The sequence below is a fragment of the Narcine bancroftii genome, chromosome 3 (genome assembly GCF_036971445.1).
Source record: "Narcine bancroftii isolate sNarBan1 chromosome 3, sNarBan1.hap1, whole genome shotgun sequence".
NCBI lineage: Eukaryota > Metazoa > Chordata > Chondrichthyes > Torpediniformes > Narcinidae > Narcine > Narcine bancroftii.
Window position 1 is genome coordinate 51,094,313 of NC_091471.1, and position 72,089 is coordinate 51,166,401.

The 72,089-nt window shown below is 42.8% G+C and overlaps 1 protein-coding gene across 1 annotated transcript; it reads right to left on the reverse strand.

The window, feature by feature from the left end:
• Positions 1–6,106: 6,106 nt before the first annotated feature.
• LOC138756104 (complement C1q tumor necrosis factor-related protein 3-like) lies at positions 6,107–51,464 on the reverse strand. Its single transcript, XM_069922758.1, has 6 exons — positions 51,165–51,464; positions 28,826–28,940; positions 26,233–26,387; positions 25,214–25,343; positions 9,653–9,752; positions 6,107–6,266 (listed from the first exon to the last, which is right to left on the reverse strand). Exons 1-6 carry the CDS (start codon positions 51,462–51,464, stop codon positions 6,107–6,109), a joined length of 960 nt encoding a protein of 319 aa, XP_069778859.1.
• Positions 51,465–72,089: the final 20,625 nt, after the last annotated feature.

Consider the following 72,089-nt stretch of genomic DNA (forward strand, 5'->3'; position numbering starts at 1 on the left):
GTATGACAACGGCTCTGTACACACTGATCTTTGTGAGTTTTTTCAGTTGGTTGTTTTTACAGACTCTTTTGTGTAGTCTTCCAAAGGCGCTATTTGCCTTGGCGAATCTGTTGTCTATCTCGTTGTCGATCCTTGCATCCGATGAAATGGTGCAGCCGAGATAGGTAAACTGGTTGACCGTTTTGAGTTTTGTGTGCCCGATGGAGATGTGGAGGGGCTGGTAGTCATGGTGGGGAGCTGGCTGATGGAGGACCTCAGTTTTCTTCAGGCTGACTTCCAGGCCAAACATTTTGGCAGTTTCCGCAAAACAGGACGTTAAGCGCTGAAGAGCTGGCTCTGAATGGGCAACTAAAGCGGCATCGTCTGCAAAGAGTAGTTCACGGACAAGTTTCTCTTGTGTCTTGGTGTGAGCTTGCAGGCGCCTCAGATTGAAGAGACTGCCATCTGTGCAGTACCGGATGTAAACCAACAAGGTCGGGTCAGATACAGCAATGAGCTCTCTGAACCCTTCTCCATTAACAATGGCGTGAAGCAAGGCTGCGTTCTCGCACCAACCCTCTTTTCAATCTTCTTCAGCATGATGCTGAAACAAGCCATGAAAGTCCTCAACAATGAAGATGCTGTGACCACACTAATAGGGTTGTATTATATACCGCTCAATAGTCAGAAAGAATTGGACTCCAGGGTGGCAGAGATCGTTGTGGAAGGTTGGCACATGTTCCACGGGATAGAGCATCTGGGGACTCATTGAGTTTCCTGGCCCGGTACAAGATATCATAATTGTAGTGGAAAGTTTAATTCTCCACCTGAATATCTTGTTGTTTTTGATTTTACCTCCTTGCTAGTTGTTGAACATGAAAGTCACTGCCTGTTGGTCAGTCAGCAAGGTAAATCATTTGCTGGCTAGGTAGTGTCTCCAGTGTTATACTGCCTTGACAATGGCTTGGGCCTTTTTCTCGACAGAGGAATGTCAAATTTCGGGGCCCTGGAGAGTGCAGGAAAAGAAGGTAACAGGTCTGCCTGCCTGGTTAAATGTGGCAGCCAGGCCAAAGTTGAATGCATCACTCTCCACTGGGAACTGGATAGATTCGTCCATGGCATGTATCATAGCTTCCTGGTGCTGAAAGCTGCTCAGGCCTCTGGTGGCAGGGGAAAGGAGGTAGATTTAACAAGGCGGAGGGCCTTGTCTGTAATTGGGGACCACTGGGCATAGTAGGGAAAGAAGTCCAGGCACCTTTTTAGGGGTTTGAAGCTGTGGGAAAGGGGGAGTTCCAAAAGCAGGCGTATGTGATCGCAATTGAGGCCGATGACTCCATTCTCCACAATGCAGCCATGGATGGCAAGGCAGGTTGTGTGGAATACACATTTAGCCTTATTGTATGTAAGGTTAAGGAGCTTGGCGATCTGGAGGAATATTTGCAGATTGGCATCATGATCCTGCAGATCATGGCCATAAATGGTGACATTGTCCAGATACAGGAATGTGGTCCACAGCTCCTACTGGACTACCATTTGATCCATATCCCGCTGGAAGACTGAGACCCCATTGGTGAAGCCAAAGGGAACCTGCGTGAAATGGTAGAGGCGCCCATCTGCCTTAAAATCAGTATATTGGCAGTCCTCCAGGGGGATGGGGAACTGGTAGTATGCTGAGTTTAGATCAATGGTGGAGAATACCTGATATTATGCAATTTGGTTTACAATATCAGATATGCGGGGAAGAGGGAACACATCCAGCTGAGTATATCTGTTAATGGTCTGACTGTAGTCAATGACCATTCTGTTTTTCTCCCCATTTTTCATCACCATCACTTGGGCTCTCCAAGTGCCGATGCTGGCTTCATTGATTCCCCTCATTGACTAGCCGTTGTACCTCTGACGTAGTGAAGGCCTTGTTCCTGGCACTCTACTGCCTACTTTTGGTGGCAATGGTTTACAGTCGGGGGTGAGGATAGCAAATAGCAGTGGAGGGGTGATCTTGAGAGTTGAGAGTCTGCACGTTGTGTGCCATGTGTCATCTTACTGGGAAAGGTGGGGGAAGAAGCTGGGGGGGGGGGTGTTTTGCTGGTGGAGCACAGAGGGTGATTCAAGAACTGCTGGTTATAGATGGGGGAGGGCCCATTGTACTCCATCGTCTCTCTCCTAAGGTGGCATTGGAATTCCAGTGCCAGTAGCATGGCAGCACATAGCTGTGATATCACCAGGAGTTTAGTCTTTGTACTCTGTGCCCTGAATGGTCAACGTCACTATGCAGTAGCCACAGACATCAGCTGTATGGGACTTGAGGCCAAGGAGACTTTGTCACCCACTGGCTTAACCACAAGGGAGTAGCGCTACACCGTGTCTGGGTGAATGAAGCTCTCCGTGCACCCACTATTGAACAGACAGCTCATCACGTGTCCATTTACTTGCATGTCCATCATCGATCTGGCGGGCTGGTGAGGACTATCTTGATCCAGCGTGATTGAGGCTAGTCTCTGCCTGTAGTTGCGATGAAGAGTTTGAGTTTTTGGTTGCAAGATGGCAGCATCCAAGAGAATGGCCTCCATAGCTCGCACATGACACTGCTGGGTCTCAAAGACAGTGGCATTCAAGATGGTGGCCCCCACAGCTCGCATGTGATGCTGCTGGGTCTCAAAGATGGCAGCCCCCACATTCCTCATGTGGCACTGCTGGGTTGAATTGACCCTTTCTTCCTACAGTTGGAGAAGACTGTGTCCTTTGCCAGGCAGAATTTCCTTGTGTGCTTGCTCAGGCCACAGAAGTACATTTTGGGTGTTCATAGAGCTATGGTCAGGTCATTGGCGGGATGTGGCGGTGTTAGGTGCTCACGAAGTACAGAGACTGTGATCGATCGCTGGCCGTGCATGGCAGTGGCAGCACGTCCAAAGATGGTGGCACCTGGGGCAACCACAAGGCAACCATGTTGTGAACCAAGTAGGCTTCCATATTCTGGAGGGACTCCTCCAGTGTGCCTGCCAGTTCAACCGCCCTCTGCAAATTGAGCTCACCTTGCTCCAACAGTCTCTGATGGATGTAGTTGGACCTGATGCCTGTGACATAGGTGTCTTTAATTAGGTCCTCTGTATTCTCCGTGGCCATCATGACCTGGCAGTTTCAGGCCCATCTGAGAATTCATAGGGCCTAAAGGTGTTCAGAGCTTGATTCCCTTGGTTGCTGTTTTTGAGTGGCCAGGAGGCATCTTGCATAGACTTCATTTACCTTCTTCAGGTACCAGCCCTTCGGAATGTCCATCGCCTCTGGTTATGATGCAGCATCCCTGATCATTGAGTACACCAAAGGCCTGATCTGGGAATGTAGTACCTGCAGCTTGTCATTCTCTGATCGGACAATGGCAGATGATGCCTGCAGGAATGGTTCAAAGCAACACAGACAGAGTTCAATGTTGGTGGAGGCTTCAGGCAATTGAAGGTTTATTTCTAACTTCTCCGGCTTCAGGATCTACTCCATTATCAAAATTTATTGCAAATAAAATTGATGCATCATCAATGACTCCAAAAGACTGGAAGTTATGTGCGGTGAAAACACTATTGTATGTAAATGATATGACCTTTTCTGGTTGACCCTGTTCTCATTGGCTGGCTTGTGACTCCTCCCCTTTATCTCCCATAAAGGCTGTCATGCCACAACCCTCCCCTCAGTTCGAGTCCAAGTCATTAGAGCCAGCAACACAAGGGATGCTGTCCACCTCTCCTTAATAAAAGCCTTCAATTTCCAATAACTTCAGTCTTCTATCAGTATTACGTAATGATGCATGATCAATTACAGAAAGACTGAAGTCACGTCCATGATGGTCAACTGTCGTGAACTGGGGAGGGTGCTGTGGTACAGTCACCATTATTCTGGAATCTTTGAAAGGGGCCACAGGTATAAGGTACAGTTGGCCAATCGGCCTGTCCAGACAGTTAAATATGCCAATAGTGGTTTACCACAAGGGTAAGTGGAACTTCCCATGATTTTATTAAAATGCGGAGTAGGTTTGACAGTCCAAGTGGTCTATTCCTGCTCCTTTTTCTTACATCATTGTGTTATTGATTTATTTGCCAGCACTGTACAATTCCTATCACAAAAAATACAGTAGAATATGTACTGACACTTCATAATTAAATTTCATTTGCTCTTTTACATTGCCCCTGAATTAATCAATTCTCTAGCCAAATCATGAAGCAGCTGAATGGACCAAACTAATATGACCATACTTGGGTTAAACAAGAAAGTCTCTATACACTTGATTGTCATTGAATACACAAAAGTGCTGGAGTAACTCTACTGGTCATCGTGCCTGAGCTTTACATCAAGTAGCTGCATGATCTGCTGAGTTTCTCCAGCACTTTTGTGTTTTAACCTTATTCAAAATTTCTACATAGAGTATGTTTTATCAATATCACATTTTAATAACCTGTCATTGTTAATTCAGGATTATTTTTAGAAAGGAAATATTCCATTATTTTGATATAGCTCAGTAATATTTTTGGACCAATCCAACTTCTAATCATGTTTAAAACAATGATTCTCTTGTATGTTTTTAAGAATAAAGATACTCGTATGCAAGTTTGTAATAATATGCTACCTCAATATCTTAATTGGCCTTGAAAGGAGAATGGGATCAGAAGGCAGAATGCACTTCTTTACACGAGAATATTTCCCATTTGTTAATGTATAAATTGTTGCAAATGGCAGCCAGATCTCAGACTGAGCTGTTATCTATAGTCCCTTTTACACAGCCACTTCAAAGTGGGAATATTGCACCTTTATTGCGCCATGCCTTCTGTGTAAAACGAACGAACACGGAATGCGGGAGTCATTATAGTCCTGCCTTTAAGCTGGCAGCAGAGGTAGTCACAGTGTCAAATTGATGTCTCTGTAAAAAGGGCAAGCTGGGACCAAGATGGGAAAGGATGTATATGTGCACTGTATTTGACGGCATATAAGACCCACAGGCATATAAGACTCCCCTCCATTTCAGTGAGGAGCATTAAGAATTTTTTTTAGTGTATTTACGGGTAAACATTGAAAACTGAGATAAAACATGCAACTACGACAACAGGACAAATTTTTTTTAATAATACTGCTGTAATTTACAAGAGAAAACCAAAGCAGCTTAGCTATAGTAGAAAATATTAAAAACAAACTGCCGCTATCAGCCCTACGCTGGTCTTGCTGCCTGTTCTCTCCCGGTGGCCCAGCTCTTTCCCTGCAGCCCACTGTCCCACTTTCTCCCAGCTACTCACTGTTGATCCCCTGCCTGCTCTCTCCCGGGAGGAACAGGGTGGTGGGTCCAGTGCAAGGACCAACAGCGGGGCACCAGGAGAAGCTCCCAACAGCGTGTCACCAAGCCCCATACTGATCCCAACACCCCGCTCCCCCCACCCCCAACAGCCCCCAATGATAGATGGCAGTGATGCTAGTGAGCCAGGCAGCAACCATGATCACTGTTGGAGCTACACACTGTTATCACTCTTATTTCAACTTCACAGATAAGAACTGGAGGATATTTTTGAGCAATTTTTTGGGAAAAAAAAGTGGGTCTAACATGCAGTCAAATATGGTATTTTATCTGTCACATTACATGATGATGCTGTTGTGTTACACGTTCCACCTCTTTTGCTCCCGGAATGCTGGTTTGCTGTGTAAAATGACACACTAACTCAGCATTATGCTGGAGTTGTTTGGTTCTGTGTATGCAAGCAAAGCCAGCTTAATGATGAGTCTTCTTTATGGCAGAATTGCGGGATCTCTGTATAAAAAGAGCTTAAAATATACAAGTAATGCTACCTTCAAGTATGCCTTGACTGTACATTTTCTTTTAGATTGCTTCTTGTCCGCTCCAAATGGAAAAATGTTGAGTTGAAATGCAAAAGGAAATCATTACCAGCATAAAATATAGAGGCCAGAAATTAATTTTGTAAAATCACAACCCTTAGGTTATGACAGGGTTTGAACAAAAATATTAAAAATACTGCAATCACGAAAGGAAGAAACAAAGTGACTCTTTACCCCTCTGGGAAACAGCAAAGCAACAGGATCAGAATTCTTTATTATATTCTGAATACATTACTAAGGAACAACATCAATAATCAATATTTTAGATGCTCTCAAAGAGGAGGAAACCAGAAAATGTGCAGTATCTTTGGTGGTCTCCATGCAGGGCTCCGTTCCCCATTCTCAGCCACACTTCATCTCCTGTATCGAGCTTAAGGACTCCACTATTTCCTGCAGTATCATGTTTGCCCTTGGATTCTGAACTGAAAGATGAAAAATAATTGTTTTACTTAAAAATGCCACCTTGTCAACCTTACTGTGTTATAATGTCAAAACAATTCAAATAATCCTGAACCCCCAAAAAATTCAATCGATTAACCTTGAAATGTGAAGGTACAAATGGATTACACCAAATTAGGAAATTCCGTTCCATGCCAAAGGTGGTGTGAGTTCAGGTTAAAAAAAAAGAAGATTGAATGAGGGTACAAATTATTTTCCTCTTATATTGCAAAAAGGAATAATTGAACCAAGAATTGCTGGGAATTCTTCAAGAATTATTATTTATATTTCTTCTGACTGCAGAAGAGTGTTACTTATTATATTTCTTCAGGCAGCTGAAACCTTTGTTCTCTTAGGACTAAACTTAAATGTTTCAATTCCATTAAGTTTGATGGAAGCAGATCATAAATTCAAGAGTGTCACAGAATATTCAAACTCACTCTGCTTGTTTTGTAGGTTGGATATTAAGCCCTGTTGGTAAGATGGACCAGTTACACTGATGCAGAATTGACCATTCAAGAAATGTATATTTTTGATTTTGGCCACAAGCTTTCCTCAATGTCAAAAGATGATCCAAATTTGGTCACAAGACTAAATATTTTATTTGCAAAGCTGCATGCATAAGATATAGGAGCAGAAGTTGGCCATTTGGATGATCGAGTCCACTCCGCCATTTCATGATGAGCTGATCCATTCTCCTACTCAGCCCTACTCCTCTGCCTTCTCCCCATAAATATTGATATGCCTACTGTTCAGATACCTAGCAATCTCTGCCTTAAATACACACAATGGGTTGGCCTCCACAGATGAACATGCCAGCAAATTCCAGGAGTTCACCACTCTCTGGCTAAAGAAAAAATTCCTCTGCATCTCTATTTTAAATGGGTGCCCTTCAGTCCTGAAGTTATGTCCCAAACTCCCCTACCATGGGAAACTTTGCCACATCTACTCTGTCCAAGCCTTTCAACATTCAAAAAGCTTCTATGAAGTCCCCCTCATTTTTCTGAATTCCAAGGAATATAGTGGCATGGTTGACATAGTGGTTCGCGCAACGCCTTTACAGCGGCGGTGATTGGGACTGGGTTCAAATCCCGTGCTTTCTGTAAGGAGTTTGTAAGTTCTCCCCATGAGGTCTCTGGTTTCCTTCCACTGTTCAAAACATATCAGGGTGTAGGGTATAAAAATTGGGTGGCATGGACTTGTGGGCTGAAATGGCCCTTTTACTGTGCTGTATGTCAAAATTTAAAAAAAAATACAGATTAAGAGCTGTCAAACATTCCTCATATGCTAATCCCCCCATTCCAGGAATCATTCTTGTGATTTTTTTTTCAGAACACTCTCCAAAGTCAGCATATTCTTTCTTAAATAAGGAGCCCAAAATTCTGTGAGGCCTCACCAATGCCTTATAAAGGCTTAACATCACATCCCTGCCCTTAAATGCTATTCCTCTAGATATGAATGCCAGCATTGCATTCACCTTCTTCACCAATGACTCAAAATGGAGGTTAACTTCATTCTCAACAGAGGCCCTATGCCCCCTTCCCCTGGGGCCACTGCACATTTAAATAAAAGCCTTGTATTCTTTTCACCTCATAACATAAATATTTTTATGATTTTTATGTAGTCAGTAGGAGAGAAGTACAGAAGAAACTAAAACTTGACCGCTTCACAGAAAAGGGGGCCATAAATTTTGAGTAGTATCCTAAAGGGGGGGCCATAGCCATAAAAGGATTGGGAATGGCTGCTTCCTGGTATGCTGCACTGGGTCTTATCGCGGATGTGTACTTACCTTCGTTGGGAGCGGTGCCAGCTGCCACCGATAGTGAAGCGACTTGTTGGGGTTATAGTGCACGTGCACGGGTGTGTTAGGCATCAGTATATGGGTGATGATCTGAGACGCAGGAGGAGGAGAGTGAGAGCCTCAGAATCACCCATGTGGCGGTGAGCCAATGAGAAGGTCAGAGGAGTTTGACTGGATGGTGTTTGGGGAGTCGAAGAAGGCAATGTTGTGTTTAGTAAATAATAAAGAAAGTTGACTTCATGGTGTACTGAACGAAATGAGTGAGTGTATTCTTTATTTGTTTGTAAGCTGAAGAAAATCAGCACTGCTACAGACTCCTTTTGCATGTCTAAATTTTGAATGTTCTTTTCATTCAAATAATTGTCTGCCTTTTTATTCTTTCCTCCAAAATGCATAACCATGCCCTTTCCAACATTATATTTCATTTGCCACTTTGTCACCTATTCTCTTCATCTATTTAAGTCTCTCTGCGGCCTCTCCGCCTAAACTGTTATCATCTGCAAACTTAGCTACAAAACCATTTATTCCGCAATCCAAATCATTAACATAACAATGTAAAAATAAGTGCCCCCACACTGACCTCTGCAGAACATCACTAGTAACTGGTAGCCAAACTGAATACTTCCCACTCTCTGTTTCCTGCCAATCAGCCAATGTGTTACTATCTTTCCTGTAATTCCATGGGCCCTCATCTTGCGAATCAGCTTCATATGTATCACCTTGTCAAAGGCCATTAAAAAATATAAATTTACAACATCCACTACATCTCCTTTGTCTAGCCTGCTTGTGGTTTCCTTGAAAAACTGCAGTAGGTTCATCAGGCACGTTTTTCCATTAGGAAACCATGCTGACTTTGCCCTCTTGTCCTGCGCCTCCAGGTGTTCCACATAGGCAAGGGGAAAAACATAAATCTAGCCAGTTAGAGGGTTTGAAATGTGTCCATTTCAACACAAGGGGGTATTAGGAATAAAAGGAATGAACTTAGAGCATGGATCATTATGTAGAACTACGATGTTGTGGCCGTTACAGAGACTTGGCTGGAGAAAGGGCAGGATTGGTTGATGCAAGTTCCAGGGTTTAGGTGTTTTAAAGGAATATGATAGGAGGTAAGGGAAGGGAGGGAGGTATAGCATTACTGGTCAGAGATAGTATCTGTAATCCGCATTGAAAGAACCAAAGACTTGTTGATCCAAACCAAGGCTTTTATTAAAACTAAAAGACTGGAGCATATCACAAGTAGGTCGACCAGTCTAGAATTACCTGGTCTGGCTAGGAGCAATCCTTTAAGACCTGCCAGTAGATGTGGCTACACTCTCAGCCAATCACAGTCACCCTACACTACCATCTGTACATATGTACATATACACATTGGTGATAGAATCTGTTCTATCACAGTATCACGGTTGTAGAAAGGGAGGACACTGTAGAAGGAGTGTCCACTGAGTCGGTGTGGGTGGAAGTCATAAATAGGAAGGGAGCAATCACTTTCCTGGGAGTAGTCTATTGTGGTGCGCTGTGATATTAAATAAATATTTAAAATCATTGGAACTGTAAGTTGATGTCTCGTACCTATACATGGTAATGATGGCATTTCCATTGTGCATCAGGTAGACAGTTGTCTCTTCGACATCTTCATGCTTCATCATGTTGAAAATAAAGAAATAAACTCCTAAAAAAAAAAGATTTTTTAAAGATATTTTCCATTTACAGTATAATACATTTTATTTAGTTGTAATTTTCACAATTCCTTGTTCATAAATGGAGCAATTCCAAATCTTAATTGATTACCTTTCCTAATTCTGGCGATGTATATCTGTGTCAGGTCCTCAACTAAACAGTAATGCAAAGTGATGTAATAGCACACAGATTTGATTCGAGACCCAGTACCTTCTGAATTATCATTTTCAGTCACATATCTGAGGAGATGAGTGTCAGTGTTGGGACTGCTTCTTTTTATGTTGTATATTAGTGATTAGGGCCAAGTTTGCTGACGATACGAAAGTAGGTGGAAGAGCACGTGGGGTAGAAGAATCACAGAGACTGCAGAAGGGCTTAGAAGAATGGGCAGAGAAGTGCCAATTGAAATATAATGCCAGAAACTGTGCTGTCATGCATTTGTGTAGAAAAAATAAATGAACAGACTAATTTTTCAATGGAGAGAAAATTGAAAAGGGACCTAGGAGTCCTTGTGAAGGATATAACCATATAACCATTTAGGGAGCGGAAAGAGGCCATGTTGGCCTTTCGAGTCCGCACCGGTTCACTGATTTTGCGCCCCCTCTTCAGGCATTGGTCCCGGTAGATCTTCATTCAAAAATGATGGACGAATTCAATGCAGGTGGATAGCTTGTAAGTCAACTTGCAGGTTGAAGCGGTGATGAAGAAGGCAAATGCAATGCTGGCATTCATTTTAAGAGGAATAGAATATAAGAATAGGGGTGTAATGTTGAGGCTGTATAAGGTACTAGTGGGACCTCACTTGGAGTATTGTGAGCAATTTTGGGCTCCTCATTTAAATAAGGATGTGATGACATTGGAGAGGATGCAATGGAGGTTCACCAGGATGATTGCGGAAATGAAAGGATTATCATATGAGGATCATTTGACAGCTGTTGCCTTGAATTTAATGGAATTTACAAGAATGAGGGGGGATCTCATTGACACATTTTGAATGTTGAAAGGCGTAGACAGAGTAGATGTTTCCCATACTGGGAAAGACTAGACCAAGAAAGCACAACTTTATGATTAAAGGCTTCCCGCTTGGAACAGAGATGCATAAGAATTTCTTCAGCCAGAGGGTAGTGAATCTGTGGAGTTTGTTGCCATAGGCTTTTGTGGAGGCCAGTTCATTGAGTGTGTTTTCAGCAGAGATTAATAGGTTCTTGATTAGCCAGGGCATCAAAGGTTATGAGGGAAGGCTGGGCAGTGGGGCTGAATGGGAATATGGATCAGCTCATGAATGAATGGTGGGGTAGACTCGATGAGCTGAATAGCCTATTTCTGCTCCTCTATCTTATGGTCTTATGGAGTAGTTGCACAGATGTCAGGATCAGTCTGAAGCCCAATGCTTTTATATAATCTCAAATTTTCTCTTCATGAAGATAAAAAAAACTTTTGCATTGTTTCATGTTGATGATCCCCATTTTGTGAGCAAGTTAGTGGTTATTTTAAATTTTGGAATGAGCCTTTATGAATAATTCCTGCTGTAAATTCAGACAGGAGCAACTGTGCATTCAAATCCAATCTTTAAACATTCCCATCTGAATTGTACTGATCTGCCATTAGATCCTGGAAGTGACATTTTCCATCCTGGCACGCCACCTTTATCCTTCAGTCTGCAGACCCAACAGACTCACAGAAAGCATAAACAACCAAGCATCTTCAACCCTTGATCTGCATTAATCATGGTGCAAGTACAGTGTTAACATCAACCCTACCACATGTACTGGGCAGCAAAAGCCATGAAGTGTTTATTAAAGGCATCACAAATGGCCCTTTTTGAAGATTAAGGTTAAATAGTACTTTTTTCTTTTAAATTTTTTTTATTAATTTTTAATACAGAACTTATATAAATAATATAATTCAATGAAATTATATGGACAATTATACAAAATTGATAAAACATTCAGTATAACAAAAAAAATAGTACATTTTAAGGACAAAATGAGGAATGGATCAGGCCTGAAACATTGATTGCCTATTACTTTCCGTAGTACTATTGTTTGGTACTTGATCCCCAGCATCTGCAGACTTTTTGTTTGTCTTTCTGTGACTATGAATCTGATTTCAACTATTCCTTTTAACACAAAGCATCTGTAGACTCCTTTCCCATAATGGTTGATCACTTTTTGTAATGTAGTTGTAGTTTATTTATATAGCGCATTTAACACAACGCATGTTGATCCAAAGCGCTGAACATACAATTAGGAATAAATTGGTTATTACCTAAATGATGATGGGCAGCCAAAATACACCAGCACAGCCATCTTTTTGCATAGACGATCCAACTTAGAACATCAATTATTTAAACCCTAACCTGTTCCTCCCGTTCACAGCAATGAACAACTTCCCAATTTCAAATGAATAACAGTGCTACAAACACCAGACTTCAAAGAACGAGCAGTGAACACAAATAAGCCTGGTTGCAATTCCATTTGGATATATCAAAAACTCCAACCGCAGCCATCTTAGGGCTAGTTTACCGGAATCGGCAGGACTTAGATGTTAAAGTCTGCAAGCTTCAAAAGGGAAACTACCAACTAAATCACAGTTTCTCAAGGCACCAGAGCAACAGTTTGCCTCAAAGCCCAACTCCCCCCCAACCTCAGACGATCTGAATGCCTTGAGGTCTCAAGCCTCAGGTCAACATCGACCATGACCAATGCATCCTTTGGGATTTCTTGGGGCTAACACTGCTCCACTGTTCCAGTCATATTGGACATCACCTCTGTCTCTGCCACCTTCCACCATTTCCATGATGATCAAAGCATGCACCACTGGATAGCCGAGGCCACATCGCCACGTCACCCCACAGCTCGGTCTCTTCAGTAAACCTTACTCCGTGGCCCTCGAACTGCAAATCTTGTGACTAATCTCAGTGACCCGCTCATCATTTGGTGACCCAAGTTGCAGATCTAGACTCACTGCGTTCCATGAATCTTGTTAGTTACATGTGTCCTGGAATGGAGACCTGCTGCAGCTGCAACCACCTCTTGTCACCGTAATGTAACATGACTTTCATAATGTTGAAAATGCCTCAAATTAAAAGTGACCAGTTATCAAGGTAAATTAACCAAATGTGAAATTCCTTTCAATTATCCATAAAAAAATTAATCTGTTAATCCTTCAGCAAGTTGCCACAGGACGCAAAACTTTTTAGCCATCCCCCACTTTTAAGAATGTAAACCATCGAAACACAGAACACTACAGCACAGAAGCAGTGCCTTCAGTTCATCTAGTCCATGGCAAGCTGAGTCCCATCAACCTGCATGCAGACCATAGCCCTCCATAACCCTCCCATCCATGGACCTATCCAATTTTATGGAAGTTGTTTTTTCTTTCATAAGTTTGAAATTGCTTTTATTTTATTCACAACAATGAATAATACAGTCCAAGTCTGAAAACCCAGACAGCTCAGGGATTGGGTTGGCGTGGAACTTTGGATTTTCCAGATTCTCAGGTAGTACTTTAAAAATTCAAATTTAAGGAGGAATAAAGAAGAGATGAACAGGTACATTTTGATAATTTATTCTTTAACAAATACAGCTTGCTTCATTTATCAAATTGAGCAGCTTTAAACAAACAGAAAACTGCCGCTGTGCATTTGTGGCATTTATGCATGCGCAGGCGCACACAAAAGCCCCCTAAATTTAAAAAAAGTTTTGAGAGGTTTCGAAAAGTATGGATTCTCAAGTGGTCCACATTTCTGGCATCCAAATTTTTTAACTTCTACTGTTACAATAATGTATTTGTGATAATATTCCTCCCAAGATCTCTTGAGCAGCATGTTGGCATGTAATCAATAGTATACAGAACATGGAACAGTACTGGGTCTGAGGCCCACAATGTTGTGCTGACCTCCATGAACCTAGAACCAGAGAAACATAGAACACCACAGCACAGTGACCTATCGAGTCCATGATGAACTATTATACCAGCAAGTCCCATCTACTTGCAACCGGACCATAACCCTCCATATCACTCCAGTCCATTTATCTTAAATGTTGAAATTAAACTCATATCTATTACTTTTACTGGCAGCTCATTTCATATTCTCACCATCCTCTGCTTGATCAAGTTTCCCCTAATGTTCTCCTTAAACATTTCACCTTTCGCCCTTAACCCATGTCTTCAGTTCTTGTTTCACTCAACTTCAGTACAAAAAAAAACTTTCTTACATTTACCATTTGGACCCAGTCTAAAGCTTCAACATCCTTCCTGTAATGTGATATCTAGCATTGATCATAGACTCTCTATGATCCAACCAGAATTTTATAGAGCTGCCACTTTATCTTTCGACTCTTGAACTTAATCCCCTGATAGATAAATAAATTGCATAACTGCACACTTTTCTGGGCTGACCCTCATCTGCCACTTTCTCTGCAAACTGCATCCTCTCCAACTTTCTTAATTGTGGTACTTTAGAACAATTTTCTATCCACGCCACACCTTCACCTTTGTGCCATCTATAAAATTACTGACCCACTCCTCCACTTCTTTGTCCAAGACATTTGTAGAAATTATAAAGAGCAGGAGTCCCAAAACAAATCCCTGTGTAACACCACTAGTCCTTCCAGTCAGAATACATTCCTTCCATGATCACCCTCAGTCGTCTGTATGCAAGCCGATCCCAAATCCATGGAGCCAAGTTTCCATGAATCCATGCATCATGACTTTCTGCATGAGCCTACCATGGGAAACCTTCTCAAACACCTTGGTAGAATCTATGTACATTACATCCATCCAGCACCCTTAGCCAAAATAGAATCAGTGGGTCCCATCACACTCACCTTCAATGGGTGTTGGTCCCATTCCACTCATCTTCCCTGGCTGTGTGTCCTATTGTACTCACCCTCGTTGGGTATGGGTCCCATTTCACTGACTCTCCCTGGGTGTGGGTCCCATCACACTGACCCTCCCTGGGTGTGGGTCCCATCACATTGACTCTCCCTGGGTGTGGGTCCCATTCCACTGACTCTCCCTGGATGTGAGTCCCATCACACTGACCCTCCCTGGTTGTGGGTCCAATCACACTGACTCTCCCTGGAGTAGGTGTCATCACATTTTCTCACCCCAGGCCACAGTTTCACAGAGATTTATTCTTGTTGGGTAACAGGAATACAGATATTAACCCACTGGTGTTTGGGCCCCACAGTGATTAATTCTCATGACTCTGTATTTTCTATGATACAATAATTTTGCTCAATTATTGAATCCATTGATTTGAGAATCCAATAGAATATCAGCTTGAGAGGAAGTGATAAAACCCATGGTATGTATGAAATACTATTCTATTAAGGTACATGAAATGAGGCCTAGTAATATCTGAATTTTGATCCTTGTGAAGCATCAGTCCAGAGAAAGTTGGTACAACACTGGGATGGCCCTTGTGAGGATTGACAGACCCTAGTGAGTTTGACCACTGGAGAATTCATATAAGTTTCCCACACAGTGATAGTATGGAAAATTCATGATCAGAAATACACACTGGCCTTGGCTATCTTTAGTTCTTTCTTGGAGTATTGTGTGTAATTTTTGTCATGCTATTAAAGGAAGGATATGGAAGCTTTTGAAAGGATGTAGGTATTTTACCAGGATAGAGGGTCTGAGCTATGGGATATGGGAAGAAATGGACAAACTTGGCTTGTTTTCTTTGAAACATTCAAGGTTGACAGGTGACCTGATAGAAGTTTATAAAATTTTGTGAGGCATTGATAGGGTATCCAGTCAGAATCTTCTTCTCAGGGTAAAAATATCAAATACAGTAAGTCCCTGGATTAAGAACATCCGACTAATGGGCAACTTGAACTTATGAACAGACTACGTGTGGCTTCAGCAGCTCGTTGGCTCGAGGAAGGAAAACTTAAAATGCGCCATTTTAAGTCAGATCACATTGCTGTTAACACTGTGTTGATTGTGTAGCTTTGTATTTAGCTTAAGTTTGTCTCTTATTTACCCTTGTAACCATGCCTCCAAAGCATAAATCCGATGCAAGTCCTGGTGATGCTTCAAAGAAAAGGAAAACAATCACGATTGAAAAAAAAGTTGAAATAACAAAAGCGATTGGAACGAGGTGAAATGCTCATTGAAAAACGTTAGCGTACTATCAGTCAACAATTGGAACAATTTTGAAGGATAATAATGGAGCATGCGAAAGGCCCTGTCCTGATGAAAGCTACAATTATTACTAAGCAACACAGTATTATAATGGAAAACCTATTGATAATTTGGTTAGATGATGAAAATCAGCGTAATATGCCTGTTAGCCTTACTTTAATGCAAGAAAAAACTTTTCAACGATTTAAAAGCTGCATTTGCAGCAATTGAAGGTGGTTGTGAGTAATTTGTTGCAATGAAGGGTTGGTTCAATCATTTGAAAGTGAAGGCAAATGTACATAATATTAAAGTATAAGGTGAAACAGCGATGTAAGTGATGTGAGTGACTTCCCTAAAATGCTGAAAAAAATTATGGAGGAGGAAGGTTATTTGCCAGAGCAGACTGGCTTATTTTGGAAAAAAATGCCTGAAAGAATCTAAATTTCAAAAGAGGAAAAAAGTGCACTGGGCATAAGGCATCAAAGGATAGGGTTAACATTATTGCTTGGGGGGGTAACACATCTGGGGCCTTTGCTTGTGTATCACTCCCAAAATCTGAGTGCACTTCACCATATCATTAAGGCATTTATTCCCATTATTTGGAAGGCTTGTGTTACAATTGCTATCTTTGAAGATTGGTCCTTAAAACTTTTTTGACCCTGCTGTTCAACAATATTGCTTGGCCAAGAAAATTATTTTCAAGATTCTGCTTCTGTTTGACAATGCGCCCAGACATCCAAGCATTTTAGATGATCTTCACCCCAGTGTAAAGGTCATATTTTTTACCCCCAACTCCATACTGCTCCTTCAGTCAATGGATCAGAGAGTTATAGTCTCCTTTAAGGCCTATTATTTACAGTGGACATTCTCACAAGCAGTCAGGACTCCCCAAGATGATGTGATGAATTATAACAAAGGTGATGCCATCAAAAATATTGCTGATTCTTGGGATGAAGCAAAGTAGTCAAATATGAAAGGAGTGTGGGTTAAATTGTGCCCCCAGTTCGCATATGCTTTTCCGTGGTTTAAAGCTGATGAAATCACCAAAGCCAGGCAAGCTGTGGTTGATATCGGTAATCAACTGATATTGAAAACAATGCCAAGGCACTGACCAATGAAGGCCTTATGGAACTAGAGCAACAGATGATAGCATTTGAGGAAGACTCAGACCTAAACACTCCAGAACCAAAAACGTTTTTGAGAAAAGAGAGTCAGCTGAAGTCTTCGTCTCATTGAAACAGGGATGGCAAAGTTAGTGGAGCAAGATCCTGAAACAGAGATGTTCAACAAAGTTTACCGTGCAGTTACCAAGGACCTCAGCTGCTACAAGGCCATTTATGATGAGACAAAAAAAAGCTCTGTACAGCCCTCCCTTGATGCCTACTGCAAGAAATTGACTCCAGAGGCAAACCTTCCCACCCCCCCCCCCACCTTCCCCAGCAGCAGAATCAAACCATGACACTCCAGCACCAGGTTCATCCTCTCCAACAGTAGCCATTTCTCCTACATCATCCAATTATGTACTGAATTATTATGTTTAAGATGTTGTAATGTATTTGGAAGCACTTAAGTGTTATACATGCAAAGAAAGGTGCTATATACTAAGATAAACATTTGACTGACACAAAATAAGGGCATATCTATTTGTTTCAACTTAAATACAAATTTGAGTTGAATGGAACTTATTCTTAACTCGGAGACTGACTGTACTAAAGGACAGGTGTTTAAGGTGAAGGAAAGGGAAGTTTAAAAGAGACATGCATAGTACCTTTTTTTACAGAGAGTGGTGGATGCTTGGAATAGGTCTCCAGGATTAGTAGTGGTAGCAGATACAAAAGTAGTGTTTAAGAGTCTTCTAGATAGACAGATGAACATGCAGGGAAGAGAGGGAGATGGATCATGTGCAAGCAGCGAGATCTAGTTTAAATGTGGGCATATAAAAAATGGCAGCTCTGCAATGGCAGCACTGCCACTGGTGCAAACCTGGGAGGGCAGAGAAACTGTGCTCCTCCACAGGGTTCAACCACCCATTCCCAATGCTGACAGCTCCATACAAGCGTCTAAATGCCTGTTAAAGGGGCCGATGGTGATTTATTTTAAAATCCTGTATTATGAGCCCAAAGGATCCCAAAACCCAGCAGAAATAGATTTTCATCAAGACAAATGGTTACTTAAACAAAAGTTGTTTTTAATTATCTTGAAACATGAAAACAGAATCACACTTTAACTTAACTAACCTAACTTAAATCCCTTCTAATTCTAAGTGCACATGTATGTAATGTTTGTGTAAGTTCAGAAAAGTTCTTTGGTTCACAGTCTACTCTCACTTCTCATTCCTCCAAATTCATTGGTTGCAGGCAATTCTTATACTGTGCACAGAATTTAACATTTATGAAGTTCACCAGGCTTTGGTGCTTGGAAGATAAATGGTTACTGCTCAGGAAGCTTCTTGTCAGTTTTCAGAGAGATTTGTTGTTCCTGGACACAAACTGATCCCTTTTAATCTGCCATATCAGTGTCTTGTCAAAGAAATTTGCCCCATCAGGGTTCCCCAGATGATAACCTCTTTCTTTCAGGTCACTACAGAGTTCCTTTTTGTTTCTTTTATTTCAAGTGAAACACTAGGCAGTCAATCCTCTCTTCTTGTATGGACAACAGGGCTTTGACCAGGCTGAATTAAGCACTCACAACCCATCTTAAAAAGGGGGTTTTTCCACAAGCTTGCCAGCTTGTGCTACTGACTGTAGCACTACAGAACTGATCTCTCTCTCTCTCTCTCTCTCTCTCTCTCTCTCTCTCTCTCTCTCTCTCTCTCCCCCCCCTTTCTCTCAGAGAAAAGCCTGTTTTACTCTCTCTGCTTGCAAAACCACATGACCCTCTTAGAACAGCAAGTTCCACTCCAGACAGTCTGTGGCTCTGAGGAGTTCTTTCATCTTTTGCCTTTTTGTAAACAACAATCCATTAGTGAAGTCTCATGGGCACTCTCCAAAGTTTTTGCAAAGGCCCCCAGAAGCCACCCTTTCTGGCTTGAGCAGGGCTCTAGTATTTTAAATGAGCTCTGTTTTGAAGTGTTTGTATGTGATCTAAACTAAAAAACATGCCACAATTTATCTCCCAAAAACATATCTATAAACAATACAAACTCAACATAATCTGTCACGCCTACAATTGTGGGGTCTGGGTCCAAGATGGCAGCACCTGTAGTCAGCAGTGGTCACGGGGGAGCAGCAGACAAGTGCAGGGCACCAAAAATGAGGAGGACACCACCCCCCCCCCCCATTTTGTTGAGAAAGAAAAGCAGAGGAAATTGCTTCAACAGGATGGTGAACACGGCAGTGAAATGGCGAGGGGCTCACTGGTTCTGGTTTTTCCCCACACACACACACACACACACACACACACACACACACACACACACACACACACACACACACACACACACACACACACACACACACACACACACACACACACACACATAGGCTGCTGGAGATTGGCTCATGTGAACCAGCTATCCAAGCTGTTCTAATTCAATAGCGTGCTAAGGGCAAAAAGGGCTCCCAAAAGGCTTCAGACGCTGAAGGCCTCCTGATCAGATTGGAGATTCTGATCTGAAGTTCGGATTGCCAAGGCTGCAGGATCACTGAAGGTGAATCCACGACACTGAATGACTCTGAACAGACTCTCTTTTGCTTCTCTTTAAGGGCGCCGATCAACACTAATGGCGACTTGGTCTGCCTTATGGCAGGCAGAAGGCAATTTTGAATAATATTGCATGTTCTGTATTATTATATGACAATAAAGGTATTTTGAATCTTGAATGTTCAGTGCAGACTCATGGGCTGAAGGGCCTGCTCCTGTGCTGCACTGTTCTTAGTTCTATGAAACTCACACTCCTTGAATATTATTCTCAGAGAATGCTGTGTTAAATGTGCACTGGACTTCTAGAATGCCCACCATCTTACCATTAAATGTCTTGCTTTTTTATGAATGCAGGCTATTGGGCACTATCGGTAGCCCAATAATGACGCAGACAGAAGACTGAGGGGAACGATAGGCTTTATTAAGCAAGAGACTGCTGGCACAGGTCTAGGCTAGGAAAATGAGCAGGAAGGAGAGGGGACTCGACCTTTATGGCTAGGGGTCACATGGGAAGGATCAAGGGAGGAGCTAAGGTAGGGAGACCCCTGGAGGGCGGGCCAGCCAGTACATACAGCCATATCACCACATTCACCCCATTTTTTAAAAAAAGAACCCACCGGTAATAAACAAAACCCGGAGGCAATACAACAGCAGAAACAATAACATTTAAAAATCAACAACACTGGCCGAGGAAGCGAATGCACCCTCCCACCCCCACCGGCTAGATGTTGAGCCGCACAGGCGGCCTCTCTGTTTGCTGGGCCACTGGGGAACCAGCGTTTCAGTACAGCGCTCCTCCAAAGAGGGGGCCGATGGGGGAGTGTCTGCTGCCGGAACTGTGGGGGTTGGGGTGCTGGCGGTGGACCCCTGAAGTGCTGGGGGGTCCTCTGCAGCTGCAGGAGGGGTAGGAGCCTGGACATCCGGCTGCAGGTTGGGCAGCTCGGACTCTAGGGCTGTGCTTCGGTGTGGCACCATTGGGTCTGCGGCATGGTCAGCAGCCGGCAAGGCAGTCTCGGGGTCTCCGGCCCTTGCCAGGTCTCATAAGGGCACTGTATCCTCATGGCTGTCCGGATACCTCACAAATGCATATTAGGGGTTGGCATGAATGAGGTGTACCGTTTCAAACAGTGGATCTGTCTTATGGCCTCTGTTATGCTTCCGAAGGAGAACCGGCCCTGGGGATGTCAGCCAGGGAGGGATGGAAGAACCATTCACCGACCTCCTAGGGAAAGCAAAGAGGCATTCATGCAGGGAGGTGTTCATTGCGGTGCAAAGTAATGACCGGATGGCATGGAGGGCTTCTGGCAAAACATCCTGTCAGTGGGACACTGGTAACTTTTTGGACCTGAGGGCCAGGAGCACTGCCTTCCAGATGGTGCCATTCTCCCTTTCCACCTGGCCATTACCTCTATGGTTATAGCTGGTGGTCCTGCTGGTGGCTATGCCTCTGGTCAGGAAGTACTGACACAGCTCCTCACTCATGAACGAGGTCCCCCGGTCACTATGAATATAGTCGGGGTACCCAAACAGAGTAAAGATACTGCTCAGGGCCCTGATGACCATGGTTGAGGTCATATCCGGGCAGGGAATTGCAAAGGGAAACATGGAAAATTCGTCCACCACCTTCAAGAAGTAGGCGTTCCTATTTGTGGTAGGGAGGGGGCCCTTGAAATCGACACTGAGTCGTTCGAAAGGGTGGGTGGCCTTGATGAGGTGTGGCTTCTCTGGCCAGTAGAACTGAGGCTTACACTCAGCGCAAATTTGGCAGCGTTTGGTCGTGGACTGGACATCCTCGACAGAGTAGGGGAGGTTCCTTGACCTAATAAAGTGATAGAGCCTTGTGACCCCGGGGTGGCACAGACTGCTGTGCAGGACCTGGAGATGGTCGAGATGTGCACTGGCACATGTCCCTCGGGATAGGGCACCTGGGGGATCATTGAGCTTACCCATAATTGTAGGTGGATAACTCAATCCTCCGCCTCAGAATCTTGTCATTATTGATTTTACCCCGTTGTTTGGTGCTGAACATGAAGGTCACTGCCCTCTGATCAGTCAACAGGGTAAATCTTTTACCGGCTAGGTAGTGCAGCCAGTGGCACACTGCCTCAATGACCACCTGCGCCTCCTTCTCGATGGAGGAGTGCCGGAGTTCAGGGCCGTGAAGGGTGTGGGAAAAAAATGCTACCGGCCTACCTGCCTGGTTTAATGTGGCACCCAGCGTGAAGTCGGAGGCATCGCTTTCCACCTGGAAGGGGAAGGACTCATCCACGGCATGCATCGTGGCCTTAGCGATGTCCCCACGGATCTGATTAAAAGCAGCTTGGGTCTTTACCGATAGTGGAAATGTGGTTGACTGAATTAGAGGATGGGCTTTATCGGCGTAGTTGGGCACCCACTGCACATATGAGAACAGCCCTAGGCATCGTTTCAGTGCCTTCAGGATGCTCAGGACAGGGAGTTCTAGAAGTGGTCACATGAGGTCAGGGTCAGAAGCAATGCACCATGTGCCATGTCACTTCCAAGAAGGGCCAGGCGCTCCGTGCTGAACACACACTTGTCCTTGTATGTCAAGTTAAGTAACTTGGCAAGAACTTGGCGAGGTTTGCATCGTGGTCCTGCTGATCATGGCCGCAGATGGTGACATTGTCGAGGTAGGGGAACGTTGCGGTCAGCCCGTGTTCCTCCACCATCTGGTCCATTACTCTCTGGAAAGTAGAAACACTGTTAGTAATGCTGAAGGATATCCGCAAGAAGTGGAAAAGTTTCCCGTCGGCTTAGATCGCTCGGACTAAGGGGAAGTTGGTGGTAAGCTGACTTGAGGTTAATGGTCGAAAAAATTCTATATTTGGTGACCTTATTGACCAAGTCAGCTATAGAGGGGAGCGGGTACGCATCCATCTGGGTGAAGTGGTTGATGATTTGACTATAGTCAATTACCATCCGGGTCTTTGCTGCTCCTCTGACCACGAGAACCTGTGTTCTCCAGAGACTGGAGCTAGGGGTTATGATCCCCTCCGCCAGGAGTCACTTAACTTCAGCCCGGATAAATTGCATATCCTCCGAATTATAGCGCCGACTCTTGGTGGCGATGGGTTTGCAATCAGGTGTAAGGTTCGCGAATAGCGCCGGAGGCCACACCCTTAAGGTGGTGAGGTCACAGGTCGTAGCCAGGGATCGAGTGCCAGGACCGCTAGACGGTGCCAGGGATTGGGTGTTGGGGCTACAGGACAGTAACGGGGACCGGCGATTTGGTTGGGGATGGTCACCCGAATGCCGAGGGCTTCAAATGGTCTATGGTGGTTGGGGGCCTCCGAACGCCATCGTCACACTCCTAAACTGACTCTGAAAGTCAAGGCCTTGGAGGATTGGCACGCAGAGGCAGGGTATGACTGATAAAATGAAGTCGTTATAATATCCCCCCCCCCACAACGGTACACAATACCCCCGAATACTCGCCTGTTGGTCCCTGGCCACCATTGAAACCATCCCGGTCATGGGTCGGACCAGGAGGGAGAGTCTCTGGACCACATCAGGGTGTATGAAGCTTTCCGTACTACCACTATTAAAAAGACAGTTAATTTTATGTCCATTCACCTCGATCTGCATCATTGAGTTTCAGATCGGGTGAGGACCAGCTTGATTTAGTGTCACTGAAGCGAGGAGAGGTGTTTCTTCATCGTCGTCGTCAGTGGGGAGGCCCACCCAAGGTGGTGACCTCCTTGATGACCACACAGCATCGGATGAAGAAGAAGCTGGAAGTGGAGTTGAGGCGGCCAGAAGTGACATCACTAGCGTGGTAGGCCAAGATACTGAGGCTGGGAGGAGTGGCCAATAAGATGGCATTCCCCTCACCGCACATGCGGTCAGCACTGGAAGCTCTTCAGGAACGCAAACTGCACTGCTCACTGGTTGCGATCAGGACCTGTAGACCCTTTGATAATGGCCCCTCTTACCACAACCCGAGCACGTTGCCCCTTTCACGGGGTATAGGCACATCGCATGCCTGGCCTGCCTGCAGAAGTTGCACCTCAACGGTGCAGTTGGTATGATTGAAGCCACGGTCAGGTCGTTGATTCCTAATGCTGAGTCCCAGGTCGATGGCCCTCATGGTGGAACGTACATGGTTGGCCCGCTTCTGCCCGTGATCGACACCGCCTGGTGCTGGGCTGAGTCCAGAGTTCTGACCAGTTCAATGGCCTTTTTGAGAGGGAGCAGTTCCTCCTCGAGGAGTCTTTGCCGGATGTAATCCAACCTCAACCCCGACACACAGGCTCTTGCACGCAGTGGCTCAGCAATATCATGCCCGGGCCCATGAGTACCCCCAGTCTTTTCCCAGTGTGACCAGGTTCCATACGAACTCTTCAGCAGACTCACCAGGCTGTTGTTTCCGGGACGCCAGCAGGCAATGGGAGTAAACCGAGTTCACCCTTTCACCTTTGGTTTATAGAGTGCCCGCAGCTCAGCCATCGCATTGGTGTAGGTCGCACAGCCTAAGATGGTCAGGCAGGCCTTCTGGCCGACTCATGCTTGAAGGATCTTGAGCTTCTTCTCATCTGAGTCGACCACCTCTGCAGCGGCATTGAGAAAATGATTGAAACAGTTCACCCATTGCTCGAAGATTACCATTGGACCCAGGATTTGGGTGTCTACTTCCAGCCTTTCGGAGTGCAGCAATTTTTCCATAACCGGAGAGTTCCAAAATCTTGCTTAATAAATTGTTGGGCACTATCAGTAGCCCCAATAATGACACAGACAGAAGACCGAGGGGAACGATAGGCTTTATTAAGCAAGAGAATGCTGGCTCGGGTCTAGGCTAGGAAAATAAGCAGGAAGGAGAGGGGACTCGACCTTTATGGCCAGGGGTCACATGGGAAGGATCAAGGGAGGAGCTAAGGTAGGGAGACCTCTGGAAGGAAGGCCAGCCAGAACATAAAGCCATATCACCCCACAGGCTGGTATGATAGGTTGAGTTCATCTGCGCTGAGCTAAGCATATTGTTGATATAGAGTATCAGTGTGCATTTAATAATGTAGCATTTCACAGAAGAGTGGATAATGAATACACTGGCTTCCTAAAATGATTAGCTTCTATTCCCTGCTCTACTGTTAATCATTTTCATGAGGATTGATATATGCAAACTAAGTTAATAGATGTAATTATTTAGCAGGATTAACCAACATCTGCTAAAAAAAATGCACAGTTATCTTTTAATGGCACAAACCTTTATGATTCTGTAATTGTTATATGGTTATATAATTCAATCTGGGTGCACTGCATCTAAACACCATGGCACATTTGTGCCTTTGCTCCATTCTCTGTTATTCCATTACCAATGAAAAATCTCTCTCAGATATAAAGGTTGTTACATTTGTCTAAATATCTGCAGCTTTTTTAGGGTAAGTGGATGATTTGGAAGAATAAAGTCACAAAATAAATTTCAGATCTGCCAGGAAGGATTGAGAGGGTGGTGGAGGCAGGCAATCTCCCAACACCCAAGAACCTTTGAAGTATCCAGATGAGCATTTGAATTGCCAAAGCATAAAATTATGGATTAAGCTCGTAAATGGGCTTGATATAGATGTTTAGTTGATTGTCAGCATGGACTGGTTGGTTCACAGGGGTTATTTCTGTGCTGTATGATTCTACGATTCTATGATAATGTTATCAACTTACCTGCGATAGGTGCACTAAATCTTCCAGTCATAACATCAAAATAGCTTCCGACATTGGTCTCCACGCTGCTGAAAATTATACCACTGTTCTGGTTTGTGAAATGGGTTGCCATGGAAGCCATAAAAGCAACCTATGAAAATTTAATGGAATTAGTTAATGTGAGAAAGACACATTAAATAAGCTAGCTCTAAGCTTCTTAAAAATCATAGTTGTTAAAGTTGAGGATTACTATTCACTCTAAGCCCACTGAGAACAGGAAGGATCCCAGAAACACAACTCTACTTATATTTTGATATTATTGTAAACCATTGCGAATGCCAGCATTAAGATGAAAGATGCTGGAGAAACTCAACCATCAGCGACATCAGCGAATTGAAAAGGAAAGTTACTTTTACATTCCAATTAATTTTTTGTCAGAAGTAGGACTAGCTCAGCATAGCTGAGTTTTAAGATGCAGAGAAAGGTGGAAGGGAGGAGAGGACCAAGATAAGCATTGTGATAGGGTGAGCTATCACTGGACTTCAGGAGGGGGAAATCAGGAGAACACAAACCAGTCCTTTTTGAAGGGTCAGCAGTGGAAAGGGTTAAGAACTTCAAATTTCTGGTTCTCAACATCACTGAAGATCTATCCTTGGACCTCCATGTCAAGGCAATCATGAAGAATGCTCACCAGTGGCTATACTTCGTGAAGAATTTGAGGGAATTTGCTATGTCATCAAAGACTTGCAAATTTCTCCTGGTGTACCATGGAGAGCATTCTGACCAGTTGCATCATTGTCTGCTATGGAGGTGCCAATGCACAGGATAGGAAAAGTCTACAGGGAGTTGTAAATTCAGCCAGCGCCATCATGGGCCAGCCTCCATTCCATTAAGGAAATCTACAAGTGGTGGTGTCTCAAGAAAGCAGCCTCTATCCTCAAGGACCCTTACCAACCAGGCCATGCACTCTTATCTTGCATTAGTTTTGTACTTGACAGCAAAATAATTGTTCTGGTAAAAACATAATGTTACTCTCTCACCTTGAGTTCTGATGGAATTCCAGCTTGCCCCTTCTCTCCTTTAATTCCTTGAATCCCACGCTCACCTCGAGGTCCCATGTCACCTTTATTTCCCAGGTCTCCTTTCACCCCTTCGCGTCCTGGGAGCCCATTATTTCCATTGTTTCCATGGTTTCCTATTAATTCAGAAATTTAATCCAATAATTATTTTTTAAATTTGATTATTGGCAATTGCATTTTGAGAAAATTAAAGAAAGATAATTCTCAGATAAGTGTTCGTCAAGGACTGAAAACTTCATTGAATGTGATTTACTAGATAATCCAGCAGGTTGTGGAAGTAAGAACCAAGAAAGGTTCAAATTCTCTGCCTCATACTTTGTGTGTGGGTTATTGTCTCACAATTTTAATTGTGCTTTCTCAAGAGGTGACTGAGAAGATTGATGAGGGCAGGGAAGTAGGTGTGGCATAGATGGGCTTTAATCAAGTCTTTGACAAGATTCCGCATGATCTACTGGTCCAGAAGGAGAGAACAGGATGGCCATTATATCTACGAAGGAACAAGGTACTAAATAAAACTAATCTCATCTGCCTGGACATGTTCCTCCCCTCCCTGCACGTTCATATGCCTATCTAAATACCTCTGGATCTCATCTGTTTCCATAACCAACCCTGAGTGGCATATTCCAGGAACCTACTGCTCTCTGTGTCAAAAACTTGCCCCACACATCTCCATTAAACTTTCCCCTTCTCACCTTCAAGCTATGCACTCTAGTGTTTGAAAATTCCGCACTGGGGGAATAAAATCGCTGTTGATCTATCCTATCTATGCTTCTCATAATTTTATAAATGTTGTACCAGATCTCCCCTCAGCCTCTGATGCTCCAGAGAAAATAATCCAAGGTTGTTTAACCTCTCTTTATAGCTAATACTGTCCAATCCATCTTTATATATATCTTCTGTACTCTCTGGGACATCGGGTTCCTGGCAGGAGTCAGGATGTCAGGCTCACAGAAGCATTGCAGACCTCAGGGTCCCAGGCAGGTGCAGGCACCTTGGGCTCCTGGCGGATAATTGGAGTTGTACTGCATTTATTCATATTGAGGATGTGGGCCCTGTTGGCAGGACCTATGCTTGTTGTCCAATCTTAACTGCTCATAAAAAGATGGTGGTGAGCCACTTTCGTAAACCACTGCAGGCTTTCTCCTGAATGTTCTTCCATAATACTCTTCTTCTTTGGCTTGGCTTCGCGGACGAAGATTTATGGAGGGGGTAAAAGTCCACGTCAGCTGCAGGCTCGTATGTGGCTGACAAGCGGGTGCAGGGGAAAATTGGTTGGTTGGGGTTGGGTGTTGGGTTTTTCCTCCTTTGCCTTTTGTCAGTGAGGTAATACTACTGGAGATAAAATACCAGGATTTAAACTTAGCAATGATGATAAAAGAACAAGAGACATAGGTGGAATGGATAGCCAGAATCTATTCTCCACTGGGCAAAAATGTTAAATAATAGTGGACATGCATTTAAGGTTGGGGGTGAAATTTAAAGGAGATGTATGGAGCAAGTTTTTAACAAAGAGTGAGAGATGTCAATGGTAATGACAGAATCGAACACAACACAGGCCAAGAACCCCATATCCAAAGATCCGAAAACTGAAAAGATCCAAAAATCTTTTTTTTTAGTGCCGACATGTGGAAAAAGTGTCACAAGTGGAAAAAAATGCAACACTTGACTTGCCCATGTCAGGTTCTGACACTCTGTTGGTGCCAGTTTCATTACAATAATAATTTTTTTAAATCATTGCTTCTTTATGGGAAGATGCCAAATGGAGCTTTGTCCAATTATTCAGCATCAGCTGCAGCCGGAGTCGGCCACGGTGACTCCATTGTCAAGATCAGGTGTGGAGCCGTCTGCATCGAAGAAGTCGCCTCAGCTTCCTGGATCTCGGCCTCTTGAGCAGGAGCGGGGACTGTAGTCAGGGACTGGAGGTGATGGTGGAGAGGTGTCGTGTCCAGCGGCAGTGGTGGGAAGGTGTCGGGGACCCGAGGTGGTGGTTTTTTGTAAGCAGAGATCAACTTTATGATTGAAAGTATTAAACATTATTTCATGTGAATTTTCCACTTCTGGCATCACATCGCGGCTCAAAAAGCCTGCCGTTGTTTGTTGTCGCTGTTCAACTGCTGATGCAGGTATTCTGTTGATGCTACTGACCTGCTTAGTTCTATTGCTCCAAAATCTGAAAAAAATCCAAAAAACGTCGGGTCCCAAGCATTTTGTATAAGGAGTATTGACCTGTAGTAGTATTTAAGGGACTTCTACTTATTCACATGAATATGCAGGTAATGGCAGGTTATGGATCCTGAGAAGGCAGATTTCATTTAATTTGACATGATGCATGGTGCAAATGTCATGGCCATAGGACCTTTTCCTATACTGCACTGCCCCCTCCATAAATCTTCGTCCGCGAAGCCAAGCCAAAGACTGCCCTGTGTTCTGATGAAGAATAATCACTTGGTTCACATACTGCAGGTCAGTAGTGAAATGATACCCACCTGCTCCAACCCTGACTTCAAAAGAAAAGTCTATTATAAAATACTGGAAAAAAATGAAGAGAACTCACCTGGAATACCAGATTGACCAGGGGGTCCAGGCCAACCCCGAGGACCAGGCTCTCCTCGGTAACAACAGTGGTTGCAGTCTAAATGAGAAGGCCTCTCCACAATCTCGTGTTGTTCCTCAAGAAAGGAAACATAAAAAAATAAAGAATTTGGAATTGACTTGGAAGATGCACAAAAAAGATTTGTCAAGATAGCCCTAGCCGTAGCAAAAAAATGTATTATGTCAATCTGGAAATTGGAAGATAATTTGAAAATACAACAATGGTATATAGAAATGAATAAATGTATTCCATTAGAAAAAATAACATATAGTTTAAGAAATAATATTGAAATATTCGAACAAGTATGGGAGCCTTACATTAAATACAATAGCGAAAACCTACCGGGAACAAACATTACCTAAGTTGATGGAAGGAGAAGAAAAGAAAAGAATGGACTCAGTAGAATTTCTGGTGTATTTTTGTTGAATGACAACATTGTCGGACTGAATTAATGCAACCAAGATTGTATACCTAAAATGGATGAGAGGGGGGGGGGGTGGGGGGGTGGCTTGGGAGGAGGGAGGGGGGAGGGAGAAAAAGTCACTGTAAATGTGTGGAAAAGAAAAAGTGTATATCATGGCTATTGTGATTTATGGTGTGAAAAATAAAAAATTTTAAAAAAATTAAAAAAAAAGGAAAATTCATTCTCAATTTGCAAGTTTACTTCAGTAACAATTTAAATTAAGCTACAAAAGTCACTCAAGACAACTGATCTGATGTTAGGATAACAAGTTTCTTTATTTTGAATTTTTTTTCATTTATTTCTTGAGCAAAGAATGGAATATATTCCTTGACTTCTATTGATGTTAAATCAACATTATATTACACCGATAACATTCAAGTTCGAAAATAGGTCAAAAATGAAGGCTGGGTTTTACAAAGATTTTTACAGTGAGATTTTTTCTTTAGGTTAGGAAGACTCTTGATGTTTATTGATGTTTACATTATGCAAAATTAAGCAGAACAGTTTATATATTGTAATGTACAATTCAAATGATAAAAAATATTAAAAAGCCCTTATCATTCAAAGTCCCCACCACTAAGCGAGGTTCAAAGCTGACACATAAGAATCAAATGACAACAACCAGGAGATGGACAGCACAGCACCAAAGGTTCAGAACAACCCTAATTCTTTAGGTTATGATAATAGTCCCATAAATGGGACTCACATCTTTCAAAAGTTAATATTTCACTCTTTAATGGCATATCTAATTATTTTTTTCTAAACTTAAACAAGACATAACATAATTTATGTAATACAATATATATTAACTATTATTTAACAATATTAATATTTGGGGAGAATTTATAAGATTTAGAGTAGGTCACACATACATTTTAAAACAGATCTTATTTGAAAGACTGAAGAATTCACATTGCAGGATCTCTTGCAGAATGGAAGCACCTTTCACAAGTAGGTGTTAATTGAACTGACCTCATAAAACGCTTGACCATTGTCTTGCTGGAGTCATTTATGATTGAAGGGTACTGGAGTCAGTACCCTTTCTTCAAAGTGCTCACAGAAAGAGAAAGGTCAATTCTGGATTGTTTACCTAAGATAACTTGCTCAGGAAGGTGGGGATTTTGCAAGACAGGAGACACATGCTCTCTTTGGAATTTCAGTTGGAGAGAGAGAGAAGTCCTCTTAGCTGGTGTGTGTGTGTGTGTGTGACACAGTGCAATCCAGGAAGAACTGATGAAAAGTTCCAAAAGCAGAGGATGGCTGGAAGTGCTATCTGTCTGATGTTTCTCTTGGAATAAGAGGCACAGAAGGGACTCTGTCGTAACCTGAAAGAAAGAGGTTACCATCTGAAAAACCCTGATGGGGCAAGTTTCATCAGCGAGACAATGAGGTGACTAATGGTGGTACCACAGTTGTGGAAGTCCTCTCTGCAAACCCTACAAGAACCTTCCTGAACTGGTGAACTTTATACATGTTAAATTCTGTGCACAGTATGGAGATTGCCTGCAACCAGAGAACTTGGAAGAAGGAGAAGTGAGGTTGAAATGTGAACCAAAGAACTTTTCTTGAATTTACACTCACATTACATACACGTGTGCTTAGAATTAGAAGGGGGTAATTTGGGTTAGTATAGAGTATAGTATAAGAATAGAGTTAAGTTAAAATTTGATTCTATTTTCATGTTTGAAGTTGATTAAAAATAACTTTTGCTTTAAAAACCACTTGTCTTGGTGAATGTCTATTGTTGCTGGGTTTTGGGGTCCTTTGGGCTCATAACACTGGAAATGATCCAAATAGAGCAATTAAAGGGCAAAGTTCTAATATGAATTGTTATGAACCCAGAGGACCCCAAAACCCAGCAGCAATAGATATTCACCAAGACAAATAGTTACTTAAACAAAAGTTGCTTTTAATTATCTTTAAACATTAAAACAGAATCACACTTTAACTTATAACTATTGAATTAACTAACCTAGCTTAACCCCTTTCTAATTCTAAGCACACCTGAATGTTATGTGTGTGTAAGTTGAGAGAAGTTATTTGGTTCACAGTCCAATCTCACTTCTCATTCCTCCAAGTTCACTGGTTGCAGGCAATTCTTATACAGTGCACAGAATTTAACATTTATAATGTTCACCAGGGTTTGGTGCCTGAAAGGTAAATGGTTACCATTCAGGAAGGTTCTTGTCAGTTTTCAGAGAGAGCTCAGCAAGCAAGCAAGCTGCTGAAAGTTGGCAATTTTTGGGGTGCATTGGCAGATCCTGGAAATTATTCACCCCCCCCCCCACCCTGCCAAACCTTGACTCCCCCAACACCCCTTGTTTAATTTATTTCAAAGAGAATGCTTTTCAGACCAGCGAGAGAATAATTGGTTTTAGTACTTTTACTATAACTACCGAGGGGAGCATTTGGAGTTGGCATTGGGAACTCCAGTGTAGACTGAGGGGAGGCTTCGGAGTCAGGCGTCAGGAGCTCCAGTCATTAGAGCACCCAATGCTGAAAATGAAACCTCCCCTTGGCCTTCACCAGAGCTCCCGATGCCCAACTCCAAACCCTCCCCTGTCCCTTGTGGAGCCAGGCTGAGGAGGGTGTACACTGAAGGATGAGTCTGAGTGTGGGATTCACCATCTTCCTGCTTCTATCCCACTGGGTGCTCAGTGCCAAGAGTCACCTTTCCACCAAAGGAAAGAGAGGGCACCCGTGGAGATGGTGACACCTTTAACTTTGGCTGCTCCACTTCAGCCCAGAGGATGCTGCTCTCTGCTTTGATTCAACAAATGCTAGCCTTTAAAGTAGACAGAGGGTTTTTTAAAAAAAATGAAACAACTGTTGCGTTTTTTTAGTGCATAGATTATTTTTCAATATCTCAATATATCCAACACAACGTTGGATATGACTATTTTAGAGTTGAACAGTGGCAAGGACAGGTAGGGAAGGTGAAGTGGATGGTATAGCAGTTGCGAGGGATGGTTGCGGTGTGAAGAGTTGAAGTAAGTAAGCTTTAACGGGGTGTGGGGGCACAATTTCAGAGCTTGCCATAGGCACTATTTTCCCTAGATACAACACAGCCTGAGGCATATCACTAGTCACAGGCCTCTAATCTGATAAGCAATCATCCACCACTACTCTCTGACTTCTCCCATCCAGCCATTGTTGAATCCAGTTCACTACTTCACCATGAATACCTAACATTTGAACCTTCCTGACTAACCTCCCATGTGGGACCTCGTCAAAGGCCTTACTAAAGTCCATGTAGACAACATCAATGGGCTTTTCTTTATCAACATTCCTGGTAACCTTCTCGAAAAACTCTATAAGATTGGTTAAACATGATCTACCACTCATAAAGCCATGTTGACTATACCTAATCAGTCCCTGGCTATCCACATAATTGTATATCTGATCTGTTAGAACACCTTCTAATAATTTACATACTACTGACATCAGGCTCATGGGCCCATCACTTCCAGGGTTACTTTTGGAGCTTTTTTAAACAAAGGAAGAATGTGAGCAACCCTCCAATTCACCAGCACCACACCCGTAACTAAGTAGATTTTAAATATTTCATTCAGAGCCACTGGAATTTCTACACTAGGCACCCCCCCCCCCCACCTCAAGGTCCGAGGGAATATCTTGTCAGGCCCTGGGGATTTATCCACCCTTATTCGTTTTAAGGCAGCAAGCACTTCTTCCTCTTTAATCTGGTTCCATGACCGTACTAGTTGTTTTCTTTACTTCCCACCTCTCTATGCCCATTTCCTGAGTAAATGCAGCTACTGATGAAAACAATATTTAAGATCTTCCCATTCTCTTTTGGTTCCAGACAAAGCTGACCACTCTGATCTTCAAGGGGATCAATTTTGTCCCTTACTATCCTATTGATCTTTATATACCTGGTGAAACCCTTAGGATTTTCCTTCACTTTGTCGGCCAAAATAACCTTGTGTCCTCTTTTTGCCTTCCTGATTTCTTTCTTGAGGTTTTGCTTGCAATTTTTATACTGCTCAAGTACCTCATTCTCTCCATGCTGTTAATATATTTCTCTTCTTCTGAATCAGATCCCCAATATCCCTTGAAAACCAAAGTTTCCTATAGCTTCTAACCTTCTCTGATTCTGACAGGAGCATACGGACTCTGTACTCTCAAAATTTCACCTTTGAAGGTCCTCCACTTACCTCACACATCCTTTCCAGAAAGCAACTTATCCCAATCCACGCATTATAAATCCTTTCTAATATCCTCAAAATTGGCCTTTCTCCAATTTAGAATCTCAACCTGAGGCCCAGATCTATCTTTCTCCATAATTAACTTGAAATAATGGCATTATGATTACTGGACCCAAAATGTTGCCCTGTCACCTCTCCTGTCTCCTTCCCTTAGGTGCAATATACTAGGGGTTTTACTATATCTTGGTGTGATAATATACATTTCCAGAATTTTCTGCAGAAATGAACAGAGTTGGAAGAATACACATGGCTTCGTATGTATAAATTGCCCAACAACTTGTAACAAATCAAGGGTGCTCACCTGTTGATGAGCAATTTACAGTACATGTTAAATTAAATCAACTTGCCCTTAAACTTCTTCGCAAGTGTCTAAGCTAATAGACCTGAATATTTTACTTTATTTTTCTTATAATCACAGATGCTGTCTCATTGCCTAAGTGTATTCAATGATAGACTGATTTTATTTATGTTTCAAGTAATTGCTATATTTAGACCTTAAACTTGCTGCCAAAAAAGTTAATTCATAAATAATTTGGTAAATTCCCATTTAATTTTGTGGCATGTTCAATCATGTACATTATTCCAGAAAGTGCATATTTCAACCTGTGTATTCCCATGCCTGCTGTCAATTTCTGAATGTATCTAAAAATTCTTAAATAGAACCATAGAACCATTACAGCTCAGAAAACAGGCCATTTGGCCAATAAATCCTTTTTTCTAAATTTTCAGTCTTTTTCATGGTTTTGATCCAAACTTCCTTTCCTTCTATTTCTCTTCCATACCTAATTTGACATTTAATTCATCCACATTACTTACGCCCTCATCTTAATCTGCTTGTTTCTTAATTATTTAATTTTAACAGACACCAGAACTATTTGTCCTGTAACACCAAAGTCTGCAGATGCTCTGATTGTAGGAGGAACTCAGCAGGTCTTGCAGCATCCATAGGAGGAAAAGATGTATAACTGACATTATGGGCTTGTGCCCTTCCTCAAAGTAGGAGTAAAAAAGGAGAGACAGGCATCTGTGCTAAAAAGTCTGAGGAAATGAGAAGAATGGGAGTGGGAGGAGTATAGACCAAGAGAACAGACAACGGGTGTTCATTGAATATGATAAGAGGACCAGGGAGAGGAAAGATGATAATTTATTTGGGGGAGGGGGGGGTTGATTCTGTGAATGGTGAAAGAAGATGGAATAGAGAGAGAGAGAGAGAGAGAGAGAGAGAGAGAGAGAGAGAGAGAGAGAGAGAGAGAGAGAGAGAGGGCGGTTTTGAGCCTGGAATGGTGGTGAGGGAAGAGATGTGAACACAAGCGGGGCACTGAGGTGAATCTCTGCTAAGCTGCCTGTCTTCCCTCTGGCAAGCCTTGCTGTACTAACATTGGCTGTGCATTATCTCTACCGTTAAAGACAGCCCCCTTGGGTATAACTGTGTATGCACCCATTGTCTTTCATTATTTTACCAGAAGTTTCTGCTAATAAAAGCCATGATTATTGTTTGACCACATCGTCTTTGTCTTCTTCATCAACTGGCACTTCAATTTTATTAGCTGAAATGGATGCAGCACACAAGCCAGAGCGGCTGATAATCGACCCGTCTGCCCTGAGGTCCAGAGAAATTTTCAACCACTGGATTGCTTGTTTTGATTACTATATGGCTAGAAACAATGTGGTAAATGAGGCGATACAGTGGGGCCACCTGAATTCCCTGCTGGGTGAGGTCCCTTTTGCCGTAACGCTATAGCCTGGGAACGTCTGTCTGCTTACTATGCAGGGCCACGGAATGTGGTGCTTGCTCAACACCAGTTGCTGACGAGATGCCAGAAACCGGGGAAAAGTGATGCTCCCTATGCACTAGCCCTCGACTCACTGGCAAACGAACGTGATGTCAGGGCACCAATGTGTAACAACACCACAATGCCTTGAAGCTGGATGCTTTTGTCAAAGGTTACATCCAGTTACATCCAACAGAGGCTGCTGGAGACGGAGCCCTTAACCTATGATCGGGCAGTCACTCTAGCCAAAACACTGAGAAGTGCTATGCGGTCCAGTGAAATGCTAGAAACCGAAGGGAAATATCCAGGAGTGCTGGAACCCCAAAGGAAAGTAAAGGGCGAACCCCTGGCAAATGCTACTTCTGTGATAAAAGCTGGCACCCCAGACAGAAATGCCCGACTCAATTTGCTACCTGCAGCTATTGTGGGAAACTCGGCCACTTTGCTAAAGCGTGTAAGGTGAAAAGTACTCCTTCTGATATGAAGAAGAGAACCGCCAAGAAAATTCATCCTGTGGCTGCGGAAATGGAAGACAACTGTGAAAAGGAGGAATCTTCATACGAGCCGGCTGAATCGTCTTCAAATGACAACGAGGTGAGATCAGCACCAAGTTCCCCTGTGATAGCTCAATTGACTGTAAAGCTTGGAGGATATTACAGACTGGAACGGTTGACTATGAAGGGAGAGGTGAACGGTGAGACTCTCGATTGCCTAATAGACTTGGGGAGTACTGACAGCTACATCCATGAGAAGGTCGCCAAAGCCTTAAAATTGCAGAGATATCCAACGAACCGAAAGATATCGATGTCTTTTAGTGAACTTACAAAAACTGTATGGGACAAATGTAAAGTTACTTTAAATTTGCAGGGACATTGCCTTGCTGATGTTTGCTTTTTGTAATGCCTGAGCTCTGTGCTCCTGTGTTACTGGGATTGGATATTCAATCTCAGATGAAAAGTGTAGTGTTAAATTTCGATGGGCCACTACCCACACTTACTACCCCCTGTGCTAGTTACTGTGGTCTATCCACATTAAAGATCAAAGCTCCCTCCCTTTCAAGTGATTTATCTCCCGAGTGTTGGCTGATTGCCACTAAGAGCTGTTCTTACAGCAAAGAGGATTGGGAGGTTATCAAAGATGAGACCCAGAGACTGTTTAAAAAGGGAGTAATTGAGCCCAGTAAGAGTCCGTGGTGAGCCCTGGTGGTAATTGTAAAAAATTCACACTAAGAAACGACTGGCTATTGACTACAGCCAGACAATCAACCGTTACACTAACCTGGATGCCTACCCCCTGCCAAGCATCAATTAAATGATTAATCAGATAGCACAATACAAAGTTTACTCCACTATCGACCTCAAAGCAGTTTACCACCAAATCCCCATTAAAAAAAAGGAACAACCCTATATGGCCTTTGAGGCTGATGGGGGGTTATACCAGTTTAAAAGGATACCTTTTGGAGATTCAGAGGGAGATGGATAAGATTGTATGAGTTACAGGGTACATTTCCCTATCTGTGGGAAAACACAGACTGAACACAACAACAACCTAAAAAATTTTTTTAACAACAGCTAAAGAACTTAACCTTACATTTAACGAGGGCAAATGTGTTTTCAATGTGACAGAGCTACCCATTCTAGGCTACATTGTCCACAAGGACGAAATCTGCCCCGATCAGAAAAGAATGGATCCCCTTAAGAAGTTACCACCCCCAGACTCAGCAAAAGCCCTTAAAGAAAGGTGTATGGGATTCTTTTCCTACTACTGCAAATGGGTACGTGACTATGCTATGAAAGCACGCCCTCTGTTTGACACAATCTTTTCCTCTCTCTTCAATGGCTTTCGAGAGAATTAAAGCTGATATTGCCAAAGCTGCACTCTCGTCCATTGACGAGGATGTCCCGTTCCAAGTGGAAACTGATGCCTCAAATTATGCTTTGGCAGGAACCTTTAATCAAAAGGGCAAACCGGTAACATTCTTCTCCCGCATATTATGCGGACCTGAACTAAACATTCTGCCATTGAAAAAGAAGCCCAGGCTATCATTGAAGCTGTTTGCTACTGGAGACATTTTTTAGCCAGCAGAAAATTTACCTTGGTCACTGATCAGAAATCTGTAGCCTGCATGTTCAGTACTAAACACAAAAGTAAAATCAAAAACGATAAGATGGCACGCTGGCAAATAGAACTCTCAACTCTCATCTAAAATTATGAACATGAAGGAAACTAAAATTCATACATCAGTCAATGACTGTAATCAGTACAAACAGGATGAGCTTGGGAATTAGGATGCAGGAAAGCAGAGTCAGCATGATTAACATAAGAATCTTCTAGTCTTTGTGACAAGATCAATGAGCCACCATAAGACTAAGATAAGGAGCGGTAAGGAACAATAGAATGTAGGAAGTTGAGGTAGTCTGGATCAGATAAGGGTCTCCTAGCCCTAGGCAGAAGTACCAAGTTCTACATATCTAATTAGTTAACCTTACACAGATTTACAAAGTTATACATATTAAATTAGTCAACCCTAGACAGGATGAGCCAAGTCTGCATACCAAGAGACTGTAGCTCCGAGAATCAGGAAGGTGTGAATAAGGACAATAACATGAAGGGACACCGACAGGATACCCCCTGGTCCTCCAAGTATACTGAAACTGCACGTAGGCAGGAAGAATTGCCTATGCCAAACCCATCCAGGGGGCAGAAGAATGTAAGGGGGAGGGTATTCTGATACTGAAATTTACTGTATAAAAGTTGGGTAAGCCCCAGTGTATGTGTGTATTCCCAGGGTAAGGGGAAGCACCCAACTTTGCATTGTTGTTATAATAAATGTTCTTTGTTCTCAATTTTTGTCTTGAGCAATTTCTTTAAAAGTAATTCTGTTTCTAACAAATGGGAACTCGTCTGGGATCACACTCCCTCCAGTAACAGAGTGCCCCGATGATGAGAGTAGGTGCACCCTGGCTGATTCAGCTGGACTCATGGATGACGGGTGGCTGGTCAGTGGAAGAAGCGAGTGATATCCGAGAAGAGGCATTGAGAACAAACGACGGGAGGAAGCGCGCTAGAACATTGCTACTGGAACCCGGTAAGAGGAATTTTAATTGCCTATCAGTATGGGAAGTATGAGTAGCAAGGAAGAGAGTCCTGGTAAAGGATGTGAAAACCAGATAGCTACGTACAGCCCGCTTGGGTTGATGTTATCTGAGTGGGGCACGGGAAGGACCCATGGGAAAGACAAACTGACAATGGTCAGGTATTGTTGTTTTGAATGGGTTAAAAGCCCGGTTAAAGGGAGCTCCGTGTACTGGCCAAAGTTCGGATCCAAGGATGACTGGATGTGTCAAGCTTTGAACATCTGGCTCTATCAAAACCAGAGGGACAATGTTGAGAGCAGGGAATATGCAGCCTGCTGGCTCAAGGGATCGATTGACCAACTGGTTTTGAATGAGAAAGAACTCAGGGATAAGAGAGAGGAGGAACCTTTTGTCCCTGAATCACAGGGGTGGGATGTGCTACATTCCCTCCCTCCACCTTATGTTCCTCCTATGCCGGCTCCTATCTTTCCTTCCCCTCCTATGACCTACCCTTCTGCACCTCCCCCTCCTCCCCCACCACTAGAGAAGAAAGAAGAGAACCGGAGTGGTATGGTGACTCGCTCCCAAAGCGCTCGATTACCATCTCCGTTGACAGGAGAGAGAGATCATTGTAATTTAGAACAGTGTGAGATCCTTCAGGAAGAAAGGGCAGAACCCTTCGATTCATTTCCCAGGGAGCAGGAACTCAAATCTAATAAACCAGAAACCAGCTGGATGCGACCCCTGTGGGAGGTTCCCGTGGGAGAGGGTCTTGGGTTCGTAAATGTGCCCCTGACCAGCACTGAAGTGCGTAACTTTAAGAAAGAATTGACCTCCCTGATAGAAGATCCCCAGGGATGTGCCGAACAGTTAGACCAATTTTTGGGACCAAACCTGTATTTGGGAGGAAATAACATCCATCTTTAAGACTCTGTTTATCTTAGATGAGCGGGGAATGATCCGACAGGCAGGCATTAGAGTCTTGGATAAGGAAGACCAAGGGGGACATGAGGCGATACCTGGAGAAGCCAAATTTCCCCTCACAAAACCTAATTGGGATAAAAATACTAGTGGTGGTCGCACACTGATGAAAGAATACAGGATTAATTTGATCAAAGGAATCAGAGAATCTGTCCCCAAGGGACAGAATTTCAAAAAAGCCTTTGAGGTTCCCCAAGGTCCCGAGGAGACCCCCTCTGCATTTCTCAATAGATTGCGCACGGCAATTCAACAATATGGGGTTCTCAACATAGAATCTCCAGCAGGGGAACAATTGGTTCTAACGGGTTTTGTTACCAACTCAGCCCCAGACATCAGAAGAAAATTACAAAAGACAGAAAATTGGCACGAGCAAGGAATTACCCAGCTACTACAGATTGCTCAGAAAGCATTTGTCCAGAGGGCGGAAGATAAACAGAAAGGGAAAGCGAAAATTTTAATGCAAGCAGTCAAAGGAATAGTAGATGAGCATCACGAAAAATGTAGGGATTACGGGCCAACCTCTGTACGCGGTGAGGGGAGCCACGGGTGGGGAAGTGGGGACCCCAACAGGTGGAGGAGTAGAGGAGGATTCAGGGGATGACGGGTGCCCCCTAAAAACTTTGGGAGAGATTGGGAAACAGGACCTCTTATCTGTTTCCATTGTAAAAAGGAAGGACACTTTAAAAAGGAATGCCCACTGCGAGCAATGGACACACGCTCCTATGCCCTGATGGAAGCTGATTACGAATAGGGGGGTCACGGTTCTCAGCCAATACACACCGTGGGGCTGCACGGAGAACCATTAGTTAATTTATGCATAGGACCCCACAGTGACAAGATGATGTTTTTAGTCGATTCTGGAGCCGCCCGATCTAGCATTCTACACCAACCTAAGGGGGTTAGAATAGAAGGGACAGTTATAGTTTCAGGGGTGGGAGGACGAGACTTTACAGTCCCAGTATTGCGAGAGGTCAGAATGCAAATGGGGGATAAGATCATAATCGAGGATCTTCTATTACTTCCCCAAGCTGGAGTATGCTTGCTAGTAAGAGACTTACAGGACCAATTGGCTATCGGTACCAGACCTTTACAATCAGGCATTGGAGTACAATTCTATGTTTTGAGCGAGGATGATCAAAAACATAAATCCGAGAGTATGGGCAGAAAAAGGCAATAGAGGAATCCTCGACATTCCTCCACTACAAGTCACTTTAAAGGATACTCAACAAATTGTTAGACAGAAACAGTACCCGATTCCGATGGCTGGCCGAAAAGGTTTACAGCCCGTAATTGACCAGTTGATTCAGGATGGCATACTCGAACCCTGTATGTCTCCCTTTAATACCCCGATTTTACCTGTTCAAAAACCAGACAGCACCTACCGCTTAGTACAGGACTTGAGGGAGCTTAACAAATTCATTCTTACCCGTCACCCGGTTGTACCTAACCCCTATACCATTATGAGTAAAATTGATCCCCATAATCAATGGTTTAGTGTCATTGATCTCAAGGATGCATTTTGGACTTGTCCATTAGCTACAGAGAGCAGAGACATGTTTGCCTTTGAATGGGAAAACCCCTTTACTGGCCGTAAAAACCAATACCGGTGGACTGTCCTTCCTCAGGGCTTTACAGAATCACCCAATTTATTCGGTCAGGTCCTAGAACAGATATTAGATGAGGCTCCTCGGAGAGAAAATTGCCAACTCATACAATACGTTGATGACTTGTTAATTACAGCGAGAACTTATGAATTAGCTCAAGATTTTACTGTTGCACTTTAAAATTTTCTAGAGAAGAAAGGTCTGAGAGTCAGCGAGTCCAAACTACAATTTGTGCAATCCAAAGTTAAATAGTTAGGACACCTAGTGAGTCAGGGAACCAGGAAAATTAGCCCAGAGAGAATAACTGGTATTATGCAGATTCCCCCTCCCAAAAATGCCCAGGAACTCAGAAAATTCCTTGGGTTAGTGGGATTCTGTAGAATCTGGATGGAAAATTATTCTAACCTGGTCAAATTCCTTTATGATAAACTTCCCAGTATAGGAACCGAACCTCTTGACTGGACGGATGAAGAGATCAAAGATTTTAACTTCGTTAAACATTGCTTTACGCGTGCCCCAGTTTTAGCGCTACCCGACTTAAACAAACCTTTTGACTTATATACTAATACCAAAGCTGGGGCAGCCACAGGAGCGCTCACCCAAAACAGGGCAGGCTATAGACAACCAGTGGCTTTCCTGTCAAAGCTTTTAGACCCCGTTTGTCGCGGCTGGCCAGAATGTGTACAAGCCATCGCAGCCACTGCAATTTTAGTTGAGGAAGGGCGAAAGATTACTTTCGGCGCCCCTATGATAGTTCACACCCCTCATACTGTTCGCAATATCCTCTTACAGTGGGCTGGAAGGTGGCTCACGGACTCGAGAATTTTAAAATATGAAACGATCCTAATGGATAGCAACGATTTGACCTTACTTACAACTAAAACTCTCAACCCAGCAGCCTTCCTCATCTCTCCAACTACTGACCAATCCTCAAATGATTTAGAACATGTGTGTTTAGAAGTTATCGACTTACAAACCAAAATTAGGGAAGACTTAACTGATGTCCCTTTAAATGAAGGAGAAAGATTGTTTATTGACAGCTCTTCACGTTGCATTGCAGGAACTCGCTATAGTGGGTATAGTGTAGTGGATGGTAAGCAAGGACTGGTGATCGAAGCCGGTCGCCTCCCTGGTCATTGGTCAGCACAATCCTGTGAACTATATGCCCTCTGTAGAGCACTCCACGAACTAGAGAACAAGGTAGGAACTATCTACACTGACTCCAAGTACGCTTTCGGTGTAGTCCATACCTTCGGTAAGATATGGAAAGAACGAGGGATGATAACTGGCAAAGGACAGAAGTTAGCCCATGAACACTTAATTATCCAATCCCGACCGAAATTGCCGTAGTACATGTGCGGGGACACCAGACTGGTAACAGTCCTGAAGCTAGAGGCAACAGGCAGGCTGATGCAGCTGCCAAACAGGCGGCACTCGCAGAAAAGATTCACATGCTCCAGCTACTGCCCACACCAATAGAGATTAAAAAGACTCCCATCTTTTCACGGGAAGATGAGGTCTATGAAAGATAGGGATTTCGCCAGACTGCCGACGGGTTGTGGTGGACAGCAGATGGACGGCAAGTCCTTAACAAAGCCCTAACTCGCCAAGTTATAGATCAGCTACATCAACAAACACATTGGGGAACCCAGTCACTTGTTGATACCTTTGAATGTTCCCTTCACTGTCCTGGCATATACAATATTACTAAACTCGCTACTAGATCTTGTCCCATCTGTCAGAGGATCAATAAAAAATCGATGCGCCATGTAATGCCTGGCGGTCGCGACATTGCCGTTCGCCCGTTCCAGCGCATAGTTCACGGAACTTCTTAAAATTGGTATTTACAAATTCCTCCTTGTCCTGGTCGATCATTTTACACGATGGGTTAAAGCTTTTCCCACCCCGAATGATCGCGCCAGCACTGTTATCAGAATACTCATTGAATGTGTCATTCCACGATACGGTATGATGCAGACCATTGATTCAGATCGAGGTACGCATTTTACCTCTCAGGTTCTCCAGGGTGTCTGCAAGAAACTAGGAATAGACTGGCAATTACATACCCCATGGCATCTCCAAAGTTCGGGTCGAGTCGAACGTATGAATCAAACTTTGAAACTTCAACTCACCCGACTTCATGAAGAGACTGGCCTTTCCTGGATTAAATCGTTACCATTAGCCCTGATTAGAATTCGCACAGCCCCTCGTAAAGACCTTGCAGTCTCACCGTACGAGATGATGTTTGGGCTTCCATTTATGGGGTTCCACACTGATTCTCCCATCCCCGAGGCTAATGACCAATACATTTCAAAATTTTTACAAGGGCTTTCTACTTCAATCCACGACTTGAAACAAAAGGGACTCAAACTCCACCCTTAGACTTTCCTATACATTCTATTAAACCTGGTGATTGGGTTTATGTCAAAGCATGGCAAGATGACCAACTAAAACCTGCCTGGGATGGTCCCTACTGTGTACTTTTAATTACAGACACCGCCGTGCGAACAAGAGAAAAAGGCTAGACCCACATTCAAAGAATCAAACCAGCTTCCGAACCACAACATCACGACACACAGACTCAACCCTCAACCTGGCGTGCAGTTCCTCATCCTTCAGACCTGAAACTTACACTGTGCCGCGACAAAGTGCCGTAATGTTACATTTATTGTTTATTGTTTTATTTAACTGTTGCTTCTCCATTTCTGCCGTGTCACTTAATTACTCGCTATGTTTTAAGTCCTCCTGGAATAGGGGCAGCAGAGGTTACAATTGTGTTACTTTACATTGTAGACAGGGCATAGATTTCAGACAGATATGTTTTCATAAGGCATTCCAATACGGACCAGGGGAACAGAGTAGCGATAGTCAGTTAACAGCCTACATAGGTATTGACGGCAGGAGTTCTAAACCTCTAGCACAACGGAGATGGTTTGACCAAGACACACTGAATTTTATTAATCAATGTACATTTCGCACACAGGGAGAGAATACATGTTCTCATTCACACACATTGGCTTCTACTCACAACCTCACTGATACTCGGACTAAGCTTAACAGGCAAGCTGCTACATACGGGTTAAATCACAAGAAACAATCCTCCCCAGCTTGGTCTCTTCTCAAACATCCTTTGGGTCTCTCTTCCATTCACAAACACCACCCCGTAAAGGGGAGCAACGTGAGCTGCTACCGCACTCTAAAGCTGCTTGGCATTTCAATATCAGACTCCTGACAGCCATCGGAGATCGATGGCCCTAGGGTTCGGGGCTGAAGAGGAACGTCAGATACGAGCCACAATTCAACGGAACTGCCTGACTCTCGCTACTCGTTCGCTGCTGAAGGCAGCATTTCTCAGAGACTTCTTCAGGCCTCGTTCGCTGCTGAAGGCAGCATTTCTCAGAGACTTCTTCAGGACTCGTTCGCTGCTGAAGACAGCATTTCTCACAGACTTCTTCAGGACAATGCTTACAACAGTCGGGCGGTTAAAGACACTGCTTCAAGACTTCAACGAGAATCTGCCCATGCCCATGTTCAGACTTGGCAACCTTGGACTGATGTGGGATGGACTAGACTCTTTACTGAGAACTGGAGCCTGATACTCACAACCCTAATAGCAGCTGGACTCGCTACTCTGACCTTTATGGTGCTCCCCTACCTAAAGACTTTAAATTCATCGAACCCTTCGTCAGAACACTACACCCCGAAGCCTTAACTCTCCAACGACACAGAGACTGCAATTCGGTTATTGACCAGCTGGGAAAAACAACACCTTACACTTTACAGCATCAGTAATACTGATCTAAAAGAAAAGTGAGGATGGGGGTGGATCAGTAACACTGAGACCGGTAACCTAAGATCAGTAACACTGATCATGGTGAAAGATCAGTATTACTGATCTAAAAGAAAAGTGAGGATTGTGAGAGATGGGAAAACTGATCTAAAATTATGAACATGAAGGAAATTAAAATTCATACATCAGTCAATGGCTGTAACCAGTACAAACAGGATGAGCTTGGGAATTAGGATGCAGGAAAGCAGAGTCAGCATGATTAACATAAGAATCTTCTAGTCTTTGTGACAAGATCAATGAGCCACCATGACTAAGATAAGGAGCGGTAAGGAACAATAGAATGTAGGAAGTTGAGGTAGTCTGGATCAGATAAGGGTCTCCTAGCCCTAGACAGGAGTACCAAGTTCTACATATCTAATTAGTTAACCTTACACAGATTTACAAAGTTATACATATTAAATTAGTCAACCCTAGACAGGATGAGCCAAGTCTGCATACCAAGAGACTGTAGCTCCGAGAATCAGGAAGGTGTGAATAAGGACAATAACATGAAGGGACACCGACAGGACCCCCTGGTCCTCCAAGTATACTGAAACTGCACGTAGGCAGGAAGAATTGCCTATGCCAAACCCATCCAGGGGGCAGAAGAATGTAAGGGGGAGGGCACTCTGATACTGAAATTAACTGTATAAAAGTTGGGTGAGCCCCAGTGTATGTGTGTATTCCCAGGGTAAGGGGAAGCACCCAACTTTGCATTGTTGTTATAATAAATGTTCTTTGTTCTCAATTTTTGTCTCGAGCAATTTCTTTAAAGGTAATTCTGTTTCTACACCTCTGACGCATTATTACGAGCTGCTGCCGGTGCTCAGCTTGAGGGGCTGAAAGAGATCGTGCCACCAGGAGTCACGAGATTCTTCCACTACATAAGGGCTAACAATCTTCCTTAATCCCTGGAAGAAGTCAGAAAACTGACTAAAATCTGTCCTGTTTGCACAGAATACAAACCGCAGAACTTTAAAGCTCTGGAGGCCACTCTCATCAAGTCACCCCGACCTTTTGAGAGGATTAGCTTGGATTTTAAAGGGTCGTTACCATCCAACAACAAATATTTCCTTACTGTAATCGATGAATATTCAAGGTTTTCCTTTGCGATACCCTGCCCTGACATCTCGTCAGCATCTGTCATTAAGGTACTCGACAGAATTTTCAGTGTTTTTGGTTTTCCCAATTACATTCATACAGACAGAGGCTCAGCATTCATGAGCGCTGAGCTGCGCCAAGCCCTGCTACGAAAGGGGATTGCCACCAGCAGTACCACGAGCTACAACCCACAGGGCAATGGGCAGGTCAAAAGGCTAATGCTACAGTCTGGAAGACTGTTAACCTTGTGTTAAAGACACATAGTTACCCTGTTACCCAGTGGCAGGAGATGCTGCCTGAGGCGTTACATTCTATTCGGTCTTTATTGTGTACTGCAACAAATCAAACACCTCACGAATGTATGTTTGCTTTTCCTAGGAAATCAGGAACTGTGATGGACTGGCCAGCCTGTTTATCTGAACCTGAGACCATGCTGGTGAAGAACTACGCTCGGACGTGAAAAACAGACCCTCTAGTCCAACCAGTTCAGCTACTCCATACAAACCCCAATTATGCTCATGTTAAATTCACAGATGGGAGCACTGACACTGTGACTCTCAGAGATCTGGCCCCGCCTGGTTCGCCCCTTTCTCACAACCCTACTCAGAGTGATCCTGAGAGGTTGGACTCACTCCCCCAGCCTGTGACCCCTAGTAAGCATTCGGATGGCCATGCTGAGGCTCCACTGCCTCACGCTGGCGATTCTGGAGTGGGTCCAGAAGTCCAACCTTCCCACACTACAGATTCAGAGCCTGTATCAGTTCCCAAGGTTACAAAGCAATCTGTTCCAATTAGAAAATCAACTAGAATTCATAAACAACCTGAGAGGCTGCAGTATTCATAAAACATCTCATTATATTTCAATTGCTCTGCTAGAGGAAGAGTCCGTGTTTTGGCTGTTAGAGAATCCTCAATGCCAAATATGGTATCCATGTATTTCTTGCTTAAGTTTTACCTGGCAGCTGTCCTTTTGATTTTAACCCTTCTTTTGCCGGGGAGAGACTGTGGTGAATCACTGCTAAGCTGCCTGTCTCCCCTCTGGCGAGCCTTGCTGTACTAACATTGGCTGTGCATTATCTCTACCGTTAAAGACACTTCCCTTGGGTATAACTGTGTAAGCATTCATTGTCTTTCATTATTGTACCATAAGTTTCTGCTAATAAAACCATGAATATTGTCTGACCGCATCATCTTTGTCTTCTTCATCAACTGGCACTTCTGGCACCTCGTGTGGTCACAGTGGTAGGTGCCAAGGGGACAAGAGAAGACAAGAGAGACATGTTGTGAGTGGTCCCTATGGAAGCTGGAGAGTGGAGGAGAGGGAAATGTGGGTCTAGAAGTGGGATCCTGTATTGAGTGGGTGAAATAAGGAGAATGATATGTTGGATGTGGAGGCTAGTGAGGTGGTAGGTGAGGAGATGAGTACTTCTGTCCTTGTTCAGTGTGGGAGTGGAAGGGGGCCAGGGCAGAAGTGCGGATTGGAGGATGTGTAGGTGAGGACCAAGCTGATGACGATAGAGGGGAAGCCATGTTTTTGTAAGAAGGCGGACATCTTTGATGATCTAGCATGGAAGATCTTGTCTGGGAGCAGAAGTGACCGGGACTGAGGAATTGAAAGATCTATTTGTCACCATGCTCCTGATAATGCACTCTTCTTTGGCACAGTGAACAATTTACACTTACAGAACATAATGTTTAAAACTTAGTTTTTATTCATTGCCAAGATGTGAAGATGGCTGGAGACATGCGACACAGTGGATGTGGGAATCTGGAGAAAACAATAATTTAATGTAGAAACTTAATGAGTCAAGCAGCATCTGTGGTGGGAGAAGGTATTGTTAAAGTTTCAGGTTGAACTCTTCATCAAATGGATTTTAGAGAGGACAATTGGCCACTCTATGGAGGAGAAGGTGGGAGGGTTGATACACATGCCATTAGGGGAATTGGTGAACCAGGGAAGGGTGAAGAATGATGAACAGATGGGGCCATGTGGGTGAAGGGAAGGGGTGGAGTTGGGAGACAGAGGCAGTTGAATGATAAGTAGCAGGCAAAGAGAGAGAGAAAAAGACAGATGGTGCAAGATGGGCCAAAGGAGAGTGAAAGTGAAGATAGCTGATGATGGGTGATAAGGAAGTACAAAATTTATAAATTTATCAGAAATTGGAGAAGGAAAGAAGGAGAGGATGGTGTTACAGGAAACTATTAAGGGGGAGTTGAAGTACAGCAATGGAACTAGCAGGAGGAGGGATGGAGTGGGTGAGATATGTGGATTAAGATGAATGGAAAAAGGAAGGTGAAGGGGTTGAAATGGTTGGAGGCCAGAGTTGGCTAGCAAGGCCAATACCTCTTGAGTCAATTTTATTGCTCATTCCTAATTGCCCTATGCATCGAGCAATTTGCTTGACCACTACAGAGTATAGTGAAGACTCAAATTCATGAATGGGATCTGAAGTCACATATATGCCATCCAGTTAAGAATAGATTTCCTTCACTGGAACCAATAGGGAACCAGATGGGTTTTAAAATCCTCCATGTATTTTTTGTGAGAAACGTTAGTGATATCGTAGGGGTTTTTTTTTAACCTTCAAACTTAAATTACTAGTTCAATTGATCAGGGCTTAATATTCTGTACACAAGTCCAGAAACTCAAACACAATGCTACCGCGATCCTTTCAGCACAAGAGGTGCAGGACAACCTCAACAAGATATCACACTCCAACAAATTCTGGGCCAGCGTTGTACACATATTTGAATGAAGAATAATTTTTGCAATGAAGAAATGGGAGACACCTGTCAAAAATCACCTCCCTATAAATCTCCTTGTAGTTCACTGACAAAACAAGAACATAATGTTGGGAATATCCAGCAGGTCACATGGTGTCTGTGACAAATATTTCAGATCATTGATCTTTGATTAAAACAAAAGCCAGGAAGTTGGATCCTTAATTGCTAATTAGTAAATTATTCTTTTTTCTTGTTTCCTATATTTGGCTTACTTAGTATCTGCTATGTTCATTACATGAAATGATTAGACTTTTATTGGAATGTGCTCATATCATAAAGAAGGATCATACCAAGCAGATAACAGAAATAACCGAAGTAATTCTGTGCATCATAATTCAGTTTTTCAAATACGAGATTAATTATGTATCAAGATAGATATATCATGACCAATAGTCAAAGTAATATTTAAATGCAATCAAAATATGAAAGAAAGAAATTCAAAGTATTGACTGAATGCAATCTGAGCAAAAAAGAGCAAAAGTGGACCAAGACAGAGTGGTAATCGTTGTCTACATGGACTCTACCAAGGTCTTTAATAAGGTTTTGCATGGTTGGCTGCTCTGGAATGTTAGAGCAGATGGGATCCAGGGTGAGTTAACTAATTGGATACAAAATTGGCCTGGTGGTGTGAAGTAGGGGGTAATGGTGGAGGGTTGCTTTTTCAATTGGAGGCCTGAGGCTGCCGCATCAGAATTCCGCTCTCTATTGTTTATCACATATGTTATTCATTTGGATGAGTATGATAGTGACGTGTTGAGTAAGTTTGCAAATAACACCAAAATTGATGGTGTAGAGAAGTGGAGAGGGATGAAAGTTATCTAAGATTATAGAATATAGATCAACTGAGAAAGTGAGCAAGGTAATGGTTGATGGAATTTAACCTGGATAGGTACAGGCTAAAGTCAGGAAGTTCAACCGGGGCAGGACATACACAGTTAATGCAGGGCCATAGCAAGGGTTCAGTGTTTAAGTTTACTTGTCAAGTTATATCTCATAGAGAGGATGCCAGGAAAGACCAGATTGTTCCACTGTTATAGAGAGCTGTGAAATTCAGCTAACTTACATTTCCAAGAGGCAGAATGACCTTTGTCAACATCATTTTGATGTGTTTGAGAAAACAAGGCATTGGATTCCAATAAATAGTTTATTTGAAGTCTCATGATGAAGATCTGGATTTATATACAATAAAAGTCCAAAAATCTGGATGCCAAAAATCCAGACCATCTGAGAATCCGGACTTCTTGAAAACTCTCAAACTTTTTTTTCAATTTAGCAGGCTTTAGCATGTATGCGTGCATGCGTAAGCACCACAGATGCATGGCGGCCATAAGCAACCATGCCAAAGTCGCGGAAATGTCATAAAATTATTTATTTGTTTCTTTGTACTTTGTATTTTATATTAAAAAAATGTTTTGGTGATAAACTATTGAAATTTACCTGTTCGTCTTTTCTTTATTCTCCTTAAATTTGAATTTTAAAAGTATTGCTGAGAATCCTGAAAACCCAAAAATCTGAACCAACCCAATCTCCCTGCAATCCAGATTTTAGGACTTTTACTGTATTATTTTATTTACTGAGATACAATCCAATATTTATAAGAAATGATAATATTGGTTAATGGGGTAATATCTGGATTATTTGTCGTATAATACAAAATACATAAGACATTTTACATTTTAATAGTCAAACATTATTTGAAGAAATAATTGCATTTATATCAGTTAAACAAATATGTTTGAATGCTAAGTTATTGCAGTATTAATATTTAAAATGGCATCAAAATAACTTAAACAAAGAAGGAAAAAGAATGCAGCAGAACTGAAACATAGGAGATTTTAAATTTATATTTAGACATACAATATGGTAACAAGCCTTTTCGGCCCATGTGTCCATGCTGCCAAATTTCCACCTAATTAACCTACACTCCCAGTACGTTTCGAATTTTATAGCGCACTATTAAAAGTCTTTATCTTTTTTTTCTCAATGTTGCTTGATTTAACAAAATTAATATTACACCTTGTGTTACCAATAAATCATTTTAAATTGAGGCTGAGAATAAATCATCATTTTTAATTCAAACATTCAACAAAATTTCAACCACTGACCTCATAAGCAGGATAATTAAGTGGGAAAGAAATGAATTTAATATTTTACAGACCCATTATTTAGGAAGTTTAAAAAGGGAAGGAACAAATGTCCTTGGTCCTTCTAGAATGAATTGATTAAAATTCATGAACATTTAATTTTATTCAGATCGTTTCTTATTTTAAGAATTCCATTTGCCGTTTCAAGCAATCTAACACTCAATAAGTTAACTTGCAAATGATATACAGGAAACACAAGCATAATCAAAAAAAGCGAGCATTTATTATCCTAAAGGTCAAATTGTTACAGTTTCAGCCAGGCAAAGCCATCTTGCCTCAGGACTATATCTATTTTGCATATAAAATCAGTTCTGAGTACCTGTATGCTAATAGAAGTTGGCTGTTCTATCACTTTAGTTTCAATTTTTTTTCTTTTCGGCTTTTTTTGTACTTTTTCTGTCTTGTCAGCTGCAGTTGGTCTGGAATTTACCCCACTTGTGTGGTTTGCAGCTTCATTCTGTCCGCTCTTTAAATACCTGGAAGCTTCATGGTTTTCAACTACTTTTGTCAAGTTTGTAATAACCTTCACGCTCACCTCCGAGTATTCTTCCTGACATAGGCAGAATGGAAGGAAGAGCAAAAAGAGCAGGGACCAGCATTCAAAAGACTTCAGTGCCATATTCTATGGGTTGGGGCCAGAAGCAAGGTGCCAGTCTTATTCTCCAGACGAATACAATCTCGATGAATTTTGCATCAAGCGTGCAGCTTTATAGTGCTGTCAGCTCCTGGTACAGGAAGCTGGGACAGGCCAGTAATATAATCTCTCAGCTGTAATCAGTCAAAACTATGGAGGAAAATGGTTCACATTACTTAAATGGAGTGTAACTTCTTCATTAGTTTAACAGATTCAAACAAGGAGGTGGATTTTCATGGATTATGTCTACCCATAATTGATAGCTCCCCTGACTCTCTTTTTTACTGTTTGTTATTCATTATATAAACACTTGGAATGGGTCTGTTTCTACTCAAGTATGAAAACCTCAGTTAAAAGTGAGAAGTTGTGACTAATGCAGAACTTTCCTAAATGGAACCATGTGGTAACCTCCTTATACATTTCCCAAACTGAGTAAATGCCTGTTTGACATTTTAGCAGGTATTATATTTCCAGAAAATTTAACAACCAAAATATTTCAAAATGAAGAACTAAAGTTTGTAATAATTCTGTTAATGAATATTTAAGATCTTTATTTTCCTTATGTTATTGTTTAAAATTGGCTTAACTAAGAGAAGCAAAAGACACATTGTGCTTTCATGTCCATTAATATAATTAATGGCATTGCACTGGTTTTATGGAATTCTAAGATCTTTGCCAGCCAGTGACTCATTACAAACCAGACGTTATGTTATATATAAAAAGGACAGAAACTTTTCAGTCAATGAGAAAAAAATTGCAATTTGAATTCCTTATTCCTTCTTATGAATTAACTTCTGGATATGTTAATATGGAATATTGGGTCATCATTCAGATTCAGCCACAATTTCAAGGAGGAATATACAGGAATTTTCATGGCTGTAGAGGTGGCATTTTGATGTACCGAGCCACAATCAGGCTGCAATCATTTTCACCTTGTGGTTTGTTGCATAAGAAATGCTTTACTTTTACTTATTCAATTCTTGGAATGTATTTATCACTGGCCAGGTTATTACTGCCCAACCCAATTGCCATTGAAAAGATGTTGGTAAGGCAGCACATTGAGCTGTTGTGGACCTTATAAGTGAAGGCACTCCCAGAATGCTTTTTGTTACGGAGTTCCAGGACTTTAGATCCTGCAATGTTGAAAGAGAATTATATATTTTCAAGTAGGGATTGGATCCAATGTTGGAAAAGAACCTGTGGTTAGTGATGTTGCTGTGTAGCTTCTGTGCTTGCTTTCCTGGTAATAGAGTTTGCAGATTGGAGTGATAGCTCTAGTGATAGCTAGAGATATATGCTGCACCAGTATTGGACAGATAATGAAGGAAGTCAATGCTTTACTGATTCAGATGGAGATACCAGTCACATGGACAGATTGAGGTCTTTAGATACCAAGGAAGTTCCATTAATCCTGTAATGACTTTGAGAGTGTTATTTCATGAGACACTTGCTGCAGGATGTCCAGACACTGATTATTTCTTGTAACCATATTATTTAGAAGGCTGATCTTTAGTGACTCTTAGTGTGTTAATAGCAGGGGATTCAGAAATAGTAGTGCCTTTGAATATCAAGGGTGTTTGTTTATATGATATCTTGTTGGAGATAATTATTGCCTGGGATTTCTGTGACACATATTATTTTAGCTACTTATCAGAAGGTGGCCATATCTTGTAACATGTGTGGATCGATTAACCTGCTGAGGGGTTGCTTGGAAATATAAGAGGATGCTTTTTCACTCAGCGAGTGGTGGAAGAATGGAATGACCTTCCAAAAGAAATAGTTGCGGGAGGGTCCCTTCTGTCATTTAAGAGAAGGTTGGATGTGTACATGGAGGTGAGGGGGTTGGAGGGTTATGGGCGGAGAGCGGGAGGGTTGAGCTAGTGGAGTTGTTCAAGTGATCTGGTGCGGACTTGAAGGGCCGACATGGCCTGTTTCCGCGCCATAAATGATTATATGGTTATATGGTTAAAAAAAACCTGACGTCCAAAAATCATCTTTCCTTGTGTAGCCATTGAAGTGATTCCGTCTTGATTTCCATCGACTTCTGCTTTATCGGTTATTGATACTGCTCTCTGTCAAATATTGCGTTAATGTCAAGGACAGTCACTCATACTTCACCTCTAAAGTTCAACTCATTAGACCTTGACTCTACCTTGGGCATCACATGGAGTGTATTGAATTGGCTGAAATCTGTATTGATGGTCGTGATTTCAGGAGTATGTGAAGAAACCTGAGGAAATCCCATGCAGGTCACGGGGAGAACGTACAAACTCCTTATAGATTCGAGCCAGGGTCAGTGGCTCTATAATAGCATTGTTGTGTGCCCGATAATATTCAATGTTAATAGTAAGTTGCCATTATGGCTACCATAAGAGAGTGGCCCAACACAACGCTTGCAGTACACACCTGTTGGAAATTTACACAGCTGTACTGTTACTATTTTAACCCATCAATATTATGTCATTTTTTCTTTTAACCTAATATCATCCTTATGTTAATTGAGCTTCCTTTATAGTCTGTGTGCATATGAAAGCATTTTACAGCTAATGAAAGAAAGGTAGATATTGTGAAAATGGGAAAACAGAGATAAGTAACACAAAGTCATGTGATAAGTCAAATAATTTAAGAAGAATAGGGGAAAAATGAAAGGAACTGTAATAGGACAAGTGAAGTATGAATTGTTCTGAACAATAATTGATTTCTTTTGTCCAGATTATATAAGATGCAAGAAATGTATGATTTGTTCCTTCTTAGTTCATTTCACAACGTATTTTAAAAATATAGCTTGGTGTACAGAACATTATTCGAAGGTACTGCATCTTCTGTGAAGGTGCACATGATGTCCCGCAAGATGAGCATTAGTGTTTTTAATTTCTTGTTATTTTCCTAAATAATGCAGGTGAAATCTGATCAGGAAAACATTTTTTTGGGTCATGATCATTCCACCTATTACTTACCCATGGGAAACCCCCAAATTTGTTCCCTACTCTCCAATTTACCCATACCAAGAAAAATGAGTTCTGAATATATTTCACAATGAGGAAATTATGTTTGCATTTGCTTGCCACCTCTTATTAGTTCTCTTCTTCTGATAGTTGATGCAAGATTTCTTCCTTGGGAGCTGCAAATTTCTTCTGTGGACAGCTGTTTAGGGCTGTCAGAATTTCTGACAAAATACTCTCCCTTCTGTCGGGGTATGCCAAGATTCAATTCCACACTTTTTTGCCAGGCCTATCTCAGACCAGGAACAGAGAGTAGATAACCTTTTATATGTGTTTCCATTTGCTTTCTTTATAAAAAAAAAATTTTTATTGACTTTAACATGTAATTTTACATTAAAAATGACAATTACCGTGATGCATTTGTATACAACTAAACATACATAGAAAGAAAAAAATGACTAAAAAAAGAAAATAATTAAAACTGGATCAATAGTTACTTGTAGTCTCTCAAACTATTGAGAGAAATAATGTATGCAACCATGGCTGACCAATTTATTGAAATAATTTGATAAAATAGTAAAGAAATAAAAGAAAAAAGAAAAAAGGTAAAAAACTATAAATTAAACTAATTTAATCTAACGTCTCCCTCTAGTCAAGGTTACCTTAAGTGCTTAATAATTTTTAAAAAATCAATTATAATGTGAAATCACTGGCGACCCCTGAGAACAGGCAAAGAATCATCGGAACATATAGTAATTATTAATTCTTAAAATTATTTTTTAAATTCTAAGAATGGGCCCCATCATTTTATAAATTGAAACTTTTTATCTTTAATATTGTATCTGATTTTCTCTAAATTTAAATAGTACATTACATCATGTAACCACTGTATAAGAGTAGGGGATGAATCTCCTTTCCATTTCAATAAAACAGTAATCTGGCTATCAATGTGTAGTAACAGCTAAGGCTGCTTCCTGAGATGCTGATAAGGTTTAGCTGTGTCATGAGAAAAACCAAACAGAGCAATGGGCAGGGTTCCAAATTAATCTTGGAAATTGTTGATAGAGTTTGAAAAATCTCTTTCCAGGATCTCATTTAATTTGGGCATTCCCAGAACATATGAATCAGAGTTGAAAATTTTACATTTCTCACAAAATGAATCAATATCTGCATAGAAATGAGATCATTTAAGTTTGGACATATGAGTTCTGTGCACCGCCTTGAATTGTAATAAGCAATGTCTTGCACAAAATGAGGAATCATTAATCAAACTGAGAATAGAGCACCAATCTTCAACTGAAAATGTTATGTTCAAGTCTCGACCCCAATCTCTTTTGATCCCAGCCATGGGGGTCTAAATTTAAGTCCAATAAATTATTATAAATACATAGTATTAATCCACCATGAAAATAAAATCATACTATTTGATAAGATTAAACAATCATTATCGGGTTGGTCTTCCTTATCTATTACAGTGATGGGACGTATTAATTTGATTAAAATAAATATTTTACCTAAATTTTTGTATCTTTTTCAAGCATTAAAAGGGGGTAAAGGATAGAATAGGTCCACTGGATGATGCGACTGGTGAACTATGTAAGGAACTGTATGAGATGGGAGAAATATTGAACAATTTTTTTTCTTGTCCGTATTCACGAGGGAAAGGAACATTGGGCTATATAAAATAAGAAAGGCAAAGGGTTTAGGTAAGGAGATGATAGTAAAGCGAGGGTTTTGGAGCTTCTAGGGTCAATTAAGGTGGATAAGTCTCCTGGTCCTGATGGGATTTTTCCCAGAACTTTAAGGGAGGTCAGGGAACAAATAGTTGGGGCACTGACAGTGATTTTTCAAAGATCACTGAAGGAGGGGGTGGTACCACGGGATTGGAGGGTTGCAAGTGTAGTTCTGTTGTTCAAAAAAGGCATTAGGTATAGGCCAAGTAATTATCTGCCAGTAAGTTTGACTTCGGTGGTGGGGAAGGTTATGGAGGGTATTCTTCAAGATAGTATATATGCATATTTGGATAGGCAGGGATTTATTAGGGGCACCCAGCATGGATTTGTAAAAGGGAAGTCATGTTTGACGAACATTGTTGAGTTTTTTGAGGAAGTGATGTAAAAATGTGGATGAAGGTAGAGCGGTTGATGTGATCTATTTAGATTTTAGTAAGGCTTTTGATAAGGATCCGCATGGAAGGTTCAGTCTTAGGAATTAGTAGAGAGATTGTGACATGGGTTCAGAGGTAGCTGGAAGATAGACAGCAGAGAGTCATGGTGGACAACTGTTGGTCAGGTTGGAAGCCTGTGACAAGTGGGGTGCCTCAGGGATCAGTGCTGGGTCCCTTGTTGTTTATCATTTATATTAATGATTTAGAGGAGGATGTGGTTAACTGGGTAAGCAAATATGCAGATGATACAAAAATAGGGGGAGTGGTAGATAGTGAGGTAGATTTATTTTTGGATTACAGAAGGATTTGGTTTGTTTGGAAGAGTGGGCTAAAAATGGCAGATGGAATTCAATGTAGACAAGTGTGAGGTGTTGCATTTCGGTAAAAATAACCAGAATAGGACATATGCAGATAAGGGGAGGGCATTGAGGCACGCAGAGGGACCTGGGGGTTATGGTACAGAGTTCACTGAAGGTGGATTCCCATGGTTAAGAAGGCATATGGTATGCTGGCCTTCATAAATCATAGTATAGAGTATGGGAGCTGGGAAGTGATGCTGCAGCTATTTAAGGCATTGGTGAGGCCTTGTTTGGAGTACTGTGCTCAGTTCTGGTCTCCAAATTATAAAAAGGATATAGATAAGGTGGAGAGGGTGCAGAGAAGGTTTACAAGGATGTTGCCTGCCTTACAGCATCTGGATTACAGGGAGAGATTAAAGAGATTTGGACTTTATTCATTGGACTTGATAGAGGTATTTAAACTTATGAAAGGAATAGATAGACTAGACATAAACAGACTCTTTCCCCTGAGAGCAGGGGAGGTTGGAACAAGAGGGCATGAGTTAAGGGTAAGGGGGCAAAACTTTAGGAGAAATATTAGAGTTTACTAATAGAATGAAATGATCTTCCGAATGAGATAGTTGCAGCAGGGTCCCTTCTGTCATTTAAGAGAAGGTTGGATGTGTACATGGAGGTGAAGGAGTTGGAGGGTTATGGGCGGAGAGTGGGAAGGTTGAGCTAATGGAGTTGTTCTAGTGAACCGGTGCGGATTCGAAGGGCCAACATGGCCTGTTTCCGCTCCATAAATGGTTATATGGTTATTGCCAATTTTTATCCATCAAATCTTTTTCAGCTATCTGGATTTGGTTACTTCTATGTATATTTGGCAGGAAAAAAAAACCCTCATATAAATAAAGGCTATCTTCAAAAGTCCACATTTGCTAGGACTACAGTTCACTGCCAGTTTTAGTTTATACTATTGGGCGATTAATGTACGTAATTTACTTTTATTATTACATTTGGATAAATCAGTGAATCGCCCTTCCTGAGTAGAAATGGAATTGTAATAAACCAAAAATCTTCTATGTTGGCCATTCTCCTTTTCCAAATGAACAAATAATCTGTTGATGAGAAATAGATTGAGAATTCAGGCCCAGTTTTTCACTGACTAGTCCAGTTATAAATAACCATCTTTTTCGACTGTTTTTGTTGGATGCAGGTTTCAAAGAATGGCACAGAAAAGTATTCATATTTTCAAGGATCTCTTTCTTTGAAATAATTTTGCCTCTTTTTAACAATTATCAGATAAATTTAAACTTTCCAATAGGCAATTTTTCAGATATTTACAAATTAGACATTTTGTTCAATCCAAGCTTTTGGATTTACCACAAATTTCTAACATTAAGATTTCTGGTCTGTTTTTTAATATACTATTTTATTTTCATGATGGATTATTTTCATATGATTTCAACTTGCTTGCTACCTATCTTCTTCATATTCTTCTGCTGCTGCTTCTTAGGTAATTGCTTAGGGATGAGGATAACTTGCTAGGACTACAGTTCTGAAGAGTGAGATGTCTGTGCATGAATCATTTTTAAAGTGAAGTGACTGTGGCAAACTATTTACATCATCTTAACAGACTGAGGTATTGGTCAACTAGTAAGAGAATAGATACAATTGAAAACCAATCTCCATTGCATAAACTTCATATACATGCATGCTTATAACTTATAATTAACCAAAGACAGACAGACAGACAGACAGACACACACACACACACACACACACACACACACACACACACACACACACACACACACACACACACACACACACACACACACACACACACACACACACACACACACACACACACACTCATTTGTTGACTTCGGCTTTTTATTCAGAGAAAGCTGGGCAATGTCTAGTGTCAATATTTCCCACCATTTTTACATAGTAGGGGGATTAACGGTATGAGGAAAAGCTGGTAGGTGGATCTGAGTCTATAGCCAGATCAGCCATAAAATTATTAAATGGCAGAGCTGGTTTGTCAGGCCAGATCACCTACTCCTGCTCCCATTTCTCATGGTCTTATGTTCTAATAACCCATAACCAACATTATTCTGCCTTTGCAATCTAGAATCCCACAGTATGGACACTGAATCTTCTATTTTGAGATAACCCTTACCTTCTGTGTTTCCCTCATTCCCCCCCCCCCTTCCATTTCACCTCCAGCCATCCTATTTTGCTCCTTTTCCCATACCCTCCAGTCTCACACATTTCACCCATGTTCTTCTCCCCCATCTGTTTCTACCTGTCCTAATTTCCATTTTCACCTTGCTTACTTACCAGGTTCTAGCACTGGTGTCTTTTGGGTTCCTACCTTTCACTCTCCAGCAATCGTCAGCACCTCCCTGCCCCCCACCTGCTCTATTGCTCTTGTCTGCTTTCATCTATCACCCTCTTGCCTCTGTCTCCACCAATTCCACCCTCTCCCCTTTCCCACCTTATACCACCTGTCTGACATCCTTCAGCCTACCCCCTCTCAGTCCGCCCATCACCTATTGACCCCTGCATCACCACTCATCCTCCCCTCTCTATAACAGCCATCTTGTCTCTCCATTCCAAATCCTAATGTAGGATCTTAACACCTGATGCTGATTTTCTCCAGTTATTTTTTTTTTGCTCTACACATTAGCACCTTCATTTGCTTGTGTCTAATATTGCTAGTTTGGCTTTCTGCCTTCATTGGACAGGGTGTGGAGTACACAAGTTGTGAACTCATGTTTAGCTTCTGCTCCATCTCCTAGAAATTTGCCATAATGTGGAAGAGGAGACCTTGCTGAAATCTATAAATCCTAATGGTACTGGACCAGATATGAAGTTCCTGGTGGTGGAAAAGTCCAAAACCAGGAAACATAAAAGAATCAAAATTGGCCATTTAAATGAGGAGAAGGATCTTCACCCAAACACCAGTGAATCTTTGAACTACACTGCTTATGTACCGATTTTTATGGCTCCTTGCTGTACTGAATCAAGGCAAGAGGAACAAACCTGAGTAGAGTATGACATTTGATAACAAGGTTGTTCACAAATGAATTACTCTGTTCAGTCTGATTTCCACATCTTAGGAGCACTGATTCATCAAGAGATGGAGCATTTCAGATAGGATTGGCTTAGTTTGTTTTCAATGGAATGGGGACCTGGTAGAGATATATAGAATTATGAGAAAATTAGATGGGGTAGAAAATGAAAGACTTTACCTCTTAGAATAAGTGTCTAACTTCAGAGAGATTGGTTTTAAGGTGAGGATTTGATAAAGAATGTTTATTATCCCAGAAGGTAATTGCACTCTGGAATACATTTCCCAAAGAGGTGGTGAGGGCATTACTTGCAAGGAATTTAAGAATTAATTGAATTGTTTAATAATGTTGTGGTGAACTGTTGTACACTCATTCATCTGGCTCTGTCCCACTCTGTGACTGTACTGTGGCTCCTCCCTCTTGACCCCGTATAAAGGCTCCAACACCATAACCCCTCCCCAGAAAGCCTGGGTCACGGCACAGGATGACCTTTAAGTTTATTGTAAATAAAAGCCTATTGTTCTGTTGCTCCAGTCTTTCTACTTATTGATAGCATAAAGTTTTGCTCTATCCAGGCAAGATAACCCATACTGAAGTACAGCAGGTAGTGCAATAATAAAAAAAGTGCAAAGGTATAGTGTTACTATGCAGTATAGAGAAAAGTACAGTTGAAACAATGTAAGAACATTTTTTTAGTAGTGAGAGGCCCATTTAAGAGTCTAATGTAGGGAATAGAGGGAAAGGGTTGATGAGGGAAGACATAACAACAGTTCTCAGAGAGGATATTCTTGGGAGACCATATACGGGTAGAATTTAGAAACAAGAAGGGAATTATCACTTTGACAGTACTGTATGATAGGCCCTCCCAAATAGTCAATGGCAATTAGAAGAGCAGATATGTAGGGAGATCATAGTTAGATGTAAGAATAGTAAGGTTGAATTACTGTGAGATTTTCTGAACACTGACTGGGTCACCCAAAGTTTTTTAGAGGGTAGAATTTGTTAAGTGTGTCCAAGAAAGCTTCCCTAGACCTCCTCTTAATCTGTGAGACAGAGTAAGTGATTGAATTGTCTGTGGGAAACATTTTGGGACCATTGACCACAACTCCTATTAATTCTTAAATAGTAATGAAGAAAGATGGGAGTAGTCCACAAGTTGAGGCCCAAAACTGAAGCAAGACCAATCTTGAAGGCATTAAACAGGAACTTGCAGAGGCTGATGGAGAGAGGATATTTATTAGTTGGGGATGGCTGGAAAAATGAAATTGGAAGAGTTCAGGGAGAATGTTCGAAACATACTGGGGGTTGTAGGTGAATTGGGTGTAAATTATGGGAATTAAAATATTGGCATTGATTGTTATAACTAGATCCTAAGATTTGAAGACAACTTAAAAGATACTCATGCAAGTCAGATTGTCATTTCTCCAAGAGAACCAGCATTGTAACTACCCACTGTAATTTCAAGCATGTAGCTGATACAGTGGAAACCTTTCAGTTATTTTCAATATGCTCATACTGGAAACACCCAAGCTAAAAGCAAAAATCAGGCAGAAAAACTAAACCTAGAGGTTAGACTTCAATTGTCATTTGATTCACAGTTAACAAAACTGCCCACTATCCCATAGAAATAGAAATTAGATCAATGTTAGAAACAGATTTTTTAAAAATTATTAAGCAGATGATATCGTTTACATTGTAAACTATTCTTGTTTTTAAATCACTCTTTACCAGCCCCATGACCAATTAACACTGTACTGACAATAACCACACCAGCAGTGCGAGTATAAGTCCGCTTTAATAAACTAATATGTACACTAAGAGGTCTTTTCTCTCTGTAAGACGAACCTGGAAGGCTAGACTGTAGCTCTGGACTGCTTTATAGACAAGGTCACTGGGATGACCCCTGGTGACCTAGTGGTGTAATTACATATCACCACAAACACCTTTTACGAGGAAGAATTAATTACAGTTTATTGTTGTGGGTATATTTAGTGGTGGTAGAGCCAAAAACACTTGGCTGTTGAAAACAGAATGCTCACCTTTGGTAAATTTTAATGTTGCTGAGTTTAATATTTAAAAAAATATTTCTATTGACTTCCATCCTTCTTCATGTAAGAAGAGTTCTAATAGTGGATGCGAGTGGAAATGAAAATGAGAATCAATCAAGTTAGATAAAGGCGTAAAATAGAAAAAGAAAATAAGAGCTTCGTTTATGTGGTCCCAGGTACATGCTCATGAAGGTTACTGCACAATGCAATTATAGCTTTCAAGCCAGAAATATCTCAACAGAGTCATCTGCATTAGGATCTCTTCAACAGATAATGGTTGAATGATGATGGTCAGGGGGTGTTGTGAGGTAATAGCATATCACTGTGCAAACTGCTCACATCTTCAAGTCATTTTGCATCCAAAGAAAACAGAGAGGAGCTCGTCTTACCCTCTAATTGATTGTTTAGGATATTTTATAATGAGATTTACTTGCTTTCTCTGGTTTGGAAGGATTAAAATTCGATGTAATGACATTGTCTGAAGGTCAATTTATGAATTTAATCAGGCTGCAGTAACAATATTTTCCCCTTGTTGAAAGTGACATGCATTGAAATTATTTGCGTTCAGAGGCAAAATTGCAAAAAAAAATAATTTATCTACCTTTCTTCTGTCAACAATGGCAATTGATTTACTGTTCATTACTTTCAATGGTGCTGTCTATATACTGAAATCTATATATACTTGTAATGATCTCTAATAGTTTATGGTGCTGTGATCTTTTCATTATATTCATAGACAAGGCTTTGTTTTAAAAGTATTAAACTCTAGGCACACTCGGAAGATCAGGCAACCTTTTTTGAATATTTTATTTAATCCTCCATACATGCAGGAACTACAATTATTGCCATATGCAGGTATCAAAAAGAGAACAAATTGATTACTTACATGATGGTTTTCAATCCACCCCAAAACCCTACCCTCCCACCCAACCTCCCCCCGACAAAAAAGAGAAGAGAAAAAAATACAAATGAAAAAATTAAAAATACATATACAAAGATTGAAAAAGAAAAAAATAACAAAATATCTTGGATTATAGAGAGAGATGTCATGCAGTGCAACTCATCTGTTCTAACACAAACATATAGAGGAGGATTCTGCAGGGCCAGAGGGGTAAAAAGCATATCACTATAAATATAATCCCATTACCTGAGTATCTGGGCACCAAATTTGTAAAAACATAGAACATTTATTTCTTAGATGATGAGTAATTTTTCCAAAGGGATACAACTTTGAATTTCAGCATGCCACCTTGGTAATGTTAAAGATATATCCGATTTCCAAGTAATTGCAATATATTTTAAGATCATGCAACTTTTGTGAAAAGAGAAACATAGTTAAAGCCTGTGGTGCACTATCGGACAGAAACAAACACACAAAACATAAAGTCTATTCAACAGGTTTTATTCGACATAAATTTCCACAGAGCCAGCTGTTAGGAGAGCTGCTGCAAGCTCTGAGAGTGTATTCGAAGGGCTGGTTCTGGTTTATATCCTGGAGGGTGATTGACACCCGACCGGGTGGGGCTTGGTCCATTCAAGTCAGCTGATTGACAGCCGGCCAGGTGTTGTCTTGTCTCCATGCTCTTCTGCAGGTACATAGGTTGCCCCCTGCAGTAGGCCAGTGGTGTACGAACACAAAACCTGAATATACACCCACTAGGCCAAAACTGTCTCGAGTTTAAAACAAAACTGTCTTGATTTTTTTTCAGTCAAAACAAATAATACCTGCTAAAATCAATTCAGAGATAGCCAGAGATAACTCTGACATGTAGCAGTTTAAATAATTCATGGTTTTTACACATAAGTAACATTAATTTCCCTTGATAAATTAGCATACTTACCCCTGGAATGGCCATTCCATTTATACTGAGTGCATTTATACTGAGTTGCAATGATTTCCTTGCCCCTGTGGAAACACTCTGTTAGCTTCTGTGGAAAGATGACTCTCAGCACTGAGCACCCAGTGGGAGAGAAGCAAGTGGCAGTAAGCGGCTGGATCAATGTGGGATCAACGGTCATCTTCCTTACTGATAATTCTATATGCAGCTGAAACTGCACTGCATATCCTTGGTGCTGGCAGAGCGGTTCCAGTTGTGTGGGGAATTATGGGTAAGGAAGATGGCTATTGATCTCGCAGCAGGGACACAGCACTCCGGTGAACTCCAGGCTCGGTAGCGCTGCACCCATGCTGCTGCATTGGGAGTTAGATGGGGGGGGGGGGTGACATACGGCCAGGGGCAAGGGGTCTGATGGACATATGGATGGGAAGGATGACAGATGGCTGGGGGATATCAAATGGCTTGGGGGGGGGGAGACAGACAGTGGGGGTTAGAAGTGAGGTGGTTGGGCGGATTGTTACGGACAGCCTGCAGTTCAGTTTAGACTGAAAGCTGGCCACAAAATTGCCTAAGGCTCCTGCAGGAAAACTGCCAGGGTGGAAATTAGCTACTAATTTCCATCCCAATCTTTTTACATTGTGGGAAATTTGCGCAAATTTGCTGCTTCTCAATGGCAATGAAAAACTCATGAGGGGTGGTCTCACAGAAGCATGGACAGACCTCTACATGATAGCACGACACAGTTAGCGTAGCAGTTAACTCAACACTATTGACGCGGTAACGACCTAGGTTCAAATCCGCTGCTGTTAGTAAGTTTTCGTTGTGTCCAGGTGATTTTCTTCCAGGTGATCTGGTTTCCTCGTACGTTCCAAAACCTTAGAGGCTTAGTAGGTTAATTGGTCACATTGGTGTATTTGGCTGTCACAAGCTCATGGGCCAGAAGGTGCTGCAACTCTAAATAAATAGCTAGAAGTAGGGGCTTCATTAGGGGTTGGCCTTTCAGGACAAATATGAGAAGAAATTTCATCCTGAGAGTCGTAAATCTTTGAAATTCTCTACCAATGAGCGCTGTAGACAAGCAGTCACTGAGTATAAATTTATGACATTCTATCAATTGATTTTTTTTGTGCATAACATATTCAATTCCTGCACTTGCCTGGCATAACTATTAGATTGATTTTTTTCAGTCGAAACAAATGATACCTGCTAAAATCAATTCAGAGAAAGCCAGAGATAAATCTGACATGTAGCAGATGTTTCAAAGTTTTTTAAAAATGACATTTATCAAAGTATTTGTGAAAAAAGGAAGAATGTGATTTGTAAAAGATTGGTAGGTGTTGTGATTTGTACATAAAGTAGGATTCATCACCTCCTCTCAGATTACACTGAGAGCAATGTCATTTGTGTACCCTTGACCTTCATTCACCTAATGATGGACATCTCTTTGTTTTTTCCACCACTCGTCTCTTATCTGCAACTAAAACAAACTTATTTAGCAAGTCCGATCAATGCTTATGAACCTGAAACCTTAGTAAAAACACAAAATTTTGGAGAAGTTCAGCAGGTCAAACAGTGTCCTTTACATAGCAATGAAAATGATACATAACTGATGTTTCAGGCTGGAGTCCTTCATCAAAGTATGAGAAAAGTCCGAACGAAAGAGTAGGATGGGGAAGAGGGGTGGCAAAGGCAGGAGATGATAGGTGGAGAAAGGAGGGAGGGGACAGCAGCAATGAGGAGGGGGGGATGGCTTGGCTGGGTGGGGGGGAAGAACTGGAAAGACGGGAAAAGGGGGGAGGGGAAATAAAAGGTAAACCTGTTTGCAAGCGGCAAATCCTTGTCTGCTTCTCTCTAAACAGATGCCCCTTGATTTGCTGAGTATTGTCTGTTTTAATTTCAGATTTCCAGAATCTGCTTTTAAAGTCCAGTGTTCGTGGCCAAAGAATTTTCCAGTGGCTCCAAATTCTTTCATTTGTGTTACTTGCAATTTACCTCCATTATCCGGGAAATAGAATTCTCTCCTACATATCAAAAATAGTCATGACAAGTTCACTTCTGAAGATAAACTTAGATGTGAATGTTAACCATCCTTTGATATTTTTCGATGCCACAGCGATAATTTTTGTTGCCGTGAGGGCTCTTAGAAAGATCGAAGGCTGAAATACATTGGTTTTTTCAATACAAGTGGAAACTGATGATATGGGGAAGGTTTCACTGCTCCAACCATGAAATATTTGATCCTCGGTTATATAGGGGACTGCAGATGCTGGAATCTTGGGCAACAAAAATCTGCTGGAGAACTTAGTGGGCTAAGCAGCATGAGTGGGAGAAAAAAAAATAAGGAAAAAAATAATTTAGTTTGGCACAGTTAGCGAGGCAGTAAAGCACAATGCTCTTACAGTGGTAGTGACTGGGTTTCAAATCCAAAACTGTCTTTAAGAAGTTTTTATGTTCTCCCTGTTTCTGTGTGGATTTCCTCCAGGCACTCCGGTTTTCTCCCATCCTTCAAAATGTACCGGCGTTGTAGATTGACTAGGTGTAATGGGCTGCAGGGACTCGTGGGCTAAAAGGGTGCTGTATGTCTAAATAAGTTAAAATTGAAATTAAAGTTGCTTATGTTTTAGATTGGAATCTTTCCTCAAGACTGAGAGTGCACAGGTAGGTACGGTAATGTGGTCAGGGTGGGAGGGGTTAGCTGAGGACCAGTGGGGGACTGGTTGCCAGGGAGGGGTGAAGGATGGGAGGCATGGTTAGGGCAGTAGTTAGTGCAACACCTTTACAGCACCGGCAATCGGGACCAGGTTTTGATTCCCATGCTGAGTGTAAGGAGGTTGTACATTCTCCCCATGTCTACGTGGGTTATCCCCATGGGCAGTGGTTTCTTCTCACTCTTCAATATGTACCGGGGTTTGGGGTTAATTGGGCGTAAATTGGGTATCACGGACTCGTGGGCCAAAATGCCCTGCTACCGTGCTGTAGGTATAAATTTTTTAAATGATGGACAAGGACCATTGATTCCCAGGTGAAGACAAATACTGAGGAAGGACATGTGGCTATATTTCATTCCCCAAGCTATTTCTCTCTCCTTCTCCGCCCAATCCCCACCCAATCCCCATTCAATCCCCCTTCCTATCTGGTTCCATCCATTCTTCTTGCTTCCCTTCTTCCTCACTTAGGTCCATCTGGTCCCATAAGACAGATAACTATGTGTCAGATAGCTTAATATCCGGATCTGGGAAAATGTTTGAGGCTGTGATTGAAGAATAAATATCAAGACATCTGGATAGAAATTGTTTCATCTGGGCATGAATTCAAGAAGGGCAGGTCATGTTGGACAAATTTACTGGAGTTCTTTGAGGATGTAATAAGTGCAGTAGACAGATGGGAACAGGTGGATTTCCAGAAAGCATTCAATAAGGTGTCATCTCAAAGACACCCATAGGGTAAGGATGCACTGAGTTGGGGGGGACTGTATTAGCATGGATAAAGGATTGGTTATTGTGATAGTACAGATCTATCACCAATGTACATAGTGTATATAGTTACTGTATCTAGAGTGTGCTTACAGCGATTGGCTGAGAGCTAAGCCACGCCTATTGTCTGGACCTTAAAGGGTTGTGTCCCTAGCCAGGTCGGATCATTCCAGACTAGTCAGCTACCTGTGAAGAGCTCCTGTCTTTTGCTAATAAAAGCCTTGGTTTGGATCAACAAGTCTTTGATTCTTTCGACGAGCTCTACAATTTTATTAGCAAAAAGAATTTTTTTTGAAAGGGATGGAGCGTTTAACTCGGCCAGAAAAACTTGACATCGACCCACAGTCAGCTACAGCCTTCAAAGCCTTTAACTTCTGGCTGCTGAACTTTGAAAACTTCCTGAGATTCATTGAGGTGGAGGAGGATAACCAGCGTATAACAGCATTGCTGTCTATGGTGTCCTTGAGAGTCTACGAGAACATCCAGGATGAGACCACTTACACCGCAGCCATAAAGGTACTGAAAGAACTGTAAGATCAACCGGTGAACAGAGTTCATGCCCGGCTTGCGCTTGCGTCGAGGAAGCAACAGCCCGGTGAGTCCAGCAGGGCATATTTACAAGTATTAAAGGTGTTGGGCAAGGACTGTAACTGTGTGGACAAAACTGCTGCCGAGATCACAAACGATCTCGTCCGGGATGCCTATGTGGCCGGGCTCCGATCGAACAAAGTGAGGCTGCGCTTGCTCGAGCAAGGGGCAAAAAAACTAGAGGACGTGGCCCGGATTGCAATCACACTGGAGGATGCAGCCTTAAAGTCCACCGAGTTCTCTAGGGACTGGACCCCACGTTCTGATGTGAGTAGAGTGCCCTTCTACCCTACCACCCCCCGAGATACTGACGGCCTGTCGGCTGCTGCTACACTGCCCCTTGCGAACCCAAAATGTTATTTCTGCGAGAGGGACAAGCACAGCAGGTCCCAGTGCCCAGCAAGAAAAGCCGGGTGCCAGAAGTGCCTTAAAAACGGCCACTTTGCTGCAGTCTGTAGGTCTAAAATGGCCGCCAGCAAACACAGTGCCTCGTGTGAAGCCCAATCGCCACTATCCCATTCAAACTCTTCTTCCCTAGAGCTCTCGTCCAATGAGAGTGAGGGATCCCCTGCATGGCAACGCCTGACGTCACGGAGACGCCGAACCTGGAAGGGGCAGTCCACCCTCGCAACCATGGTGTTGGCCCGCCTCTCGCCCCTGTGCAGAACACTCGACCCGGCCTCGGTCCCGACTGTGGCAACCGCTGCTGCTGCCGCCGCCACAGCCACCCCCGGGGCCGACGCTACCGCTGCTGCTGCCCGCTCCCCGTCTACTGCTGCCTACGCCGCCGCCGATGCGGCCACCACGACCGACTGGAGGGCCGTCGCGGCCAACCAGGTACTCACCCTAGCGTCCATCGCTGATGACAGCCGGGGCCTGACCGCCACAACCGACGACCTACCCACTGCCAACCGCAAGCAACTACAAACCCCATTACTTACCTTTCATCCGCCGACACCGCCACAACAGCACTTCCGGGAGTTCCTCCAACCTGCTCCTCCTGTGTTGACTACGTCTATTATGTCATCCCGTTGCGTGATGTCATCCCATTGTGTGACGTCATCCCGTTGCGTGACGTCATCATGCGAAACTCCCCTGTCAACTGCTTCAATAACACTAAACCTGCAATGCTCTTATCCCCTCACCAGAGCAATGGAACTGATTAAAGTGCATGGACACTACACCAATTGCTTATTTGACTCTGGGTCAACTGACAGTTTTATCCAGTCAGATCTGGCCCACCGTTGGGGACTTGACATTATCCCCACTACCCAGGGGATCTCATTAGCGACGAGGTCGCACTCGACCGGGATAAAGGGGTATTGCATCGCCACGCTGGAAGTACAGGGCGTAACGGTCACCCACTTCAAATTATTCGTCCTTCCCCAATTGTGCGCCCCAGTGTTGCTGGGATTAGACTTTCAGTGTCAGTTCTGAACGGTGTCCCTACACTTTGGGGGACCCCACGCCCCCCTCTCGGTCTGCCATCTCCCCACCCCTGAAGCACCCGAGCAACCCGCCCCCGTGCCCCGGGGCCAATCCTGCGGCCTTTCCACACTCCGGATTGCCCCGCTAGTACTCTTCGCAAACCTCACCCCTGGCTGGAAGCCTGTGGCCACCAAAAGTCGGCAATATAGTTACGAAAACAGGCAATTCATTAGGAGTGAGGTGCGTAGATTGCTGGATGAGGGCATCATCGAACCCAGTTCAAGCCCCTGGAGAGCCCAGCTGGTGGTTGTCAAGAACGGGGAAAAACTACGGATGGTGGTCGACTATAGCCAGACCATTAACCGCTTCACGCTCCTGGATGCATACCCCCTGCCACGCATCACGGATGTGGTGAACCAGATCGCCCAATACCGCATATTCTCCACCATTGACCTACGTTCGGCCTACCACCAGCTCCTGATCCACTGTGAGGACCGACCATTCACGGCCTTTGAAGCGAATGGGCGGCTATATCAATTTCTCAGGGTACCATTCGGGGTCACGAATGGTGTCGCGGTCTTCCAGCGGGAAATGGACCGGATGGTGGACCAGAACGGGCTAACCGCTACCTTCCCATATCTGGACAATATCACCATCTGCGGCCACGACACGCAGGACCATGACGCCAACCTAGACAAATGTCTTCAAACTGCCCATCGGCTGAACTTGACTTACAATTTGGACAAGTGTGTCTTCCGGACCACACGACTTGCTATTCTAGGTTGCGTGGTGGAGAACGGGATAGTCATGCCAGATCCTGACCGCATGCATCCCCTAATGGACTTACTCACCCCCCCCATACCCAGAAAGCGCTCAAACGCTGCCTGGGCCTTTTCTTGTATTACGCCCAATGGGTTCCACACTGCGCCGACAAAGCGCGTCCTCTTATCAAGACCACCTCCTTTCCCTTCTCGACTGAAGCCAGAGTGGCTTTCGATTGAATCAAATCCGACATCGCCGCTGCGACCTGCGCGCGATCGATGAGTCTGTGCCGTTTCAAGTCGAGAGCAATGCATCCGACTTCGCCCTGGCAGCCACCTTGAACCATGCCGGTCGGCCTGTAGCCTTCTTCTCCAGAACCCTCCAGGGTCCAGAGAGTAGACACTCCTCGATCGAGAAGGAGGCCCAGGCCATAGTTGAAGCAGTGCGTCGTTGGAGACATTACCTCGCTGGGAGGCGCTTTACACTGTTGACTGATCAACGCGCGGTCACCTTCATGTTCAGCAACACCCAGCGAGGTAAGATAAAAAACGACAATATCACCAGATGGAGAATCGAACTCTCCACCTTTAACTATGACATCCTGTACCAACCTGATAAGCTCAACAACCCGCCTGACGCGCTCTCCAGGGGGACGTGCGCCAGCATACAGATGGACAGACTACAGAAACTCCATGAGGCGCTCTGTCATCCAGGGGTCACTAGGTTTGCCAACTTTTTGAAGGCGCACAACCTACCCTACATAGTCGAGGAGATCCACTCCATGATCCGAGCCTGTTCGGTGTGCGCTGAATGCAAGCCCCACTTCTTCTGTCCAGATAACTCCCACGTTATCAAAGCCACCCGCCCCTTCGAGTGTCTTAGCGTAGACTTTAAGGGGCCCCTACCGTAAATACCGTCGACCAATCGTAATAACTACATCCTTACGGCCATCGACGAGTACTCCCGCTTCCCGTTCACTGTGTCCTGCCCAGATACCACTGCCACCTCAGTGATACAGGCCCTTCACAGTATTTTTGCCATCTTCGGGTACCCCAATTCCATCCACAGTGATAGGGGGTCCTCATTCATGAGCGCAGAGCTGCAACAGTACCTTCTGGAGTGTGGTATCGCTTCAAGCAGGACCACGAGCTATAACCCACGCGGTAATGGCCAGGTCGAGAGGGAGAATGCCACCATATGGAGAGTGGTTACACTGGCTCTCCGGTCTAAAGGTCTCCCCACCTCTCACTGGCAGGAGGTTCTCACAAGTGCCTTACACTCCATCCGCTCCCTCCAATGTACCGCAACAAATGCCACCCCCCACGAAAGGATGTTCTTTTTCCCGAGGAAATCCGAATCAGGAACCACTCTACTGGCATGGCTCACCATCCCTGGCCCCGTCCTTTTGCGATGCCATGTCTGGCACTCAAAGAATGACCCCTTGGTCGACCGAGTGACTCTACTCCACGCGAACCCACATTACGCCTACGTTGAGTTCCCAGACGGGCGGGAGGACACTGTTTCGGTGCGGGACCTAGCTCAGGACGCGGTAGACCCAGCAAACCTCCCAACCCAACCATCCCCAACTCTTTATTCCCCAGGCCCCGTGACGCAACAGAAGGACCAACAGCACCCCAACGACCCGGGCCACCCTGCCGACAACACGACTGGGGAATTGAGCGAAGGAGCAGTTGCACCCGTCGAGCCCGCTGGCGACACCACTCCAGCGACCCCAATCCCGGCACCACGGCGGTCACGCCGGATGGTCAGACCCCCTGACCGCTACAGTCCTTAACCTACCCCTTCCTTTCATTCTCTCCCTCGTTTTTTGTTTTTTTTCCAGGGTCAGTTCTCCAAGAAGGGGTGAATGTGATAGTACAGATCTATCACCAATGTACATAATGTATATAGTTACTGTATCTAGACTGTGCTTACAGCGATTGGCTGAGAGCTAAGACATGCCTATTGTCTGGGCCTTAAAGGGTTGTGTCCCTAGCCAGGTC

What these genes read in the sequence shown, in the direction of transcription:
- LOC138756104 (XM_069922758.1), bottom strand. Translation starts at nt 51,464, where the DNA reads ATGGCACTGAAGTCTTTTGAATGCTGGTCCCTGCTCTTTTTGCTCTTC. An exon ending in CAACTTCTATTAGCATACAG is followed by an intron (nt 28,941 to 51,164) that starts GTACTCAGAACT and finishes TCCTTTCTTGAG; the next exon opens with GAACAACACGAGATTGTGGA. An exon ending in TGGTCAATCTGGTATTCCAG is followed by an intron (nt 26,388 to 28,825) that starts GTGAGTTCTCTT and finishes CTGAATTAATAG; the next exon opens with GAAACCATGGAAACAATGGA.